This window comes from Prosopis cineraria, unplaced genomic scaffold, assembly GCF_029017545.1.
Source record: "Prosopis cineraria cultivar Desert tree isolate PC_DT_omini unplaced genomic scaffold, ASM2901754v1 PC2, whole genome shotgun sequence".
Lineage (NCBI taxonomy): Eukaryota > Viridiplantae > Streptophyta > Magnoliopsida > Fabales > Fabaceae > Prosopis > Prosopis cineraria.
The window spans coordinates 457,509-529,597 of record NW_026555333.1 but is presented as its reverse complement, the minus strand read 5'-3'; the positions used below and the strand labels follow the sequence as shown (position 1 = coordinate 529,597).

The following is a 72,089-nucleotide window of genomic DNA, read 5'->3' as shown; positions in this document are numbered from 1 at the left end:
TTGTAAAATTATTTCTTTATACGCGCGATGTCGTAATTTTTATTTGCAAAATAATTATTCTACGAAGAATGTAATTTCAGTTTAACGAAAAAACTGCATGCAGAGTGAAAATATATTTGCATGAGTGGTTGATAAAAAGGATAATTTGCGAGTGAAATGCTAGCATCTGGTAAATGGATGGGACTAGAGATGTTGGATATGCATTGAATGGAAAGGATCGTGCTGGAATGTTAACAGGATATATTAACAGGATTCGGAGTTTTAAACCACCCAGCTCTGTCACATGGTCCCCCTTGTTCATTGACGCAGCTTTAATTTTTGAAAATGGAAGAGTAAATCACTTCGAAGGATAGTTCTAAAATATTTTGAAACTTGAAACCATTCACCTCGCTTAAAGCCTGCTGCGACACTAGAGGGTAAGTTTTTTTTTTTTTTAAAAAAAAAGGCAAAGCAGAGAGCAAATTATATTACAATAAAAAAAATTATGGTGTAAGATGTAGAGCTTAAGGAGAAAAACTAAAAATTTAAAAGAAAAGAGTAACATCAAGTTTGATACTAAAATGTGAGAGGTACTATAGTAAAGAAAAGAACATATGTAAAAACAATGAGTAGAGCCTCAATGAAATAAATTGAAAATTCAATTCGTTGATACTCCCTATCTAATTGTTTTTTTTTTTCCATGGACCTGCATTAGATGCTATTCTTTTGCTTGTCCATAAAAAATAATTTAAATTCAAAATTAAACTTGGTGTGCGTGATAAAAATAACATTTATGTTTTAAAAAATCAAATTACTGACACTCTAAGGTGTTTGATATTCTCTTCATCTCAAATTATAAAATATTATTTGATAAAATCACACGTGTTAATAAAAATTATTAAATATATTTTATATTTTTATATTTTTAAAATAAAAATACAAACTTTTAAACATTTCCTTCATTAATACTCCACTTCAACAACAAGTAAAAGTTACACAGTTAATAAATAATGCTACTTAGCTGAGAGAATCATGGATTTAATAAAAAAAGTTAAATGATTAATAAGTTTTATTGGTGAATTAACGAAGTCAAGTTACATGGTTAATAAGTAATGGAGTTTGGTTGAAAAAAATACAAATTTAACAAGTAAAATTAAGTAATTAACACCAACAATTACGTGATTAATAAGTAAACTTAAATAATTGATAAGTCTTAGTGATAAGTTAACAAGTAAGGTTATGTAGCTACTGATTTAACAAATAAAGTTAAGTAATTAATAAGTTCTATTGAAAATTAACAAATAAAATTGCATGATTAACAAATAATATAATAATCAAAAAGTCTGAAAGCAATATTTATTATATTCCCTCCGTTAAAAAATATAAAGTATTTTTTGAAGAGTTGGATGTTTAAAAATATAAGACATTTTTAATTTTTTGATGTGTAATTATTGTCTTTTTTTTTAAAAGTACTTCTATTAATAATAACTTTATATTTATTATAAGATGTTATCAATCACCACACTATTAAGGAAACGGGCTTCAAAAGAGGGAAGCATCTTCTGCAGCTTCCAAAAATATTTAATTTAACTTATTTATATTTATTTATTTTTATCTTTTTATTTTGTATTTTTAAAATAAAAACTATGTAGATTGTAAATTTTTTTAACAAATTTAATTATTAGTTTGGCTGTTCATATTTTGTATATTTAATATAAAAAATATAGAAAATTTAATACTAAATCTATACCGTGCAGAATATATTTAAATAGTTACTTTATAAAAATTTTAACATTAAATATGAATGATTAATATTAAATATAGATTGTCCAAATTGATAAATAGGTTTATTAAAAAAATTTAAAATTTATATAATATTTATATTTCAAAAATATAAATTAAAACAAAAACAACCATTCAAATGAAATATGTATTGTTTTGTTAAAACACCTCATGCACCTCTTCGGCATGCAACAACGGGATCAACTAGAATCTTGATGTTCTTGTTCTTTTATATTTTCATTTTTAATTAATGATTAGATGGAAGCCACAACATCACTTGTTCGATCTATTTTAAAAATTTATAGACAAAGCAACTTAACTCTTGACGGAATTAAGTTGAGATAAAGTAAAAAAAGAAATATTATGTTGTCAGTTGAAAAAGAACTCATCCACTAAATGAGTAATTTCACTTTTCATTTAAAAAAATATTTCCTTACTGCAAAATTATTCTTGGCATAAATAAGATTTTCATAAATCTAAACTCATTTTCAGTATGAATAATTTATAATATAGTATTTGGATAAATATTTTCTACGTTACAGTATTTGAATAATTTTTTTATTGTATATAGCATGCAAATGAAAAAGCCTTGTTGAAACTGAACGGTATATATTTATTAAAAATTTTCATAATTCATAAATTTTTTATTTTAAAAATATAAATTAAAAAAATCAACAACCATTCAAATCAAATATAGTGTGTGTTTGAATTAAAAATTTTATAACTGAGGTTAGCAAACTGAAACTGAAAGAAAAGTCAATAAATGTAATGTAATTTATGTTTAAATTTTTTTATTAAAAAGCAATTAGATAAATTAAAATTCATTTGAATAATTTGATTCAAAAGTCAGTTGAGATATTTAATAGAAAAAATAAGCATAAATTTTTTATATATTTTTTGACTAATTAATAACTAAAAATATTAAATTTAAAATTATAATTAATAAGTGAAAAATCTTAAATATTCAAGATAGAAGAGAAGAGAGAGAAAGCATAGGCCAGCAAATCAACGCAGAAGCCAACATGAATGCAAAAGCTAAAAATCCCAACTTTAATAAAAAAGGTAATTTAGGCTCTAACTTAAATTACAATTTTTTTATAATCTAAATAAGTTTTTAATAGTTTTTTATCATTCTAATCTCAGTTCACATATTTCAACTTAAATTACAAAGTAATCCAAACATGCTCATAGAGTCAAAAATATGAGTCGGGTTAAGTGAGTTGACTCAAATAACTTATCATACGGGTTGGACAAAAATTGACCTGAATAGAAATAGATTTTTTCTTGCTCAAATCATATAAACGTGAACTATATGAGTTAATCTTGATGGGTTAAAATTGACCTGTTTAACCTATATTATTTTTAAAAAAACTAAAAAAAGAGAAAATTTTGTGAATATGAGCCATTTAGGCATGATTTACTTAACTGTATCAATTTATATATTTTGTATAAGCATTATAAAATAATATTTTGATATATTTAGAATGAATCATAAAAAAATGTCAAATTAAAACTTATTATTTAAATATTTTTTTAAAAAAATTCATAAAAAATACGCTAAAAAATAAAAAAAATGGGCTAGCGACCAACCAATCCTCAAAAATTAAGTTGGATTAAAGTTTTTTAACCTATATAAAAATAAATTAAATTTACCTCAATTCATTTTTTTTTTTTTCAATTCATAGAAACCAACTCATGTGAATCGAGTTGCCTCATATTTTCACCTCCATATGCTCACGTAGTGTTTAGTTCATGCACCTCTTCAGCGGAGGTGCGGATGAGGTTTGCTCCACTTTTATGGACGCCAAAGGAAGCAGAGCGTGCATCAGAATCGAGGGCGTGGAGAGGCCTAAGGGATTAGGGAAAGTGGCAATGAGAGGGAGAGAAGACTGGGAGAGTGTTGGGGGGGAGGGGGGTTTCAGTTTCATCAGGAACGAGGGCAAAGAATCAGCATGATGACCCTTTCATCCTTCTAAGTATGCCCTTCTCAGTCTCAGGAACGAACCATCCAATCTGATTGCTTGTCAATCTTTTGAGTCTGCACCTACGTCTCCTCCACTTTTCTTTCCCACAGGGTAAATTAATTAATAAAATTATTTATTATTCACATTTATTAATGACACCCACCTCCTCCACGTTCTCTCTCATATTTACTGCGAAGCACCCTCGGCCATTTTAAATAGCAGCGCGATGCTTCTACCGTTGTCTCACTTGTCTGCTACAATCCTGAGCGGCGACTGTGTTCAAGCTGGTTTGACGAAGGGATGCTTACAGAGTTTATTGGCATTCTGTCCACCTCCTCCGCCCCTCTTCACCCCTCCGCAAAGGAGGTGGGCATACTGCCAACTCTGCTCTGCTCGCTTCCCTTTGCCAAACCCTCCTGATGATCCCCACCTCCTCACGCTCCTCTTCATTTATTTCCACCTTCTGTTTCTGTTTTTTCATCCCCAAACAAAAAAAAAACATTTTATTAATTAGCCACATGTATATCTTGTTGATGTTTCCAGTCTATTCTGCAGGATCTCATCCATGCCGCGGCTTCTAGAAACCCTACTTTCCCTCCTTTTCTTCTCTAGTTTTCCCACTCCTTGGAGTTTTTTTCTTTTAACACGTCCCGCACTGCCAGCGTTGTTGATGATCTTGAAAGCTTCCGTACGTTTTCCAAGTTGATGCGTGTGTTCTCTCGTGTTTAGCATCTAGGGTTTCTTTCCCCGCCCCCGCCACCGCCCCCGCCCCTTTAATTTACACCCATCGAGAGTTATAATTTCCTCGCCCTAGTCCTTTTGATATTGTAATCGATGACTTCATCTTTGTAACCAGCAGCAATCTCTCGAGTTTGAGTTTCCGATCCTAAATCCACGCACCGGAGATCTCTTTGCGTTTGCATCTGGTAGCAGTATTTATGACGTGGTGGCTGATTGATTTGAATGTGGATGGGAAGCCAGCGGCAAGGGCAAGGGGTGGGACTTGGCATTAAAACGGGGAATTAATGGCTGATCCTACTGCCCAATCCCCCCTTCTACGTAGGCTCATCATTGACGACTGACTATAAACTCCTAGGAAGCTCTTTTGCACGCTTTTTCATGGCGCGTGAACCTACCTCCCCTTCTGCTGCTGTTTCCTCCCTTCCTCTGTGATTAGCGTTGGGGCTGTTTTCTCGAGCGTCGGATTAGATCTGGCCTGCCTGGCAATCAAACTCGTTCTTCTGAGCGGGTGATCGTTACGAGTTGCCGACACTCCTGTGATTGGGCCCTGTATTTTCGAAAAACGACTGCACGGTCAAACGCGTCTTGGCAAAGGCGCCGTACTTCACGTTCCTTTATGTTATGACCATAATCGTGGACCTTTTTTATTTCGTTATACAATGTCTTCGCCCCCTAAACGATGAATTAATTCATGTGAAGATGGCTTACTTAGTTGGTTTATCTGGTTATTCGGGAGGGATGCATACGAGCAGGGGAGATTGAAGGAATGCGAGTGTGTTTGAACATATTCGGCGGTGAGATGATTACTATTGAGAGGAAGTGGAAGGGGAAATTTGATGGCAAAGATGAATCTTGGCTTATTGTTTTACCCACAGTCTCCTTCGACCGCAAAACTCCCAAGTTGGATGGGCCCATGGGAGTGGGAAGTAGGTTTCGGTGAAGTAGAAAGATTGAACCTTTTTTTGCGAGCATTTCATGTGGTGTGCGGTGCAAAGACTTGTGCCAGCAGGCTATGAGACTCTGGGATTGGAACTGAAAACACAAAGGCGATTATTATAAATAAAAAAATGGACAAAATATACTTTTAATTTATAAATATTTTTTTAAATTTTTTCACCTTAACATTGTTGATTTTAAATATTTTTTTTTTTATCAATCATTATTGTTTTAAAAATATTAAATTTAATAAATTAACATTTGATAATGTTTTATTATTAATGTTTTATTATTATTCGACCGCAAACTCCCAAGTTGGATGGGCCCATGGGAGTGGGAAGTAGGTTTCGGTGAAGTGAAGTATAAAGATTGAACCTTTTTTTTGCGAGCATTTCATGTGGTGCGGTGCAAGACTTGTGCCAGCAGGCTATGAGACTCTGGGAAGTTGGAACTGAAAACACAAAGGCGATTATTATAAATAAAAAAATGGACAAAATATACTTTTTATTTTATAAAATATTTTTTAAAATTTTTCACCTCAACATTGTTGGTTAAATATTTTTTTATCAATCATTATTGTTTTAAAAATATTAAATTTATAAATTAACATTTGATAATGTTTTATTAATTTTTTAAAAATTTAATTTAAAAAATTTATTAAAATAATTTAACAATATTAAAGTTAAAGGATTAAAAAATATTTTATAAATTTAATAGATTAAAATAAAATGTTATATAAAATTAAAAATTAAATATATATTGTAATTTTTTTTTTACCAACAAATATATGTTGTAGCTTAAAAACACAAAGGCGATATGGTTCAGGATTTTTATCCAGCACATGTATCTCGGACTCTTTTGATGCGGTGAACATTTAAAAGTCCCTTCCTATTTTTCTATAGATAATGAATCTATAATTTCTTATGAGATGTCATGGTCCTGAAAATGTTTCTGGATCTATCGAATCCGAAACACTGATGGATGGACAATTAAGCCTTCTATTAAGATTTATCTAGAAACCTATATTTTAATTTATTTACTATTTCTTATTCTCTCTACCTTAAATTATAAGACAATTCAAAAAAATTATTGTCCTAAAATATAAGAGAATTAAAAAAAGATTTTATTATTATATTTTTTAATATTACTTTCAAATATAAATAATTGAGATGATATTATAATATAATTATTAAATATTTGGGAGAACTTTTTAAAATTTGTAGTTTTGTTTTGAAAAAGTAAATTTAAAAAGTGTTGTTATTATATTTTATTAGTGTATGTAATTTTATTTTAAATTATCTTATAAATTGAGATAAAGAAAGTATTTTCTTTAGCAAGGATCTCAATAGTCTGAAAATGTTACAGTGATGAGTTTATGGTTTTGTTTTTCATTTAAATTTAAACTCACCAACAACAACAATAGCAATAAAATAATTCTTAGGGTTCGGTATCTTCCATTTTTGGGGCATGAACAGTAAGCCTTTGCTGCATAAAACGATGAAACTAACGCCATGACAAGTTTGACAAATATCAAGCTAATCTCATCGGAGATGAAGGGCTTTAGGGTGTGTTGGTGTTAGAAACGTTTTCTTTTTTATCGCTTATGGACAAATTTTATTGGAGAAAATTATTAAGGCTAATGTGAACCTCAAATGGCCCATAAACATCTTCTTGTACTAACTTTGCTAAAATCATAATGAGTTGTTTAACAAGCGAATAGAAAACAAAAAAATAGACAGGACATTAATTATAATCCTTAAACTTGCAATAGATGAAACTTTAGAAGGAGGGAAAATACATGACTAGGGCATGGAAATAAAAAAATTAATAGTTATTTTGCTCATTAAATGTCTAAGGGAATGTTTGGTTTCTTTTTTCATATTTTTTAAAAAACTGTTTTATAATACCCTTTTTAAATTTTTAAAATAATAAAATGAAAATTTGTTTGGTTATATAATTTAAAAACGATTTTAGAATTAAAAAAAGACTAATGGTGATGATTATAGGCAATTAATGATGGTGATTAATAATAGAAATAATCGAGGTAATTATAATTTTAAATAATCAAATGTAGTGCATTTTAAATAAAGTTATTTCTATTTTTTTGTTAAAAAAAACAAAAAAAATAAGAACAATTTTGGAAACAACCAATGAAAAACACTTTTCTAAACACAATTTTTAAAATTTTCTATTTTAAAAAAAACAGTTTTAAAAATAGAAAAACAAAACATGCCCTAACTCGTCATAATTTTATCAATTTGCTAACAAAATTAATTGATTTATAACACATAAGCTGATTTTAACTCTGTAAGAACTAACATGCAGACATACGAAATTTAAAAAACTTGAAATAATAAAATAAAAGTATAAGGATCAACACCAACACATATTAAAACTTTTGGGACCAACTGTTGTATTTAAAAAAAAAAAGATTTGAAGTTCAACTTTTTTTCAAATGAAGTTTAAGTTGAACTTTATGAATACTTATCCTTTGTTGGAGTTAAAATAAAAACAAGAATTTAACTTAAACATTATATTTAGTTTGAAAAACAAAAATTAAACTTGCTGGCAAATAAAAAAAAAAAATGAAATGAGCACACCAATGATAAATTTTCTAGCTACTTAACTTCCTATTAACTAAAATAGGCACGCTCCTAGAAGTTCTATGCTAATCTAACAACCCCCTCCTTCCCAAGGGAAAATTATGACAATTTTGAAGGATAATTTGATTCATTTTATATGGAAAATTACAAAACTTTTAACAGCATCTAATATAATATATATATATAATATTTTCTCTCTAATGCATTCCTTTTCAAAGTATGAAATGATTTGCTATAAATGTTGTATTGCTCCCTCCAGTCCTACCTAGGGAGAGATGATTTTTTTTATTCTATTCATAAAAAAATATTATTATATTTTCATCATAAATTTTTCATTTTACTTTTTATTAAATATTAATAAAAAAAATATATTATTAAAATATGTATATTTAATAACAATAAAGTTAAAAATTTATTAAATTTTTATACTGTATTGATGAATTTTAAAAGTTTCTTGATTCCACATGTTTGATCAAAGAAATTTAAACTTATAAATAAAATTAAATGAGCAACTGCTAAAGTAGGGACCAAAAAAAAGTAAATCTAAAAAATAAAAAGCAGCTTTAAGACATACGTTAGTTCAGTTTAATTGGTACTTCCTCCATCTCAACTACAAGTAAAAGCTACCGAAATTTCAGGGTCTCAGTTATAAGCAAAGCTACATAATTTAAGTGTAATTAATGTTAGTCTGATTGGGTAATTTTTGTTTGATATTAGAGAGACGGGAGTAGTTTCAACCGGTTTATGAATATGACTGCTGTGATTGTTCTGTCTCCAAGCAGCAACTGCTTTGGCCTTTGTTGTTGAAAAAGCGCTCGTATGATTAACAGGGCACGTTGTGGAGGCTTGGTAGCGGAATAACCAAGCTACCTAAGCGATGTAAGCGTTGCCTTTCAGTTTTTGATGTGTTTGTGCATCCATAGCAACAACGGGTCTGAAGACCCTAGATTAGTTGATCGTCGTGTTTGAGACTTGAGAGATTCACACAAGAATGATGCTTTTAAACACCTACCTAGTAGTTACATCAGTCAAAAGAAGAGACAATTGGGAAGACGGCATGAGGCGAAGAGAAAGGCAGTTGTAATCCATCTCAGACAAGCGATTCCCGAAATAAACGAGCACATGGTGGTGGGAGCTACTTTGTGCTTCTGTCTCCGTAATCATACAGCATACCTAACCTCTCTTCATCAAAAAAATATTTCGATTGTGATGAGGCAGGTTGCTGGCGGCATCATCTATGTAAATGAGATCATCTATCCTTGCCAGTACGTTGAAGGCCAAGCTTCCATCACTCTCGAGTAGCTCTCTAGGATTGCTTGCCCTACATCCTGTCACATTACATCAAATATTTATTCATATTTTCATACTTCTAATTGAAGCTCCTCTCCCTCTTTTTTCTAGTTTTATCCCACGTGTTTGTGTGTTCTAACATGACTTGACCGGCCAAATCTGATTGTAACTGTGAGTGTGAAAGAGGGCATGGATTTTGCTTTTCTACAACATCACAATTTTTTCAAGGTTGTTAACATCTCTAAATGAAAATGAAGCACAGTACTAGTATTTTAATAGTGGCGTATTTTGAGAGACATACCTTGTTGTTCTGTATCTTGCTCATGTCCAAAGCAGTCTGGGGCAGGCCAGGGAACTTTTGTCTCAAATTCTGCAGTAGGGTTTCAGCACGCTGTGCTAGAAGCTTGTGTTTTTCGTGTGTGACTCACCATGCCCTTGACCTTGCCACTCCACGAAGATTTTCTACCCTTCCTACGAATTACATGCCCTTTTATGTGTTGAACATACTATTGTTCCGTAGAAGCTCCAGGTTGCCATATGATTCACTACCAGGACACATTCCTCGCATCAGATAACAATTGCACTGACGCTCATCTTAGCCTTGTGGCTCAAGTTGTAAAGGTAATTGCTATCATGATGTGTGAGTCTTTATTGTATATCTTGGGTACATGATACACAACGGGAGAAAAAAACCAAAAATTCACAATGTTTCCTTCATGCTCTGTGTCAAGCAGTTCTGCAAGTGCAATAACAAAAGTTAAGATAAAACTGATATCACTCCATAACCAACCTCACAATCTTTATTATCAGCATTAGTATTAGTATTAGTATTTTCATCGATCCGTATATGTTCACATGATAGAGCAAGTTATGTATCATACCTTAGGTAAGTTATCCAAGTAAATATGTGGGATTTTCATTTCAGAAAGCACAGTGCTATTAATAGCCAGCGCAGCCTTGAGAATCTGGTGCGTGCATTCCCTGGACTGTTGCAATCTCTTCCTCATGTCTTGAGAGAGACCATGCTGGGGCACCTTAGGAAATGGGAGCCACCACTTCTCTTCCTGCCATATTGATGGCCTACCAGAAGATGCCGAAAGAGGGAACATGTTAGTCTCAGTTTCAGGAGCCACATCAAGATCAACTATAACCCCACGATCAACGTAATAAACTCTGAATCCCTGATCCATCAAGAATGCCCAGCAGCATGGATCAAGCTTCTTGAGTGCTGGAAGATTCAGGTGTATATCAGGTCGGACCCTGGGGACCATAGTTTCAAAGGTACCGCCACCGGGAAATCTCGTGTGGAAGGAACCAGTTCAACAATTGAATCACTCACACATAACAACCAATCCATTTCCCGCTCCCACATGGATCTCTTCTGTGGCGCTAAAGGCTCTAACCTCCACAACTCTCCAAATACACTAGCTGTCAAATTTCAAATAATATTACTCGAGGGCTAAACCAACCCTACTCACCTGAGTTAACAAACAAAAGATGACTCAGAAAGTAATTAACAAAGCAAGCGTCAATAGACCACCAACCCGAGAGATTGGTTATGGCATTGGAAATAGCGAGCGCCGAACAAACTCCCTTCCCTCCGCCTGACATATCCTCTCCCAGCAGAAGTTTTGCAAACCGCTCTTTCATCATTTCAACTTCTACATTACGCAGCCGGGGATTAAGGGGGGAAAAAAGGTCCGCTTTACACCAAAATCATGCAAAATACTCGTGGAAAATCGACGAGGGAAAGTAAAAGAGAGTCTAAAATGAAAGGAGACTCGGGTAAGGGAAAGAACGGGAAAAATGGGAGAAAATGCCCAGAGCTGAGAGTTGAGAGATTACCGAGCTCCGGCGCCGGGAAATTGGAATGATGAATGGGGGTGATAGGCAGAGAAATCGAATTGTTATGATCGTAATTGCTTAAGCTCTCGGAGCTGCACGCTTCTGCACTCGATGTGTGGCTTTGAAATTGCTCGCTCAATTGATCTGGAGACGAAACATTCGCCATTGCTCGCGATCTGAAGCTTATTACGCAAGCTCTATTCAGAACCGAAGACCTCGAGCGCCCATGCTTTCAAAGACAATGGTCAGTGGGAACCAAGAGACAGGAAAAGGATAAAGTCGCTGCATTGGGTTTGCATTATTGGCCTTTGCCTGTACTTGGGAGCCAGTCCCCAGTCCCCACTGCTGTCCTTAGTCTTTATTGCCTCATCTTCACCTTTCTACCTCACTTTTCAGCCTCTCTCTCTCTCTCTCTCTCTCTCTCTCTCTGTTTTCCTTTTTTTTTTTTTTTAATAACTGAAACTCTTCCCGTTGTCTAGTCTAGTTGCCTTGGTTCGGATTGATATGCTTACTCGGTTACTCCTCCCCCTTCGATTTATTTCTTGAGCAGGAACGAACCCTTTGGCGTAGAACTGTAAATGAGCGCGACTCAGGAGGTGATTAACAAGAGGATTTAAAGTTTATGCTTATTGTTTAGACGTTGATTTTGTCACGCGCGCGTCAATCAATATATTAGTTACATTACAGTTTACCCTGATGCAAGAGAAACTTTTTTCCGTTTAAACTTTTAAAGTTACGATGAATTTACTACATTTCAATTTGAAGTCAATTTCCGTGTTCTAATTACAGGAGCACTAATATTATGATAATAATGAAAAAAATTGTCTTTTTTTTTTATCAAAAACAAGTTGCATGAGTGCTCAGACCATGACAAGTAAAGCCAGTGGATGGATTAGATTTATTCAACTCAGGCTTAAATTATTATACTTTTTTTAAAAAAAAAACTCATGTAGTTAAGTCAGAATATGACTTTTTTTCAATCGAATTCAGGCTAACTCGTTGGGTTTTGGTCAAAATTACCAACTTTATACACGTTATAGAGCTGAGCACTCTATCATATTTTTACCTTTTATCTTATTTCTCGATTACTTGTTTTTCCAATGGTGCACTCTATCAAGCCTTGTTTGCTTTGCTATAATCATTTTGATAGAAATGAAATTGAAATAAAATTAAAATTGAAATGGAAAATGAAAAAGAACAGGATCTAGAAAAGTTTGGTATAAACCAAAAAAAAAGTGGGTGGAATTTTTTAATTATATTCATTAAATTAATTTTAAATTAGAAAAAGACAATACTATCCTCATTCACTTTCACACTATTTTTGCCCTCTTCCTTCCGAGCATCGACGGCTACTTAACACAGAATCAACAATAAAGACTGTAAAATCATGTAAACTTTTAATCAATCAACAATTTTAAAATCATGCAATAAAAGCAAGAAATAATGTATTAATTCTTAAATCTTGAGAAAGTTAATGTATTCTTCTTCTTCAAACCAATCACTAAACCAGGCCTTAGGCATATTCTTCTTGAAACCTAGACTTCAAACTTTAACCCAAACCCTATAGCTTTAATGGTCATAGATCTTATTCTTTAATTCTAGACCTATTCAAACCCAAAACCCTTAGCTTTGTCCACAATCTTCTTCTTCTTCTTCGACCCCCAAACACACAAACCTAACCCCACAGCCAATCCCACTTCGCAACAGTCATAGTGCTCTCCATAAAAGACAATGATGAGGGCGACAATGAGGAGTGCCAATGGATGATGAGGACACTTGGTTGGTAGATCAAGAAGAAAGTCGAAGAAGAGGGGTACTAGAAAATTGAAGAATGACAAGTGGGTATTTGGGTCAAGAGAACACAGGCTTGGAACCTAATTTCCATTCTCTTTATTGAAATTGATTATCAATAAGCTAAATTCCTCCTAACCAAACAAGAGAAGTTTCTCTTTCCTCCTCTTTTTACTTTTTTACTTAAGCCTAAATTCCTATGAAGCAAACGAGGCCTCATATTTCATTTAAAAATGAAACACTTAGATTTAAGCACCTAGAGACGGTGGAAAAATCTTTTCCAAGTACAAATATTTTAATAAAAAAAGGAGGCCCTTTAAATTTTGAGAATTCAATTCAAACTAGGGGTTCTGAAATAAAATTAAAATGTAAAGTAAAATTACTTCACTGTCCCTCGTCCCCTCTTATTATCTATTGAAGTTGTTTATTTCCCTACGTGAAGTTGTTCATTGGCCAACAAGAGTTATTTGTGCCATTACCAAATCTTGATTTTAATCTAAATATTGCAATCATGATAAAATGAATTATTTATTACCATACTGAAGTTGTTCATTGAACTAAAGAAATTGTTTTTGCCATTGCTAAATCTTAATTTTATTTCATGTTGTAGTCATAGTAAAACGGGTTGTTCATTTCTTTACAATGAGTTATTCATTAACCTATAAGGGTTGTTTGTGTCATTACCCATATTGTTTATTTCACCACATGAAATTGTTCAATGTTTACAGAAGTTGTTTGCATTACTACTAAATCTTGATTTTACTTCAAGTGTTGTGATTATAGTAAAATGAGTTGTTCATTGCCTATATTAAATTTCCTCATTTCCTTACATAAAGTTGTTTGTTATTCCAATAGGTCATTGAGGAAATTCTTCTCTAAACTCTCTAAAATTTTCTTAAAAGTTTAGTTCCCAAGCAAAATATAATATAATGGTAGAAATAAATATTTAAAAGCATGTATAATCCTTTACTGTGATGTTACTTTTTTGAAGATTCATGATTCTTAGCTAAGATGGTGTGGTCGTGAAGTCACAGAGGATGAAATCAAATAGGCTATTTTAGTATGAGGGCTTTTAAAATCACTAGGGCCAGATGGGCTCAATGCTTTTTCTACTAGCACCAGTGGCCTACAATGGGTAAGTGTGTTGTTCAGTTTATTAAAAATATCTTTGCTAACCCAAAATGGATTTAAGGTATCAATACAACTCTGCTAGTTATCATTTCAAAGAAAGACCCCTCAAAAACTTTGAAGAACCTAAGACTGATTAGTTTGTGTAATGTGATTTATAAAGCTATTAAGAAAGTTATTACCAACAGGATTAAGTCTTTTCTTTCTGAAGCAATCTCACCGAACCAATGCAGTTTCATCTTGAGAAGACATAATATAGATAATATCATCATTGCCTAAGAGGCGATTCACTCAATGCATACTATGAGAGGCAAGAAAGGTTTTATGGTGATACAGATTGACTTGAAAAAGGCTTATGATTAGGTTAACGGGAATTCTTGGTTAATTACTTACATGAACTTAAGCTTCCTAACAATATTATAAAACTCATTCTAAGCAGCGTTTCTTCTGCTAAACTGCAATTAATTTGAAATAGAGATAAAGCAAATTACTTCTCTTCATCAAGAGGAGTTAGACAAGGTGATCCTTTATCTCCTTACCTATTTGTTATCAACATGGAAAAACTTGCCTATTTGGTTTAGAAATATATGGAGTTAGGGGATTGGAACTTGATTAGGCTTACAAAAAATGGGCCTCCTTTATCACATTTATTTTTTGCTGATAATATTCTTATTTTTTCAGAGGCTACTTCTCATCAAGCTGAGATTATTAACCAATGTATCATTGCTTTTTGTGAGAGTTCGGGTCTAAAAGTGAATATTACCAAGACCAAAATTTTCTATTCTAGCAATGTTAGTAACAGTAGGCATAGCAAGATTGATGAGTTTTTGGGGTTTACTTAAACTAAGAATCTTGGTAATTACTTGGGGGTTTCTCTTCATTACTCTCGAGTGAAGAATGATACTTTTGAGGAAGTTGTGGAGAAGGTTAAGAAACGATTGACACGTTGGAAGATAAACTCTCTTTCTTTAGCAGGTTAGTCAACTTTGATCTCAAGCATAACTTCAACCATGCCCTATTATGTTGTGTAGATGGCTCTACTCCCTATTAACACTTGTGATCGCCTTAACTAGTTTAATTGATCCTTTCTTTGGGGAAGCTTTGTGAATTATAGCCGTATTCCTTTGGCTGCTTGGGGGGATGTTGCAAAAGCCAAAGAAGAATGGAGAGCTCAATCTTAGACATGCTAAACACTAAAACATTTCCCTCCTTATGAGGTTGGGTTAGACTATGATAATAAAGAGAGATTCTCTTTGGGTACGGGTTGTTACAGATAAGTATTGTTATGAGGATAACATTATACCCAAGATTGACCCTGAGAGGAGGGCTTCAAATATGTGGGCTGGAATTAAAGAAACATGAAAGAAGATTGAGGAAGGTATGGAGGTTATTGGTAATGGGTTAGAGGTTAAATAGAAATGGGATAGAAGTAGTTTGTTCTCTATGAAGTCTGTATATGAAAATATTATTCAAAGTACTAACACGAGAGTAACATTATGGGACCACATTTAAAAGTTAAAAGTTTCGCATAGATGTAGAGCTTTTCTTTGGCTTGTGGTGTTAACTAATAAAGCTAGATATAAGTGTAGGATTGTTAATCCGAGCATGTGCTTAGTTTGCAGGGGTTACCAAAGATTCCATGCATGTTCTCTGCAAGTATATAGGTATGAGGAATCTTGGAGATTGATTGTCCATTCACATGCTTAGTAAACTTTGATCATCTTCCCCTTGTAAAGTGGATTAAATAGAATCTATCTAGAAGCACGTGGAAGAAAGAGGAAAATTGGAGTTCTTTCTTTACGATTGTTTGCTAGAAACTTTAGCACATGAGAAATGAATGGATTTTTTATGAGCGATAAGTGAGTAATGCTTCTATTATTGCAAGTTCGAGAGCCATCTTACGTAGCCTCCATGAGTTTTATGGAAAGCTCTCTGGTTCCAGTAATAATGCTCATACTATCTGGTTACCTCCGGATTGTGGATGGGTAAAGGTGAATATAGATGGAACTTACTCATAAGTGTTAAATGCCAACGCTTGTGTGGTCTTATTCGCAATCATGATAGAGAGTTTGTACGTGGCTTTTACTATAAAATGGATACCGGGGATGAGTTGATTGCAAAATTGTAAGCTTGTGTTTATGGACCGAAACTTGCGTGAGACATAGGTTATAGAATGGTGGAACTAGAGTCAAATTTGATAGAAGCACTGAGATTATTCAGACTGGTTGTAACTCTCAACATGTGGATGCCACTATTTTTGGAGAAGCCCAGTTGATTCTACAAAGAGACTAGGAGGTTCGTCTACTTTATGTTCATAGAGGGGCTAATAGAGCTGTGGATTTACTAGCCAAGCATGGTCTTTAAGCTTTAATAGGTTTTTATAGCATTTCTTGGGCACTTTCAAATCTTGCTAGAGCGCTCAATTTGAAAGGTTGTACAGTTTTGAATGGGTTAGGTTGATGTGGCCTTAAATTTTTTGTGTTTTATCAAAAAAGAAAAGACAAGAAAAGAGAATGAGAAAGTAAAGAAAGCTTCAAAATTGCAAATAAAACAAAACATTTTTTCAAGAAGCAAAAGCATGAAACCAATATCTTGCATAACTACATCTCCACGAATTTCCTCTTTCTCATAAAGCTCATGTCCTGATAGAATACCTCTTAAAACCCACTAATCTAGTCCAAGCTAGTAGCCTTTGTCTATCTCTTCTTGTAAAGAGAAAGATCCAATTGAGTGCTACTCAAACAACACAAGACAAGTTGAATTTACATATGGCTTTGCATAAACTTGACTAAGTAAGGATAGATTTGAAGAATAGTTCCACAATACCATATGATACTGCACCATAGATTTTGACCAAATAATTTCTTTTTTCTAAACTACAGAGTCCAGCCATGCTGATACATATGCAAAGCAAGAAGAGTTCAAGAAATCAAAACTCATAAAGGAAAGCGAAGGTTTTTCCCAGGTTGTATGCCAAATTGCATCTCTATCATGAAGACAAGCATTTAGTTTTGAAATAATCCTTTCAAGAGTTAGATCTAAAGACTTATGGGTAGCCTGATTCTTTTTCCACCAAATCAAGTTGAGTAAGGTAAAAGTTGAGTCCTTTAAAGTTAGACTTAAGAATGCATGATTATGGTTTTTTGATGGAGGAGATCCAAGATGAGCTTGTTTTAAGAAATGTGAACTAAATTGCATTTAGGCTTGGCCAAAGAGTTTTACTTAGATTCTATAAGGGTAGAAGAAGAAAAAAGAAAGACGTTCATCCAAAGCTTTATGGAGAGACAAGAAAAACTCTTTTTTATTTATTTATTTTTTTAAAGCAAACAGATTTAGAGGAAGAATGAGAGGGAGCAAAGAAAAAGAGAACCTTAAAAGGTTTTCTAAAATAAAAATTTAAAAGAAAGTTAATATTATCATTTTTCTCAACATTTCAATTTTACTTGAAAGGTTTCATAATTTCAAGGGTTTTTTTATTAAGTGTTGTCAAGAGGTCTTAAATGAAAAATTTCCAATAAAAAAAGAGCATGGTGGAGAGTTACCAAATGATTTGGATAGTCAACGTCTTACAGTAACTTTACAAAAAATAATAGTTAAACTTCCTCATTATCACACATGAGTCTCCTTTATTTTTAATATTTCTTCTAGGTTTAAGGGCTACTCTTGCTCTTGAATTTTGCCCTTAAGGTTTATAGGTACCTTTAAATTTTTATTTCTCTATTTTGTTTACTTTTAAACACTTGCATTTGAGGAAAATGTTATGAAAGATTTCAGGAATTCATCGTTTGATTTATAAGTGAGGTTTATTGTACTTTTTGAGAACATGCTCCTCTAACACGTCCACGCACTTACAAATAAGAACAAACTAATTTGACCAATAAGATAACACCATTAACTAGTCATTCAGCTATGTTTTGCTACTTTTTATTATTTGGTTGATTTAATAAAAGTTATGCTTAAATCTTAATTGATAAATCTTATTACTCAAGTGGTTTGTATACTGAGTTGTAGGCTTGGTTGTTGGATTGTATACGGGCCTTGTGTTTGCCTTGGGCCTTTTTATGTTGATTTGAAATTGTCAAAACTTAGAACCCAATTAAGTCAATATCAAGTATTAGCTGGTAGAAAGGTTTATGAAAAAGACTGATCAAATAGATTATTGCCATTCTCTTTGAAATAATTAACTTGTTTATAAAAAATAATTAAGGTAAACATAACTTTTAGTCCCTATATTTTATTTATATTTTGTTTTTGGTTCTTATACTTTTTTTCAGTGTTTTAGATATTTACACCTTGTTTTTCATTATTTTCAGTCCCTCTAGGAGCAAAGTATAGGGACTTTAGAATGATTCAAAATAATAAAAAATAAAAATATAGGATCTAAAACACTAAAAACAATATAGAGATCAAAAGTAAAACGCGAGCAAAGTATAAGGACTAAAAGTTATGTTTACCTAAATAATTAAACTAAATCACGCATCCATTCCCTCCCATTCTATTTATAAATAGCTTTTAACATGTTTCTTTCACAATCATTAATTATATTTAAAAAACAAGTAAGTTTTTCAATTCATCCTTTTTGTGAAGGAATGAGTGGGAAACTCACAAGAATTTTCAGCAATATACATAAATATCTATAAAAGTAAAAGAAAAAACTCATAATAATAAATTAGTAACACACCTTATAATTGGGAAAATGACATAATTTTATTTAAAGATGCAAATAACAATAAGATATTGCAAAATATGATAATTATTCTCAAGTTTTTTAAGACCTTTCTAATTGTTTCCACCTAAATTGTGAACATGGAGGCCCTGGCCTAACTCAACTTAATTGGCTTTAAAATAATTATATGAAAAAAGAATATTTATGAAGTCTTATCCATTAAGTCAAGACCATAACCCATGATGAGTGAACATGATGGAGGAAGTGCTTTCTAAATTTAAGAAAACTGACGATCATGAGGCTTAAGCACAAGCCAAGATTATCTATAAATAAAGGAGCTCTCTCTCAATAAGGATCATTATCAACAAACTATCAGTCTCAGACTTTACATATGTTACTTTATTTTTCTTTTTATCATGTAGCTTTATTCTTTATTTTTTGTTGTACAGCCGGCATAGCTTGCTAACCTTTTTCTTTAATTAATGTATCTCTGCTTTTCTATATCTACATCAGTGTTCTTCATTTCACATTTCACATGCGAGTGAACTGTGGTAAGGGAGCCTGGGTTTCCCAGGTTTGATTAGAAGCCAAGTTCTTCCATCCTCTTGAGACTCCGCGTTTCTGACATGCCTTACGACACCATGCAATAATTGTTTGTTTTTTTACAACAATTTCTGGCACACCCAGTGGGACTCATGTGAAAGAAATGCCTAGGACACATAAGGATCAATATGTTATTGTAAAGAATAGACTTGAGTTTTACAACTCAGAGAACGTGGCTGCACACGCAGAATGTGAAGTACGAGCTAACGAGAGGCAAAGAGCTCTATTGTAAACTCTGAAGGAGGGGCTAAGGAACATCTCTGCTATGTTGTCTAAATCGTTACAGGAGCAAGCTCCGATTGGCTCGCACCTTTAGAGAATAGATAGACTAAGGGGGCAGTCTCCCAAAGTGCTTTTCGACTAAAAGATCAATAACAATGACCGCTATAACATCCCTTAAAAGATAAATGGCAGGTCTAATTCAATAGTAGGCCCGTTCGGCCATAAGAGCCAGAGCCATTGGGGCTAGTACTAGAAGGTCGAAGCCACAAGGGCCAAAGTTATTGGGGCTGGCATTATCTGAGTCAAAGCCATCGGGGCCAGCACCAGAGGGGTTAGTGCCACAAGGGCTGAAGTCATTGGGGCCAAAGCCATTGGGGCTAGTACTAGAGGGGTAGGAGCTATAAGGGCCGAAGCCATTAAGGCCAATGCTAGAGAGGCTGGAGCCATAAGGGCTAAAGTCATCGGGGCTGAAGCTATTGGAGCCAACACCAAAGGGGTTGAAGTCACAAGGGCTGAAGTCATAGGGGCTGCAACCAAGGCGCCAATACCATAGGGGCCACAAGCACAAGGGTTAGGATTAGAGGGGTCAAAGTCATAAGGGCCACAACCACAGGGGCCGTAGCCATAAGGGCTGATATCGCAGGGGCCAAAGTCAGAAAGGCAAGTTTTACAAGGGCCCTTTTTACAAGAGCTTTCTCCTAAAAGACTCTATCTATAGGGGCTTCGTAACAGCTAGGTTTTACAAAATTAGTCCTTAAAGTCTAAAAACTCGAAAGGTCAATTCTAAAACCAGCTCTTAAGGTCCTAAACCTTGAGAAACTTGATCCTTAACTAAACCACATGGTCTTTAATCCTCAATCACAAGGGTGTCTTTTAAGAAAGTACTAGATCAACCATTAATCAGAATAAGAATGAGCCGGTCCTTCAAGATATATCCATAGAAAATTGGCTTATGAAGACTCTGGTCAGTTTGTATATGAGGAGCATTGTTTGCACCTAAATTGTGAACATGGAGGCTCTAACACAACTTAACTTAATTGACTTTAAAATAATTATATGAAAAAAAGAATATTTATGAAGTCTTAGCCATTAAGTCAAAACCATCACCTATGATGAGTGAACATGATGGAGGAAGTGCTTCCTAAATTCAAGGAAACTGACGATCATGGGGCTTGAGCACCAAGCCAGGATCATCTATAAATAGATAAGCTCTCTCTCAACAAGGATTATCATCAACAAACTACCAATCTCAAACTTTGTCTTTGTTACTTTTTTTTTATTATGTAGCTTTAGTCTTTATTTTTTATTGTATGGTTGGCATAGCTTTCCATCCTTTTTCTTTAATTAATGCATCTCTATTTTTTGGCATCTACATTAATGTTCTTCACTTCTCATTTCACATGCTGGTGAACTGTGGTAAGGGAGCCTGAGTTCCCCGTGTTTGATTAAAAGTCAAGTTCTTCTATTCTCTTGAGACCCTATGTCTCTGGCATGTCTCGTGACACCACACCTTAATTTGTTGTCTTTTTACAAACACTAACATTATAATATCTTTTATAAAATGACTATAATGATCCCAATTTAAAATATTAGTGACTATTTTAATTTAAATAATGATTACTTTTTTTCGACAATAATTAAATGGGATAGCATGTGACAAGTTTTGCTTTGTAATTTTTTTAATCATTGAAGTCAAAGTGTTGTATATATCAATGATTATTTTGATTTAAATAATAATTACTTTTTTTTGATAATGACTAAAATAAAATAGGTAATTATAACTTCCCTTGCAAATTTTGTTAATCACTAAAGTCTAATTATTGTAAATATTATGGATGATTTTAATTTAAGTAGTGACTATTTTAATCATACAGTGACCAAAATGGAATCGTGAATAACGGTTTTGCGTTGCAAACTTTTGTAACTGCCAATCCATTTCTTTTTATTTTAAATTGAAGATATTATAGTTATTTCAAGACAGAATTTTATATTAGAAAGGTCCCATGGGACTTGGAGAAGAATTATTATATTTTGTGAGTTTTTATTATTATTTGTATATTTTAAGGAGATTTTTTTTATCATTTCTCCTTGTAAAAAAAAAAATCCGCCTCTTTATTTTACAAATAAAACTAGAGGGGAAAGAGTTTAGGTGTTACAATACAACTGAGCTATTTATTTAAACCAGTATTTGTTTCTTTTTTCAATTTTCAAACGTACTAAAAAACCTAAAGTCTGGAATGCAATGGAAAATGCTACTACAGTGGAATACACTAAACAATTACCCATACCAATAAAAAATTCTCAGAAGATTTAAACGTACAATTTTGAATTTTATGTATATTTATGTGTTTGAGAAATTTCAACGACAAATAAATGTTTAAATAGTTTGAGATATTAATTATTTTACAAAATTAAATATTGGAGATATATTGTTTATAGAATATGGAAATACTTAAAAATGTAAGAATGTTTCGTAATTGATTTTCCTATCACATTGACATGATTTGCTCATTCGATTTAATTGAATTCAGACATAAGTTTAAATTTGCACAAACATTTCAATATTCTTTTTTTATAATAATATAAATGTAACATTAAAAATAGAGATAATGTAACTTTTTTTATTAATTTTGTTTCATATATCAATTTAGTTTCTTGAGTTTAATTTTTATCAATTTACTTTTTTAAATTTATTTTGATTATCAATTTGATGCTTAACATTTAAAAATAAAATTATACTATTATAATTTGTTGACACGGATAACATAATATTGATGGCAGCAATGTAAATTAATAAAAATAAGTATAATCATTCATAGGTAGCAAAAAATAAACTCTAAATTTTAAAAAGAAAAAAGAAAACAAAACACAATGTAAGAGATTATATTGATCAAAATTAAATTACTTTGAAAGTTATTTTATTCTTATTTATCTACTATACATGTTCAGTTATTACTATATTTTACACATTAAATTATTTTAGGAGTCATTTTATATTTTAAAATTTAAAGGACACACATGATAATTTAAAAAAATATAATAAACTCAATTGATAAAAATTAAATATAAAGGACCAAATTGATAATCGAAAGACAAAAATTTTTACTATTCCTTAAAATATTATTTGAGCTTTTGAACCTAGTTCTAAACTCGATCATTTATTCATTTTAAACTAGGCTTAAAAAAAGGCAGAACAATAAATTAACTTTTAAACTATGTGTTCAAGAATATTCGGGATCCTAAATTTATTTTTATTATAATGCTCCCCTTCAATTTTTGAAAATAATGCAATCCAACTCTTATCATTAAATATTAATAAAAGTTAACTCTGATAGTTGGTTAACTAAAAAATAATATTAGATAGTATTTGAATTGATGAATTTGTATTTGGATTTTAGATTTTCTCATGTTTGAAATCAATACATTTAAAATTTTTTTTTGGCTGGTTTAAAAATTTTCAAATGATAAAAAGAGATGAATTGAAATTCGAAATGAATATAAGAAATTTAAAATGATTAGTTTATTTTTATTTTTTAATCGATAAGAAGTGAAAAGATATGAGAAGAAATAGGAAAGTCATAATATATTAATAGTGAAAACACGAAGGGAACAATGAGTCGGTTTGTTTTAGCTTATTTCAAGAAGAAATCACTCATTTTTTTTAAAAGCTATTTTATGAGTTTTTATTACATTTGTTTAAAGTTTTGAAAATAATTAGAATAAAAAAATTATACCTCCCGTTAAAAAATATAAAGTAATTTTAATCAAATTTTAACTCATTAAAGTAGTTATTGTTTTTAAACTAACATTATCTTTTCATATTTATCCCTATTAAATGCTTAATAAATATAAACTCATTTATCAATAAAGACACTTTTGAAAAAAAAATAATTACACATCAAAAGATTAAAAATGTCTTATATTTTTTTAACATCCAACTTCTCAACAAATGCTTTACATTTTTTAATGGAAGAAAAATTTTTGATTATTTTAAAAAATTATTTTGAGTAGTTTTTGAAAATAATCTAATGAGATATATAAGAGAGAGTGTTTTAAAAAGGTGGGATATGTAAATATATTATAACATTTTAAAATAATATAATAAATCATTTTTATAAAATAAAAATTAAGGAATATATCATAAAATTTAAAAATAACCAACTAATAATTACTTTTTTTATTGTTGTATAAAATCTCCACAAAATAAATCTCTTTTTATAAAATCTTTAAACTATTTGAAAATTACTTTTTTTTAAATCTTAAATAAATGGGTCCAATATGTTTGAAGTGAGTAGAATTTTAAATGAATAAAGTTTAGAGAAAATTTAAAATTATAATTTGAAATTCATAATTTTTTATGTATCCAAATGAGGGATTTGATTCAAATCTAAATCTTCATTGATCCAAACACACCATAAAATTTTTTAAAAATTATAAAAAGATAAAAAATTTTAACAAAAGACTCAAATTATAGGCAAAGACAAAAAGATTACAAAAAAGGGGGTCAAGAAAATTTTATTGATCCTATTTTGTAATTTGGAGATCATTTTCTATAATTTTTTAGTTAAATAATGGTAAGTTAATTAAATGTAGGGGTTACGATTTTAAAAATTAAAAAAATATTATATTAAAAATAAATTTAAAATACTCAATATTTCGTAACATACTCCATCTATATTTTATTGTTAAAAAATTATCACTTTTGATTTTTATTTTTTTATAAATTAAATTACATATTTCAATAAATATTTATTATATATTTTTTAAATCATCCTTCACAATTTATATTAACAAAAAATAATTAATATATATTTATATTAATTAATATATGACATTTTAATTTATTTTTTATTTTTAAATATAATTATTATAATTAAATTAATTTTTTAAATTATGTGATTTTCTTTTTCTTGAAATGGAGAAAGTGCAGTTTAGGGGTGACTTTTCACTTTTATCGTTGAAAAAACAAAAACAGGGATTTTTTTGACGCGAGTTGAGGACCTCCGTTTACAACCCTATCTTCGTCTCATTGTCAAGGCTGCAGAGGCCATGATGGAGTCAAAATGACGACATCCAAATATGACGTTGTTCAAGGAACGACTCCATTCAGGGACTCGTGTGGGCCAAAGCGACTCCAAAATGAAGTAATGATGCTCTCATATGCTCGCCACGCGCGCGAGATTGTGAGTTCACCAACTTTTTTCGCGATTCCACGAATTGCTCGGCGCACTCAAAATCTCGCTGCATTTAGCTTCTGCCGCCTTCATTCCTGGACACCCTGCAGACGCACGCCCGGTCAGCGTTCGCCGTTATTCAAATCTCATCTTCCCCTGTTTTTCTCTGCTTACACTTTGTCGTCGTCAGGCCCTAGAATGGGCTCCTTCTGTGCCCTAGACGAGCCTCTGCATTATCCTATTGCTCCTAGAGACGAGTCTATCATCGATGACTTCCATGGCGTTAGGATTGCCGATCCTTATAGATGGTACCTGCGTAATATTTACACCTCTTTTGCTCAATTTGTTGATCGTTTTATGAAGCTTCTATGTCCTTGAGTGTTTCGCAACAAAACTATCTAAGATACATTGAGAATGATATACATGTTCCTCTAGTTTCATTTATTTACTTCCGATAGAGATTGAGCTCGCTAGTATTTGTGATTTATGTACATTTGTTTGAAGATGCTATGGTAAATATCGTCAAGTTATATGTTCTTTGTACAGGCTTGAGGATCCTGACGCGGAAGAAGTAAAAGAGTTTGTACAGAAGCAGGTTGAATTGACGGATTCCGTGCTTCAGCTATGCGATGCTAGGGAGAAGCTTCGTGAAAAGATCACAAAACTCTTTGACCATCCTCGCTATAATCCTCCCTTTAGGCGAGCAAATAAGTACTTCTATTTCCATAATTCCGGTCTTCAGCAACAAGACGTCCTATATGTTCAGGTTTAATGGTCTATTTGTGCATCTGGCTTAGTCATTAAGGCATTTTTTTTTGGCCCCTCCTGTTTAACTCTAAGCTTCTTCCATTTCATGGTCACGGTCTTCTGTAACATTTCAGGATACTTTGGAGGGAGAACCAGTCGTTTTGCTTGATCCCAATGTCCTCAGTGAAGATGGAACCGTCTCATTAAACACACTTTCGGTGAGCGAGGATGCAAAGTATTTGGCTTATGGTCTTAGTTCAAGTGGTAGCGATTGGGTGACAATACAGGTAATGCGTATTGAGGACAAGAAAGCTGAGCCTGATATTTTATCCTGGGTGAGTGTCACAGTTTGTCGCCATAGAAAGGGAGATGAGTATAGAATTGAACCATTTATAGATATTAATACCATGTTTTCAGGTCAAGTTTTCTTCTATAAGCTGGACACATGATAGCAAAGGTTTCTTTTATAGTCGTTATCCAGCTCCCAAGTAAGTGATGTCCTCTCCTCACATCTTTTCCAGGAAGTAGGAAACTGGATGTGTGCTTGAAACTTCTAACTGTCACTTCTGTCTGTTAAAATGCGGGAGAATTTAGCAAATAAAAATTAGGGAAGGTACAACACAGGAGCTTGTCATTCTAATTGCTTGCTATCTGATTGCCAATCACGGTGATGAATTTGTTTTTTCCTGGATGATATAATTTGTATTGTTTTTTAAATATCTTGTACATAATTCATTCATGATGATGCTGGTAAGATTTATTGCATGCTTCCTTCATTGAAAAATTGAATTGATGACAAACAATGGTTAACTTACACTGTAGAGATGGAGAAGTGGTAGATGCTGGCACTGAGACGAATGCTAACCTTTATCATGAGCTCTGTTATCATTTTTTGGGTACTGATCAATCAGAAGATATCCTTTGCTGGAGAGATCCTGAAAACCCTAAATATATGTTTGGAGCAAGTATTACTGATGATGGAAAGGTGCATTATATTTGCCGTTGCTCTAGACATATGTGACATTATCTATATTTTTATATGACATTAAATAGTAAAATTTAAAGCTAAATTTTTTGTGCTTTTGTGATGTTTTTGTTAAGTCACGTGATTGTATAGAAATTATGCAATCTACATTGTTGCTCCACTATCTATGTTCTACTATACATGCTTTTAAGAAAACAACTATTTAGCCCTATGATTTAAAAGGTGCAATTTGAATGCATGGCTACTTACTTGGTTAATATTATGGCTTTGGAAGTGAAGCCTTGATGGTAGGTGTGATTGGAATTTTCCTTCATTATGCAGAATAGTGTAACAAAGCTCACAATATCAATTACATATGTATATTCTCAAATTTTGTGAGAGACTGAAGCATTCTTCTTTGTTGACACTTTAGTATGCCCTTCTTTATACTGAAGAAGGATGTGATCCAGTTAACAAACTTTACTACTGTGACATGACTGCTCTTCCCGATGGGCTGGCGAGTCTTCGAAATGAAAATGCCCTACTCCCATTTGTCAAGCTTGTTGATAATTTTGATGCACAGTATCAAGCCATTGCAAATGATGACAGTGTATTTACTTTTTTGACAAATAAAGATGCTTCAAAATATAAACTAGTTCGAGTTGATTTGAAAGAACCGACTGTATGGACTGATGTTCTCCCAGAATCTGAAAAAGATGTACTTGAGTCAGCATGTGCTGTAAATGGTAACCAAATGATTGTGAGCTACTTGAGTGATGTGAAGTATGTTCTGCAAGTGAGAGACTTAAAAACAGGCTCCTTGCACCATCAATTACCAATCGACATAGGCACAGTTTTTGGAATTTCTGCACGGCGTGAAGATAATGTGGTTTTCATAGGCTTCACTAGCTTTTTAACTCCTGGTATCATATATCAGTGCAATTTGGAAAATGAGGTTCCTCATATGAAGATTCTCCGTGAAATTATTGTTCCTGGGTTTGACCGCTCTGAGTTTCTTGTCAACCAGGTAAAAAATTGCCCTCATTGGTGCTTATGAATGCTGTTATTTTGTTTGCAGTTTCACATCAAATATTAGGTTCTTGAATATATAATTATTCTCTCTGTATAGAGGCATGGCTATCTCATGAAATTTGCTCCTTGCTGTCACTCCTAAAATTTTTGACGTTCTGTGCACACACATTTCAGGTCTTTGTGCCCAGCAAGGATGGTACCAAGATCCCAATTTTCATTGTTGCCAGGAAAAATATTGTTTTGGATGGCTCACACCCTTGTTTATTATATGGATATGGTGGTTTTAACATCAGTCTCACTCCATCTTTTAGTGTAAGTCGCATTGTTCTTACAAGACATCTAGGTGCTGTTTTCTGCATAGCAAATATACGTGGTGGTGGAGAGTATGGGGAGGAATGGCATAAAGCAGGCTCCCTTGCTAAAAAGCAGAATTGTTTTGATGACTTCATTTCTGCAGCTGAATACCTTGTATCAACTGGTTATACCCAGCCCAATAAGTTATGCATTGAAGGTGGAAGCAATGGTGGACTTCTAGTAGGGGCCTGTATAAATCAGGTATAATTCATTTGCTTTGTCTTCCCCTCTTTTTCCCAGTTATCCTATTCATCGGGATTTGCACCTGGGAACCTTTAGGTTTGGATCCTACCATCATTCAGCCTATGCAGGCCTCTGTTATTGAGCCCTCCATTTATGTTAGTTTTGTTTTTCCCCTCTATCCAGAGACCTGATCTTTTTCGCTGCGCACTGGCACATGTGGGTGTTATGGATATGTTGCGATTTCACAAGTTCACGATAGGTTAGTTTGGATCTGTTGTGTCTGATAGTTCTTTTCAATGCATGTCACGCATTGATGTATTATTGTTACAGGTCATGCTTGGACCTCAGATTATGGTTGCTCAGACAAGGAGGAAGAGTTTAACTGGCTTATCAAGTAAGGTTTATTCTATCATGATATATCTAGATCTTGTTACATGACTGAACTAATATCCATCTAGTCGACTGCTCTCGGTGCCATATCTGAGCTTTTGACATTTAGCCGAATTATGCAAAATGAATTATCATTTTTCACTTTGATTTAGGTATGTATTTATCCTTTAGCCCTGCATTTCAGGTACTCGCCACTGCATAATGTGCGGAGACCATGGGAGGAGTATCCTGATGAGTCAATTCAGTACCCATCAACCATGCTGTTGACAGCTGATCATGATGATCGTGTTGTACCATTGCACTCTTTGAAGCTGCTGGCGGTAAGTCTTAATCTGGTTCTTATCATTTTATTGAAGTAATGTTGCCAGCTTCAAAGAAGTTAATTGTAAAGTCGTGCCAAACTCATGATTTTCTTAATACATGGTATTATCATCAGACCCTGCAGTATGTTCTCTGTACGAGCCTAGAAAAAAGCCCCCAGACAAACCCTATAATAGGTCGCATTGAATGTAAGGCTGGACATGGGGCAGGCCGACCAACGCAGAAAATGGTAACAAATTAATGACTCCGAGGTTGGCTTTACTTTCTCTCCCGTATTGTTGTTCTATCTTAAGTTTGACGAGTTGAACCTGCTATCCTCAGATTGACGAGGCTGCTGACCGCTACGCTTTCATGGCAAAAATGTTAGACGCGCATTGGACTGAATAGTGGCCAGTCAGACAAACGTTACACATCAAGAGATTATTTCCTTTCAGCAAGGAAACAAATACACTCAGTTTCTACGCTTTTTCCCTGGAATAATCTGGGGATTCATGTTCTAGATGTTTATACTTTCCGAACCGCATATGGGGACCCGTAAGGACTTTATTTACATGTCATTTATTTTCTAATTCTATACACGATGGAAAACACTTTCGGGATCACGGAGTTGCTAGTAAAATTTGTGGCTTTTATTGCACATTTTATCATAAGCTTGAATTTAATTCCAATCGTCCTGCTTCAGCTAAGAACAAAAAATTTCTTTTGCCGTACAAGCAATTTCTTTCGAAATACGTACTTATTTTCAGTGACGAGTTAAATAGTTCGGACCTTGTTTACAAAACCACGAGATTTTTCAATGTTAATCACGAAGCAACATGAAAGTCGGCGAAATGTTTTTTGGGGCCAAAAAAACGACAAAAAAAGGAAGACATGATGTAACAATTCTATTGGAAATTTTTGCTGCGAACCGAGCAAAAAGGTTTGAGCATCTGCTAGTTGCTGTTATGTGGGTACTACATTGACGGCAATTACAAACCTTATTTTCTTAGATGAAAATGATTATATGATATCGTTGTGTTTTATTTTTTATTTAATTTTTATAAATGTTGAGAGAATTTGATCAATAATTTTTAAAAGTGTTTTGTTTTTTTTGCATTCATCTATCCTTATCTATTTCATTCTCTTCACAGGTGCTTTCTGTGAGCTTCTTTATATATATCCAAATTATTTTAAACAATTTTCTATCTTTTTTTAAATAGGTGTGTGCTCACTTTTTCCCGCATGCGCTTATTTTGAATTGTCTTTACATGTATGTCTATACATTTATCTTAACATTCTCTTCTTTGCTACTTCAACTTTATACTTTTGCTATTCTGTTAAAATCTAACATTTACTACCATATAATATTGTTAATCTTATAGCAGTTTGATAAAACTTTCTTTTCAGTTTATTAGATATCTTATGATCACAAATAACTTACTTAGTTTGTATCCTATGTATAATATCCCCATGAATTTTTCCATTATGTTGAATAATCACTTTCAAATATCTAAACTTTTTCACTTAGGTATAATTTGATCACCCAATTTCATTTTCAAATTACTATTAATTAATCTCTTATCAAAATTATAATGTAGATATTTCATCTTATTTCTACTCAAGCGGAAACTTTTTCACTAGCCTTTCTGCATAACTTAAGTTTACAGTTAATCTCTTCTCTTGTCTCTGCAATAAAAATTATATCATTTACAAAAAGCATGCATTTAGGGATTTCCTTTTGAATATGCTTAATCAAAATATCTAATACTAATCAAACAAATAAGGACCCAAAGATGATCCTTGATGCGAACCAATCTTTATGGGGAAGTCTTTTGTTTTATCATCAGACGTTCTTATGCTAGTTGTTGCCTCCTCATATATGTCTTGTATAGCTTGAATATAGGACACTTTTCTTTTCCAATACTTTCTAAAGTATTTCTCTCAATATATGATCATAAGCTTTTTTCAAATTAATGAAAACCATATGTAAATATTTACCTTTGTATCGATACTTTTTCATTAATCCCCTTAGTAGATAAATTGCTTCTGTAGTCACCATACTTGGCATAAAGCCAAACTAATTATCAGAATTTCTAGTTTTCAAACTCAACCTATACTCAATTACTCTTTTCCACAGTTTTATTATATAACTCATAAGTTTAATCCATCTATAGTTAGCACAATTTTAAATATCTTCTTTATTTTTGTTAATAGGAACTAAGGCACTTCTCCTTCAATTGTCAGTCATTTTCTTGGACTATAAAATCTCATTAAATAAATTAGTTAACCATCACACCCCTTCTTTATCCACACATTTTCCCATTTCAATAGGAACATAATCAAATCCATTAGCTCTATCATTTATCATTTTTTTTAAGAGTTTCATTTACCTCTCAATCACGTTTCCTTTAATAGAATGACAAATTTTGTTCTCCTTCAAGAATTACTAAGTCTTTCAAGTTAATTGACAAACCCTTGCCATCATTGAAAAGTTTAGAAATGTAAATTTCTCATCTGTCTTTAATATCACCATCTGTGGTTAAAATATTTTCCTCTTCATCCTTTATACACTTTACTTGTCCCAAATCTCTTGATTTTCTTTCCTTACTCTTAGCAATATTATAAATTTTTCATTCTCTATTCTTTGTCCTAAGACCATTTTAAAAACTCTTTAAATGCTTTAAAACGAGTTTCACTCACCACCTTCTTAATTTCCTTTTTAGCCATAAATAACTTTCCTAATTTTTATTATTATTGCACAAATGGATGGCTTTAAAACACTCTTTCTTATGCTTGATTTTTTCCTATACAATTTCATTCCACCACTAAGGCTCTTTATCTCTTAGACTAAAACCTTTTGATTCTCCCAAAACTTCTTTTGCAACTTTCCTTATCTTCCCAGCTATATCCTCACACAAGATGTTAGCACTTCCTTAAAACTCCCAAATTTCTTCGGCTAAGAGATTTCGCTTAAAAACTTCTTACTCTTCACCTTTTAATTGTCACCACCTAATCCTTGGAGTTATCACTTGTCGATACTTTTGGTTTTTCCTTGTAATACACACATTAAGGATAATGATTTTATGTTGTGTCGTTATAACATCTTAAGGAATCATACAATTTTTACAAAGTCTTCATTTGTGTGCCTTACCAAAAAGAAATCAATTTGTGATCTTGAGGCTCTACTTTTATAAGTAATGAGATGCTCATCCCTTTTTTGAAACAAGTATTGACAATTTTCAAATCATACACCAAAGAAAAATCAAGAATAGATTGTCTTTCATTATTTTGCTCCCTAAAACCCAAACCACAATGCATCCTCGCATAATGACTTACCTCCTTCCCGACATGACCATTAAAGTCTTTGTCAATAAAGATTTTTTTCATTATGCGGTATGCTTTGAATCAACCCCTCCAAGTATTTTTAAAATAATTCCTTAAGACCGGCTTCTATGTCAACTTGAGGTGCATAAGCGTTAATAATATTGACAGTCACACATCTAACAATTATTTTTAAGCGAATCCTTCTATCTCTAATTCTATTAACTTATACCACATTCTTCCCCCACTCCTTATCATCAATGATGCCCACCCCATTACGTGCTTACTTTTTTAATATTTTGAAGTTTGAAACTTTGAACACCCTTAACTTGTTCACCAAGCTATTTAGTTTCTTATAGGCACAAGATATTAATTTTTTTATGAATTATATTTCATACTACTTTCATAGATTTAACAGTCAAAGTTCGAATATTCCATGTACCAAATTTAATCTTGCTTACATGAACTAACTTCACACTCGTTCAGAATAACACAACAACCTTTGCTCATTTAACATATACATCTGAGCATTGATATAACGGCTCTAACTCACTTGTCACTGCACTCGAGCCATATGTCACGTTACTTATGGACGATGACTTAGCATTAGCACAAAAACATCTAATGTCTATATTCATGTCAGATTTAATAAAGTTTTATGTCAATTGTTGAGCACTTAATACAACCCTTCTTCTTTATCCAGGCTTGAAATCTACTATATATAACATAGGTGCAGTTAGTTGCTCTGATGTGGATAACCGATCAAAATACAATAGTCAATCTCATCAAACGTTTTACTGTGAAATTTGTCAAGAAAAAATAAACATTAAATATTAAATACAATGATATAATAACCAATAAACATTTCATTCTCATCAATCGGAACCCTGGTTTGTTGGATGGAACCAATCAAAGGTTACAGTTTGCGGATGTATGTTGCTTGAATGCCGTTCGAATTAGGAATGCGCGAATTTCCTCAATTGATCCGCAAGGCAAGTATAGTGTACAGGACTGTCAAAATAACCTTCCTATGGAAGGAAAGAGTCCATTTTGACATTTGTGACATCAAGCCGTAAAATTTCAGCTCTACAGCCCAAAATTGAACGATACTGCAAAACAAAGCGTATAAAACACAGCCTGCACGTGATCTTTTGTCCAAGTCTTCATAAATAACTCGAGAGAACAGACATGGATAAGGTCATACCTAGGATGGGTGCGTCCAAGATCTCCATGCACAAATTCCTTGATGTAGGTCCCAGCCTGCAATCAAACATTAGTTACACTTCATTATCATTATTTTCCCTGCACGGAAAGAGAAATTATTAAACACACTATTTAAAAAAAAAAAAAGCTTGGACCCTCTGTAGAGACCATTCTTTTTTTTCAACCAAATGAACTCTACTTTTAAAAAAATGTCTCCTATATTTTTACAGCATGGACTTGCTGGGGTAGCCAGTAAAAACCATATAATTAGAATTTTCAATCCGGCTTAGAACACTGTTTTACTCCATGAAGGGAATACCTGTGTGCACAAATGCAAAAGAAAATACTGGGAACTTCCAGCAACCATTTCTATTTTCATCCTAAAATTTGAGAATATGAGATATTTTTCGTTAGTAGTTGCACATAGCACTGATTATATTGATGCCATACAAAAATATAAAAGGATTATACCAGTGAATAATCTTTTCACGCTCTAAAGGACTGCGACGATGTAACACTCTTATCGGTGTCCTCTGCAATATTTTCTGCACAGGAAGAGACATATTCCTTGGCCAAAGCCACAACAAATCATCAAAAAGAGCTGAGAACGTTTAATATGGTGTGTTCGAATTTCTCAATTGCTAGTCACTATGGAATTTTTGCTTGAAAATATTATACCTAAAACAGACAGGGTGTTCCTGTTGTCCCATTTATTATGGATGACATTCTTACTCTTATTCTAATTGGAAGAACACAATTCTAATAACAACTTCACAGAATTCAATTGACGAACATGTAAAAGAATCAGGACTGGGTGTTTGGTAGAGGCTCGGGACAGAGATGAAGTAAGAGGGAAAATCTATTAAATTAGCTTAGAGCAAGAATCTCACTCTAATGAACTCAATAGCCAAATAGGAGAATCTCTAAGGAAAAGAATGGTTTATTTCTCAATGATATCCTGCTGCTATAGGAGCTAGGCTATTTCTAATCAGAAATTATAACTAAATAAATCAAATAATGCAGAAAAATAGCCTAAAAATCAGAAAATAACTGACTGGTTCGTTGGTTCCTCACTAACAAAGTTGAGGTCCTATTTTTCAGCAAAACAGAATGGCAATTAATTAAAATAACAGCAAATAATTAATTTAAATAAGATAAATCCCTCATAATCTGCATCAGTTTCTGTTATCTTGCTCCTCTTTTTGCGTTGATAAATGATTAGTGGCCTGCTATGCTGACTTGGACCCTTATTATTACTCCCCCCCTGAAAAAACAACTTGTCCTCAAGGCGGAAATTGGGAAATTGCTGTGCAAACAAATCATAATCTTTCCAACTCGATTCTTCTTCAGGTCTAGACTCCCATTTGATTAACAGCTCCAATTGGGGTCCCTTCCAGGGATGAGAGAGAACAGTTTCAGGCTCCAAAACAAGATCAAAATCAGCTGACAACAGCATATCTGCTGGACGATCTAGAGGGGGAATACCATGAGCTGATTGCAACGATGAGACATGAAAGATTGGATGCATTTTAGCTGTTGAAGGTAGCTGCAATTCATAGGCCACTGATCCAATCTTGATGATAAGGTCCCAAGAATTGAGGTGAGAGCTTGCCATGCTCCTTATGGAACAATGAACACTGCTTGAAAGGCTGTATCAAGAAAACATCATCCCCCACCTCAAAAGAAATCTCACGCCGATGTTGATCTGCATACATCTTCATTAGGTTTTGATCCTTTTTCAAATCATCCCTAAGAAGCTGCAGCATATGGTATCTAGTTTCTAGTTGGTCAGCAAGCTCAACAATGTGAGTTTCACCCTTAATGAAAGGATGAAATGGAAGAGGGTCCCTCCCATACACCACTTTGAACTTTGAAGGGGGTAGTATTGGCAGAAACATGGAAACTAGTGTTGAATGAGAATTCAGCCCAACATAAGAACTTACTCCTAAAACGTGGTTGCTCATGTGTAAAACACCATAGATAGGTCTCAAGGCAATAGTTACCACTTCGGTTTGGCCATCAATTTGAGGGTGGCATGCAGTACTCATCCAAAGGCAAGTTTGACTCAGCTTGGATAACTCTTGCCGAAAAGCACTCAAGAAAAGTAGGTCTCGATCTAAAAGAACAAAGCGAGGCATGCCATGACAACAGACAATTTCCCCACAGAAGTGAGCAGCCATAGATTTTACAGTATAGGGATATGATAGGGGAATAAAATGACAATATTTACTCAACCTATCAACTACCATCGGAATAGTATCATAACCACTAGATTTAGGCAACATAACAATAAAATCAAGAGAGATGCCCTCCTAAATTTGTTCAGGAACTGATAAAGGTTGCAACAAACCAGTTGGAGATAAAGTTTCATATTTGTTCTCTTGGCAAGTAAAGCACTATTAAACCAAAGCTTGTACATCATATTTCATTTGAGGCTAGTAAACTGTACTTAATAGATGCTTGATGGTTTCATAATCTCATCTTCGGCCTCTGCAACAGCTTCAAGAGTTTTAGAGATGGGTTGCCCATCCTCGTTGACCTCCATAAGTGAGAAAGATGAGAATTTGCACCGATGCCTAGGCTGAAAAACCTCCCTATAACGGAAACACAACCCCTTTTCCTTTGCTCTATGTCTAAGAGAAAGGTTTTGGGTGTCGTCGCACTTGCTGGACAAAGAGCAAAGGAGGACAGGGCGAGCTCTTGCCTGTGTTCAAAGAAGACACTGTAAGTATCCCTTGTAAGTCACATGCGAAGGAGCTTGAAGCGTTATTGAACTGGTTTTAGACTTGAAAAGTACTAGGCTTGGGCCCACGGTGCAATTGGGCCTTTTTTCTCATACTCTAGGCTAGGCTGGCTTCTTTATATATTGTGCGAGGTTTCTGAATTCACACATCAAACCTCAATTCTTCCTTAAGACCTTCAAGAAAAACACCTAAAAGGCAGTGCTCTAGCCAGTTGTGGACTCGTGCAACACAACTTGCAAATTCCTAACGATACTCTTGAACAGTTCCGGCTTGCTTGATGGTAGAGAGTTACTCATTGGGATTTTGGTATTCCAGGGGACCATGATGCTCTTGCAAGGCTTTTACTAACTCGTCCCAGTAAAGCAAAGCAAAACGCTATGAATTTATCCATGAGAATAAATTCAAAGCATCTTCTAAATACTTGGAAGCCACATCAACCATTGAGGCTTCGAGTCTTTTGATGTCTTATAATACCATAAATAATTCTCAACCTTCAAAATCTAACCATGTGGGTCACCTCTACTGAATTTCGAGAATTCAATTTTGGAGTGTGGCAAATGTGGACCTCTTCTATAGTTTGACTCTTCACTGTCTTCATCCCAATGTGAGCGCCTATGATAGCTGCCCGCTAGTCTTTTACACTTGTTAGCAAATACCTCAAGTGCCTCAACCTTCTCTTTTAATAAGTCAGTGTTTCAAGTTTGGATGCAATGATGGCTAAAGGGTTTGATGCAAACAGGTTTTCATTAGGTTCACTGTGGGGTGGGTTGTCAGAGGAGTTGGCAAGGTTAATTTCATTTCTAAGCGTGTGGTCACCATATTGATCAAAATGAGACTCAGATACCAATTGATAGAGGCTCAAGATAGAGATGAAGTAAGAGGGAAAATCTATTAAATTTACTAGAGCAAGAATTTCACTCTAATGAACTCAATAGCCAAATAGGAGAATCTCCAAGGAAAAGAATGGTTTATTTCTCAATGATATCCTGCTGCTATAGGAGCCAGGATATTTACAATCAGAAATTACAACTAAATAAATCAAATGATGCAGAATAATAGCCTAACAATCAGAAAATAACTACTATGGGTACCTCACTAACAAAGTTGAGGTCCTATTATTCAGCAAAACAGAACAGCAATTAATTAAAATAACAGCAAATAATTAATTTAAATCAGATAAATCCCCCACAATCTGCATAACAGCATCGGTTTCTGTTATCTTCCTCCTCTTTCTGTGTTGATAAGTGATTAGCGGCCTGTTATGCTGACTTGGACCCTCATCAGTGTTCATGCTATTCCGTTTAATAATCAGCAAAAATCATTAACAAAACAATGATTTCTTCAAAGTTGTATCATCAAAACAAATCGATTCTCATGACTAGATGGGAAGATCAAGTTACAAAACTTTGATTAAATACTGCTATTCCACTAAATATTTGAGGCTTTGTTGTTCTAACAGAGAAAAGTTGGCACTTTTAAGGCTTTGAATGATGGATTTTCTTCATCCATGTAAGCACCACGTTTGCAATTTTCTTCATCCACTCTGCAAGTTATCAACTCTCTCTGTTTCTCCCCCCAGCCAAAGGCCACCATCGGTCATGTCAACACCACCATATGGAGTCATGGACCACCCCCCAACCTCTAGGACATCCTCATGGAAGCATAATGCCTATTTATTACAGACTCTTGTGACTTCCCTGCTCTTTCTGTCATCCCCCCCTTTTCAGGTGCATTGGCCATAACATTTCCTTTAGATCCTTTCATTGCCTTACCAATAGCTAAAGTTTGTTGGGAAGCAACTCTACTAGCCTCCTCCTAACAAGCATGCCTCTTACTGACCTGGCCTGTCTATCCTGGTAGAAGACGCCTAAATTGGTTCATGGAAGGCAAAATGAACAAGTCTCTCCACTAGCCATAATTCCATATAGTTGCACAGGTAGAACTAGAGAACTTCTATTTTAATTAATGTGCTTTCTTTTGAGTTCAAAGAACCTTGGATTAACAATTAATGAAATAAACATTATGATAATTATTTATTTGCTACATATTAAAATTAAGTTAGCAATTATAAATAAATATGGATATCTATTTTTTGGCCATATGAATTTCTTTAAATTTATATATTAAGCTATAGACGTTATTGATTGTCTTGTTCCTTAATTGATATTGTAATAAGTAAAATATATCAATTTAATTACGACCAATTTGACCATGATTTAACCATTATCCAATCAATGAACCTTGAACCATTATTTTGATGGTTTGACTATCATAAAATTGATAAATACCCTAGCATTTGAGCAAAATCTAATATTAAAAGAAAAATTCCACGACCACTTACAAGATCCCACACTACTCTGAGGTAATGCTTACAAGTAGGACCTTGGTTAAGGTAGCACTACAGTCAGTTTCCATAACAAACCATAAATTCTAGAGCCAACAAAGCTGGATGGTCTTGATTCTCCATCATGCTAATATAGTTTTAAGAGAAGCCAACATTATATTGAACCTGTCAGACAAGTTAGTAATCATCCGCTAGAATATTGACCACAAGCAAACCAGAAATAAGAAGTGGCAACCATGAGGTGTTCGCCAGCAGCAAGTCTCAATCACATTTTGTCATTTGCTTGCTTGGATACATTAATCCTTTAATGTAAATTTGACGGAAAATGCTAAACTACTTTAACACTCACCAAATCCTTGAATGAGGACATAGATTGCAAATCTTCATCATTCAGAGGACGAGAAATCCACACTAAAGCAGCATATTGCTTCTGTGAAATTAACAAATATTGTAATAATTAAAGTCTCAGAAAGGCATGATATAGAGTGATACATGAAAATCATAAAACATGATCTGTAATTAATATCCAATTAGAAGGATACTGCAAGACCTGTTTCTCTGCCTCTCCTTCATGTATAAGATTCCAGCCATTGTTACCAACCAACTTCAGATTTTTCACACTAACCTACATGAGCATTTGTTATAATATTCGGTAACAACTAAAACAATTGGCATATAAACATACAGCAAAGATAGAACTACAATATTACCAATTTATTTTCCACGTTATTTATCAATTTCTCTATATCGTTTACAAACAGATCAGATGGGATACGTCGCGCATTTTGCACCTCAACAAGAAATGGCCTGCCTGGACCCAACATTCGGACCTGGATAAATAGTTATAGGTTAGAGACATGGAAATTCATTCACCATAAGAGTTTGAAAGGCCAGCAAGTGCAACAGATCTCTAATACATCAATATCCTCTCTGCCAGCAGCATGAAACTTGTAGCTATCACCATGGCACTTCTGAAGGATGTTTCCCCCAATTATTTCCTAAAAAATAAGCATACACTGTCAGCTTCCCCAATCAAAGGAAGGATCAGAACTATTTGCCATGTTTTGCAGTACCTCGACAGATGCTTCCCCCATTCTTTCATCATCAATTATCCAGCGTGTTTGACTCACATTCCGTGAATACTGCCATGGAAGCAACAGCATCAATTTCAAGTTGCAAAAGCAATTAAGTCCAGCCTATCATTTGCTTAAAAAAGGCCCAATTTCATCCATACGTGATTTTTGAAAATATAAATAATTCACAGATAATGCATAGCAAACCCTTGAAAGGGAAAAAAGGTACTAACTACTTGATTACCTTCAGGTATCTTCCACCAACATAGATGGGTGCCCTGTAGCAATAGACTGTAAAATGGCAAGGTTCAATTACCTACAAAGCAAGAAAAGTAAGTTAGTAACAAGTACTATATAATCTTAGACATTAATGAATAAGAGAAGGCAACAAAAGGCTCAGAACTTCTTTTTACCATTAAAAACAGCACAAATGCAATTCCTTAATTTAATGGGAAACAATGAAACTAGCATAGAATTATCATGAAAACAAAGTAAACCAAATTCACAAATATTTAGCCATAACAAAGGAATAAATTTGAGATACCTTTTCTAGCAACATTCCATGAGACTCAGAGGACTTATTTTCTAGCAAACCGTTGAAAGGATTTTCTCCAACTAAATTGGATTCAGCCTTGAAAGAATCTAAGCATTCATGGTGAGAAACCATGGAATCATAGGCAACACCCACTCTGTTGTCCACACCTACAAATAATCCCAGCATATATTGGTCTCGAAGAATAGATAAAATGAAACAAAAGATTCTTGTGATCTCTAGACACCATCATCAAATCATAAATGAAGCCAAATAGGGCTAAAAAATTAGATGGGTATCCGAGTGGGATGTGTAGAGTTAGCTATTGAGATGGCAGAGCTAATCCAATTTAATACCCATAAAGCATTCCATGCTACTCAATATAGGACTTAGGCAACCCATACTACCTTAGTCTTCATCAGTTGGCCACTTTGGAGAGTCCATGTCTCAATAGCTACATCCTATGACTCTTTACTTAGTGACACTTAACCCAACTTTCTTGGTGGTTAGAAACCCCCAACTCTTTACTTAGTGACCCTTCAATTAATTTTCTTGCCAGTTAGAAACTGCCATAGGTAGCCCTTTCCATAACCATTGACTACTAAGTTCTAATATCAATCAATGGGATTGGGAACCTTCTTCTAAAAGCTAGCTGTTGAGGTGAAGGAACTAACCTAAGTAAATACTCTAGTGCACGTTTTATTACTACTCAATGTGGGATTTAAGCATCTCATAACCCCTTAGTCTCCATCAATAACTTGTGAATATAATCTTGCAACTCTTCTAGTCAAAAGTATCATGTCAATAGTTATGCACCAGCATATACCTCTACAGTCATATTGCATAGATACATGCAATCACACACACACATCATTAGTAAGCAAAGGCTATATTCTAGTCCATGAGACAAAAGGTCAAATCCATAAATATTTAGGATCAATCTTGATCAAGAAGTAAAATGTCTTGGTCTTATTCCTTTTCTCAATATTATATCTTAAATAATGCTATACCTAAGAAATAAAAATGATTTGCACAGACTGGTCATGATTCTCAACAACAAGAATTGCAACCTAAATCCCTAATAGTGCAACTAGTTGAGTCCTATAATTGAATGTGGCTACGGCTTCAATTGTGTCAATAAATGGCAATTACAAGTCCAATCAAATGTTCACAGTAGCCCAACTTAACAAAGGACTCCTTTGGATGGAACGAAAATACACTAAAGTAAATAAATCAATAACTAAGAAGGCTCTGAAGAAAATCCCAATATCTTAAAATGAAACAAGCATCAGCACAAACCACAAACATCTGTTGCTTTGATAATAATGTAAAAATAAGCAAATAAATAAATAATATAAACACAGGATGCAGTAAACTTAGACGTGCCTGTTTTTATTCTCTTGCAACTCTTATCACCATCTGAACACTTTCTAGCCTCTTTTGATGAGTTAGTATGATCATATGTCAAACGGATACGGAAAGAGTTCATCTTTGATTTACAGTCCTACAAAACTTCAATTCTGTAAAGGATTATTGGAAGAAACATAACTCCTATGTGAAAAAGAAAAGGTACATATAAGATCTGGTATCTCCTATATTTTGATGAGTAATCATTTCCTTACCAATACTAGATATATTTAAAAAATAGTGCATAAAATCTAATTCATGCATTTCAACTTAGAAGATGGAATAGATAAAGCTTACAAGAAGATTTTCAAGAGGATAAACTATAGAAAACTTTAAGGCATCCTTTGTAGACACACATCCAAAATGTAACTTTTCTTGGAACCAACGCTCAGCTCCATATTTCGTTCTTATGTATGACCTACAAAAGTTTAACAAGAGAACTTACTTCCAGTCATATTAAACAGATAAGAAGATAGCAGTTTGACCAAATCTAGAGTATGCTTTGGGAAAGGAAATAATGATTATTTCTTTTCTCCTGAATCTTAAAGAAATATTTCGAATGCACATTTAATTATGCAAGAAAAAGAATCCCTAAACTCCCAAAAAAAAAAAAAACCATACTCATTCCTCAAGAAAGAGCAACTACAAGATGCTGCCATCATTGAGAAATTCTCTGCTGTTATTCAAAAATTGCATAGTGCTAATCAGCATGGATAGACTCTCACTGGATTGCACTCTCATTTTCACGGATGACAGGTGGTATTGAAACTTCAAGGGAAAAGCTATCAATCTGATGGCCATCTTCCCTAACCATGTCGGCAATTAAGACAGCCATAGCATCTGGTGTATCCTTTTTCAATAGAGTCCTTGTGTCACTGGAAAATCTGAACTGCAGGATCCCTAAACAAAGGCTGCATAGTTTAGCATCACATTTGGTTTCCATGTAACTACTTGAGTTTTCACATTTGCTAGAACAACTATCCATTGTAAAACTGTCCAAATCAATTGGCCCTCCAATCATGGAACTAATTGCTGATGATGAAAGCAAGAAGCACGAATAGATGCGCCCTTGGACTCCAAAGAGCCGAAAGATGCAGCGAGCACATATCTGCAACATTATATATTACAGGAGAGATGTGACAATATTTTACAAGTACCTGGATCAAGCTTCATGATGCCATGAGCAATTCCATCCTAAAGCATAATTTGATATGACCCGTAAAATACATAATATGATTAGTTCAATCTCGTCTATCATCAACAGACGTGGCATTCTTTCCAAATCATCAATATCAGTCATCATCTGGATCGATAAGGTCAGCTTCTCATCGATAAATGCAATCTATAACCCAGGCTCCAGAAGGAGAGCAAAACCACATGACATTAACAAAACACTGTGATTCAATTTGACTGCCATACAAACATACATAATGATAGGAGATTTATTAGCAACAAACGAGTACCATCACAAACTCCCTCATTATTCCTTGAAAACTATAGAAAGCTGGGAACCACCGTTCTCTGCCTGACATCCTGGATCAACTTAAAATTCCTCCACAAACACAACAATGAAACAAAATGAAATATCGAGAATAGAACTCGACTACAGATTCACCTCTTGGGACAACAAGTCCTTGACGGCGTTCGAAGGCAAACTCTGGACAGTATCGTTCAACTCGGAGAAAGCAACATTGGAGACATCGGAGAGCAGGTGTTGAGCGGCGGGAGGCGTAACACACTTCAACTGAGGTTCCCCCATGGTAGTCACGGCTTCGCCCTCGTCCGGCACTGTGAAAAAGGTAATCTCTTCCCAACTTTCGCGAAGCGGTTGATATATTATGTCGTTAAATTTATTGTTACAAGATATTTTTACTCCCAACAAAATAAAATAATTATTTATTTTAAATTAATTTTTTATATTTATATTTATTTAATAGGATATTTTATTTTAAAACAAATATAAAGTAAAAATATAAATACTTAAAAAAATAATGATTATATTTTTTAAAAAATATTTTATATTTTTAAACATCCAACTTTTTAAAAAATTTCTTACATTTTTTTAATGAAAAGAGTAAGTCCTTTCAATTATATATTATAATTAATAAATTAGTTTACAAATTATATATTATAATAGTTTTAAAGTACATTTGAAACATTTAAAATTAAAATATAAATTTATTTAAAATGCTTGCTTTTAATAAGCTTTTAAGCCAGACTTTACGTAAGCTCAAACCTAAATCATGAAAAAAGTCTTATATAAGCTTCAAGCTTCTGATTTATCATATGGCTCAAGTTTATTTGGCCAAATCCTCACTCGATCTAGCCTATTTTCACCTCTAATACTTTAAAATGTTTTTAATATATTTATTTAATGTAATTATATACTTTCATGATTTTATAATGAATTAATTCAACTCCATCAATCATCTTGGCCCTCAAAATCAACCAAATTTATTAATTTATGTTAATATTAACTAACTGATTTCATTTGATTAATTAATATTCAATTTGTTGATAAATTATTTAAATCAACCATGTCATGTTTGGCACGATAGAATTAAGGTTGAAAAAATGGAAGTGAAAGTAGAAGTAAAATCTAAAATTGGGTTGCTTAGGATGACGAAGCGATGGTGGAGCCCGGAGGAGTGATGACTATCAAAGAGCAGGGAAGAGTGATATTGGAGATCACGAACATTCAGAGCATACGAGGGTTCTTTGATCACTCAAGTTTTTTTTTTTTTAGTCGACTATTTTATTTTAATGAAGGGCAAAGGTGTCTTTTAATTATAATGTTAATTATTCAACCTATTTTTTATTTTAAAAAATACTTCAATTCCATCTAATTTTTAACACACCAAACATGCTTTTTAATTGCAATTTTAACCCACTTCTATTTTCACTTCCATTTTCACTTCCTTAAAAATTAATTCTTTTATACCATACAAGACATTATCATAATATATTTAAATTCCATCCCTCATCTACACTGATAAAGGGATCAGGTTGATGGTGATTATGAATATTATGTATAACAAATTTACAGGACAAAAACAAATAGCTATAAAATTCAATGTCATATAAAATAAGACATAAAAATTTTCATTATAATATTTTTTAACTATAGAATAAACTACAAAATAGAACTGAATTCTAATCTAACAACTCAGATCTGTCTTGAACAACCTAGTTCGAGTCCTAGAGGTGCCGTATCAACTTATTTTAATTTTAAAATATAAAAATAATTACATTTTAAAAAAAGAAAAATAAAACTTTGGGTCATTGCACTTTACCCGAATTTTGTTATAGGTTTCTGCACTTTTTTTCAGTGTGCTAAATCTCTATAACACTAGTTATGGAAGGATCTAAAACACTAAAAAATAAAAGTATAAGAACCTAGAACACTAAAAAAAGTAAAGGAACTTATAATAAAATTCAAGCAAAGCATAGAAACCTAAAATTATATTTTTCTTAAAAAAAATTCAAGATTTGATAATGTTTTGAAGCATTTAAATGATTATGTCAACATTTTCTATTAATTAGATTAATGGTGCTAAATTTAGAGAACTAAAAAGGAATTTAATAAAATTAAAAAATCAAATTGAACACTGATATAAAGATATAAGATAGAAGACAAAAAATGAGTTGGCAAAAAAAAACTAAAAATTAGTTTTTATTTAGAAGTGTCAATTACAGCCAATTTCCAAATAAACTGGCTCTAATAAGTTTCATTATATCTCAAAGTATCATTTTGCAAGGCCTCACCTTGGCCTTTAGGGTCGAAATGTTAATCATGCAAGTATCAACCTTTTTTTCTTTTTTAATTTAAAAATTTAAAAATATATATTTGTAATTCTAAAAAAAATTATTACACATAAGATTAAATTTTAAAAATAAATTTAAGGTAATTCACACCACAACAAATATGTGAAACTTAAACATGTAAGTATAATATCAAAAGCAATATCAAAATTAACACCAATAAAAATTAGACTTTACTATTATCCTTAGCTAAATCTTAATTAATGAATGAGAAAGGGAGGAATGAGTCTACGATTTTCATTTCTTTTAGTAAGATACTTAATCTCTTATTTTTTTTAAATTGAAATTTTAAAAATAATAAAAGAGTTTACCGTTTTCTACCATATAATAATGGCCCAATCCTAACTAATTTCAAGTTTAAAAAGATTGGCTTGACAAACTCAACTATAATTAATAGCTTTGCTTTTATCTCTCTTTTTCTCACATATGTGTGTGTGTCATCCCCCTAAACACAGATAAATTCTTTTTTTCTCCACCATCAAATGCAGAGTAGTTCTTCTTATATGCAATTTTTTAAAAAATATGCATAACATAAAAAAAAAATTAAAATAAAAACAATGCCTTTTTGAAAACATTGGATTAAAACAAGATTAAAAATATGTATCACTATTAAAGTATACATATGCATGCATACACACACATCCATATCTACATAATTTTTAACCAAAACATGTTCATAAAAAATTGAGTTATATACAGGTTTCATATAAAAAAATTAATTATTATAAAACTTCTTAATAACTGAACTAAGATCATTGATAACACAATCAATTATTAACAACTTTAATTTATTTATCAATAAATTTTATAATAATTAATTTTTTTATATAAGACTTTAACATAATTCTCTCTACAAAATTTTGGTTTCAGCTTCTCTTCAGTCAGGTGGCAAATATGACATGATAGGTGACAAGTAGCCAATGTAATCCAATCATTGTCATGAGAACCATATCACGCCGGCCACACTGTGAACCATTCCCAAGTTCAATCCAATCTGACAAGGAACTAAAGCTTGAGAATCAATGTTAGGAAAGCCAACCTCAAACTGGTCCCAGTAAAATTCGTTACATTTTTCTTTTAAAATTTAATCTATATTTCTAAACTATAATTTATATATATCTATACCCAATAAATATTAGAAAATGAAAAAAAAGAACAAATATTAAAAAATATATCTATATGTATATATTTTCAAAATTATAAATTATGAAATAAATATATATATTTTGAATGAAAACAATGAAATACTCTCCCTTAAAAAATGTAAGGCATTTTTAACTGAATCTCACCCTTCAATAAAATAGTCAATTTATTTTTCAATAAAATAGCCCTAAAAGGCCGAGGGCCAGCCCGTTTAAAGTAGGGCCTAAACGGGCCAGCCCGTTTGAGATCATTTGGCTGAGGGCCAGCCCGTTTAAGCCCTTGAAATTTTTTTTATTATGGACATGATGAGTGAAAGATTAGTGGGCTAGACAAAAATTGTGTAAGTTGGAGCCTATATTTATTAAAGGATAGAAGGAGGAAATTAAAAAAAAAAAGCCAACCTTAAGTCCCTAATCTTGTTCTCAGTCTCATTTTTGTCAGTCTCAATTTGTGGCTTCGTGCGCAGTGGGTGGTAGTGGCAGACGGTGCCAGTCATCTTTCTCTTTCAAACTTCAGTCTTTGATCTTTCTGACTATCTTGAGGCTCTCATCTTGCTCTCACCTCGCTCTCGCTCTCGTCTATTGTTGTAGTAGCTCCACCATTAACTGTCGTCCGATCTACATTCCTAATCTTGTTCTCAGTCTCACTTTTGTTAGTTTGTGGCTTCGTGCGCAATGGGTGGCAGTCATCTTTCTCTTTCAATCTTTGATCTTTCTGACTAGTTGAAGACTTGAGGCTCTCACCTCACTCTCACTCTCGTCTATTGCTGTAGCAGCTCTAAGCTCAAATCAACGATGTTTGATCTATATTCCAAGTTGCTGTCTATTGTGTTTTTCACACAGCTCTCCATCGTTCGATCTCTCTCCTCAGCTCGAATCAATGTTCAAATGCTGTAGTTCTAATCCCCACCATGGTGTTGATCTTCCACCGTCTTACGGTTGCTGTCAAGATCGTGCATTGGTGTGTTTCTGCTGTCAATCTGAACGCAAGTTCACCAATCGCCAAGGTTGAAGACTTCTCTTTGCTTGCGTGTTCTCTGATATATTAAACGTGCTGTTCACCAATCTTTGTTCTCGCGAATTCGCAGCTGTACTGTGCTAAGTTCTTTGTCCTGTGTGCTGAGTTCTAGTGTTCTTTGTTCCCTCATCTATTGAGTCACACACAGTTTGAGCTTTCTCCTCTTTTGCTTGGGTATTTGGGTGTTCTGTTCTAGCTTTGATTTGTGAGTAATTTATTCCTTTTACTTTGATGCAACGCAACAGGCAGAAAGTATTTGAAATTTATAATGTCTGCCTCACAATCACACAAGAGTAAGAGTAAGGCAACCAATGTCTCTAGCAATAACTTAGCCAAGTGTGATGATGGAACATTGATTAAGAGTGGTATGATCCCTAGTTCAGCTGCTGGTGTAGTTCAAGAGGCAGAGGACGTGCAGGTGGATGATGAACTGAAAACTAAAAGGCCCAGAGGTAAGTCATGTTCTTTTATTCAAGAGACCGATGAATCCAAGTCTAAAAAAGCTAGAACTTTAACATCTGATGTTTGAAAGTGTTTTACTATAATTGAGGTTGATGGAAATCCTAAAGCAAGGCGTAATGGCTGTCAAACTTTACTAGCATCCGGTAGGGCTAATGGTACTTCACATTTAAATAGGCATGCTAGATCTTGTAAAGTTTTGGACAAATTTCATGATATTGGAGTGATGTTATTGGATAAAGAAGGCAATATTAGGTGTCAAAAAATTAATAATATGCGAATTCGGAGGATTATAACTATGGCCATAATTGAACATGATCTTCCTTATTCCTTTATTGAATACAAGTGGATCAAAGAACTACTTTTGACATTAAATCCTGATGTTAGGCTTTTTACTAAAAAAACTGTTGTCGTTGATGTTATGAAATTCTTCCTTCGACAAAAAGACAATTTGAAACAAAAGTTGAAGAGAAGTAATAGTAAAATTTGTTTGACATCTGATTGTTGGACTTCTGTGAGTTTTGAAGGGTATATTTGTTTGACAGCTCATTTTGTGGATGAAAGGTGGAAATTATGTAGTAAAATACTTTCATTTTATAAAATGGAACCTCCATATTCTGGGATAGAGCTAGCTAGAAAAGTGTATGAATGTTTGACTGATTGGGGGATTGAGACTAGAATATTCTCCATTACTTTAAACAATGCATCTGCAAATGATAATATGTAGGACATATTGAAAGAGAGGTTGAGTTTGCAAGATGATTTCAAATTAGTGAGTAATGAAGAATTTTTCCATGTGAGGTGTTCTGCTCATATCCTAAACTTGATAGTTCAGAAGGGTTTGAAAGTTACAAGTTTTGCTTTACATAAGATTTGAGAAAGTATTAAATTTGTGAAAGCATCAGAGGCAAGGTCAATTCTTTTTAAACAATGTGTTGAGCAAGTTGGTAGCATTGACACCTTAATGGGCTTGCGGCTACATGTGCCCACTAGATGGAATTCCACTTACACAATGCTTGAAAGTGGATTAAATATTTTCGTGCTTTTGCACACATGGCTGTCAATGATACAAATTACAAATTTGGTCTCATAAATGATGAGTGGGCTAGAGCATATGCAATGTGCAGCTTCTTGAGGCCATTTGAGAAGATTACAAGGTTGATTTTTGGGACATCATATCCTACGTCAAACTCTTATTTTATGCAAATTTTCAAAATTGAGATGTTGCTTGATGCAAATATGAAGAGCCCTGATCCTGTGATTCAAGAGATGGCTAGGAAAATAAAACAAAAGTTTGACAGGTATTGGAATGAGTACAGTGTCATTCTTGTACTTGCAATAGTTTTTGATCCAAGATGAAAGTTTAATATAATACAATATTGCTATACGAAGATTGACCCTATCACTTACCATGAGAAGGTTGCTAATATTAAGAGCAAGTTAATATTCATGTTTAATGAATATTCAAGTATGGGGACATCTACCAATCTTGGAGTTGATGGGGCTGCAAGTGGATTAAGTTATAAAGCTTCAACAGTCACAACTCATCATTCTTCCTTGGCTTCAACTGTTTCAACGTCAACCTTTTTTGATGATGCCTTTGATGTAAGTTTTAAATTCCTTGTCTTTTTAAATTCTGTCACCTTTTTCATTAATCTAGTATTTGTTTGATATTTTTTTAATCCTTTATAAATAGATGATGCAGGATTATCAAGATATTTATGCAATTATGGACCATTTTTTCTTGGATAAGTCTGAACTTGAAAATTATTTAGAGGAACCAATATTGAAGCCTGATAGTTGGAAAGAATTGGATGTCTTAAATTGGTGGAAGAGTAATCAACATCAATATCCAATTCTTTCAAGGATGGCGGCTGATATTCTTAGCATTCCGATCACTACAGTAGCAAGTGAGTCAACTTTTAGCATCGGTTCGCGCGTCCTAACAAAGTATCGAAGTTCCATTCTTCCAACTAATATTCAGGCTATCATTTGCGTTCGTAATTGGTTACATGGTTTTGTGTACAATGATAATTTTAATTTATATTTATTTTATTTTTTACCATACAAATTGCAAACAACATGAGAAATAATAACTATAATTGTGTGAGTATTTTTGTTTATTATTTGTTGCAGATAATGAAGGTGAACAAGAAGAAGAAGGTCTTGATATTTTTGCCCTTGATAAGCCAGCTATAAGTGGATCACAATCAAATTTTGTTGAGCTTGATGATAGTGAGGAAGAAGATAATGATGATACTACCAATATTTGAGTTATTGAGTATTTAAGTGTATTTATTTAAATATTTTCAAGAACCTTGATGGTGGATATTAGATAGATTTAGCTCATCTTGACTTCATTGCATGCTATCATTTTCATTTAAATTGTGTTTATAACATCTAGCTCATTTAGATGTTTTGTTTCTTTGGATATTGCTACTTGTTAAGCTTATTACTACTTGTTTATTGTGGCTAGTTTGATTATTTATTGCTTATTGTTATTTAGCTTATGTCATAAAGGAATGATCGAACCAATTTTAATTTAAGGAGAAAAAAAAAAGACAAAAGGGCTCAAAGCCCGCAGGGCCAACCTTAAGCTCATTATGCTTAGGGCTAGGCTTCAGGATTGAGCGTCTCAAAAGGAACTCGAGCTTAAACGAGCTAACCCTTTTAGGCCCGAGCCATTCAAGGGCCGGCCCCATAGGATCGGGCCAGCCCGTTTTCCCAACTCTACATGTGTACACACAATTTTTGAAAGTTGAACATTCATTTTCATTATTATATATAATTATTTCTTTTTATTGCAATCATATACTATTTAAAGTACATCCATTTATTCATGATCGGATCCCGGCTCTGGAATCATGAACCAATGTTTCAAGTAGTTCAATATCCAGTCAATTTTCTTAACATTGATTCCAATTAAGTTTCTTTGACTAAGAAGAATAAAATCACTCGAAAGCTGGATATACCGGGGTCATCACTAGCTCGGTCCATTTTTGCCGTTGTCGGTGATAGTCATAGCGAGGCCTTCTTGATAATTGAAATGTTGGATACATCTTCGACTGTCAATGGCAAGCCTTGAGAATAAATTATTACGAGCGCCTTCCTCGCACGCAATAAAAGTCCTTTACAGCAACGAAGTCAAACCATTAAGATCAACATAGCCAGAAAGGACTGTACGCTTCCGCTCTTTCACCTTTGTCCGATATATAACCCTGCAATTTCCGTTTTCGAACACCACCTCAGATCTACCTCCAGATTGACATGAGTCACATGACGTACATAACTATTGCCTTTAGTTACTAAAAATGAAAAGGAAATGGTAAGGAGATAATAACCCCATATTAATGTGGAAATTACTGAGCCTACCTCAAGCCTTCAAGCCACATTTCAGTAAATAAAGTTTCACCAGGGTACACATGCAGAAGAAAACGGCCTGCTATGCTTTTTATCCTCTCCGAATCTCCTCTACATATGCATTTGACGATTGCCCTAACAGCAAAGCCCAGCGTGCACAGCCCATGCAATATTGGCTGTGAGAATCTTTGGTAACAAGAAAAAACATAGTAAGAAACAGCTGCATGTGCATGTCATACAATGCTAATTTGCTATGTCACCCTCATTTGTTATATCTTAAAAAGATCCCATCAGTTTAATAAACTTCCATATGAACATTCCTCTTTCCTGGCTTCAGATAAAGATGAGCTCTATCCGGCTAAAATAAGATGTCACTACGTTTGCAAAGATTGCCCAATCATACTCCCTGGCGAAAGAAAGGAAATATCAAATATCCCATTCGCCAAATTCAACAAGCCCACCAACAGTTTAATTGGAATTTCTAGTATTTAATATTTCACACGCATTCAGAGAACAGGATGGCAGTGCTGACCCCGCAACCTTTGCAATTTTGGGATCTGAATGCAGCGGATTGTAATCACCACATAGTCTATATAGCAATGCCTGCAGAAAGCAGGTAGCAAAATAGAGAAGCTTAAGAAGTTATATTAACTTATATAATTAACTTGTAGAAATTGACATTGATGGATAACACCTAGTATGTAAATGTATCGATTAGATCAAAGAAGCAGTGGTTAAGGTAAAGACGTGAACAGCCCAGTGATAGGCATGATGTCATCGCTTAAAGCACATTGCCACTTTATTCAATGAATTCTTTTAAAGTTGCCCAAAGAAAAATGACTCTTTGCAATGCCCCACCTGTTTTCCATACTATTAGGGATGAAGCCTGACAACTTTGATATTTAACCATAGCAAGTCACTTTTTGGGAAAAAAGGATACAAAACATAAATCTACCCTGGCAATTTTCAGCACTGAACTTTCAGCTTATCAAATGCACCCTAAGCTACATAAATAGTGAAAAAAGCTGTCAAGATAATGGAGGCTGGACGAACAAAATGCATAAATACCGTAGTGGGAGCACCAGATCACATGATAATGTAATATGATTACTTAATAGGATGCATGTTTGTCCAAAATTCGAGTAGATATTAATCATAGTTTCAATCAAAATATGTCATAAAGAGGACAAAAGAGCACAATCGGCGAAGGAAGGTTGTAGCCAAAAATGGGGGTAAAGAACAAGCCAATTCAACTCAAACAATATGAAAAGAATGACTTTACTTGCCTGAGATGGGCTGGCACGATCTTCAAATACTGAAAAAGGTTGACTTTCTGGAAATTTCACGACTGAAACCTGGTTGGCTGGGTAATTTGAGTAAGAAAATAGGTTAGATGACTTTGAGAAGCCCCCAGCACCACGTAGGAAAGCAGTCATCCTGCAAGCAATATGCTAATTGAGCATGATAGCAAGAAACATCAAGTTAGATATTTTAGAATATTTTACCTGTTCATGCATAATAAATCACCAGACTCTTTATCATAACTTTTTGTTTCAATCTCCAATATTGCTGCTTTGCCTGAAAATGGAGCCATAGGATTGTTTTCTTTTTTTAATTTTTATGAAGAAATTATAAAAGAGTAAAAAGTAGTTACATTATCTTTAGCATAGAATATACGTTTTATGAAGGTCTGAAATTTCACAAGAAACAAATGTATAAAAAAGCCTATCTTTTGCAATTTAACCTTTATCATGTAGTCCAGCAAGACTGGGTTTATTGAGTATCTGCAACAATTAAACAATATCACGATTCTATCTAAATAAAACAAGATAGAGAACGTATTTAAAAACCAATCTTTGCATGGAGAAAAGAAAAATCATGGAATACTGCATTAGATGATCAAATTATAGGTTCGTTTTGAAGGGGGCAAAATTAGGCGGATTTAATTTTATAAATAATCAGATACCAATTAGTAAAATACCAAACATAGTTGGTAGTCACAAGAAACCACAAGGTTGGCATATACAACTAAATGTATAAATACAACTTCTCATTAGAAGCTTTACATGACCGCTGGAAGGAAGTGGCTTGTACAATTCTATGTATTGTTGTCCGTGCAGCAGAAGGCGTGGATCATATCTGTCAGAAATAAAGTTATCCTGTCAGTAAACTAGAAGGGGTGAGCAATAGCAGTGATTAATGGAGTATACAATTGAGAAGGGATTACACATTCAAAATGTAGCAGCAGCATATTAAAAATAGGAACTCACTGCAGGCCAGGGAGACCAGCACTTGGCACTGTTCCAAGTGAAAAAAGAGCAGCAAAAGTAGGCAAGACCTGGGAAGGAGGAAATGATGCAGAGTTAAGTGGAGTCCATAAATTTGAAATGATGCTAGTCTTTCCTTGGCAACTGAGACTGCCCAAATAGAAATGAATTGTTCACCATACCTGCAAATGTTATAGGTGGAAATATATGATAACTTGAATATTCATCAGGATTACCTTATAATTTAACAATACCTTGATATACTTCTGACCATCTTCATGGTAAACAAATTTAAGCTCATCGGCATCCACGGCATCCCAAGCACATGTTCCGACGCCTAACGCATAAAGTGCTGCATCTCTGATCAACGTATGCAAAGCAAACATCCACTTCAAATAGGTTTACGTTTTCTAGCGCATTAAACACGTGAAGTGAAAATAATTTCAACAAATTAATATGCAGAATTTAACTTACACAAGGTTTACCTTTCAGTATAGGAGTATGTCGTCTGTGGCCCAATCCGTTCGCAGAATCAAAATGCGAATAAAAATTTAGAATTAGGCACGAAGGAAAACCCAAAACCAAAAGTAAAAGAAATTCCGCATACAGAATATTTCAGACAATAGCCATCAAAATTTCTATTTTAAATTTTTAATAGGCTGGAGTGAACAAGAACGTGATTTTCTTACAATCAGGCTGTGTGTGTGTCCCCCCCCCCCCCCCCACCCTAACACAAGGTCACATATCGTACAACCAAAAGAAAAGGCACAAAACTCAAGTGGGTAAGAATAAGATAAGAGAGACCTCAGGAAACTTATGAGAGAAGACAAGCGCAGGATCAAACTCCGATCCACCCGCCATCTAAAGCTTCTGGAGCGAGTCTCTAACCAGAGCTCAGCTTTTTAACAAAAAACAGCTTCGTTTGGCTTAATTAGCAAGAATTGGTATTATCGCATTAGTTGGGAGTTGCCGTGCGTGTGTGATCGTAAGGATCAGAATCATTGAATCAGGACAGCTAATGTTGGAAACTTATTTTTCTCGGTGCAAACGAGGGCCTAAGCCCAAATAATTTAAAGTGTGTTTAGATTAAAAAATTTATAATTAACGTTAGAATTTAACTGAAGTCGATAAATTGAGATTAAAAAAAAAATCAGTGAATATAACGTGATTTATATTTAAATATTTTTTTTAAAATCAGTTAGATAAACTGAAATTCATTTGAATGATTTGATTTAAAAGTCAATTGAGATGTTTAATGACAAAAATAAGCATAAATTTTTTATCTTAAATATTAAATCTAAATTAAACATGTTTATATTTTTTGATTAACTAATAAGTAAAAAATATTAAACTTAAAATCACAACTAATAAATAAAATATCTTAAATATTCAATCACGAAAAGCTTGTATGAACTACTCATTAGTAATTTAATTTCTCCTAGTAAAGTTATGTATTGCTATTATTGCACAAACAATTTGAACTTGTGTTTTATATTTAAATTTGGACATTTTTTGTATAATTGTAAACCTATTCTTCCACACTCCAAAAGTTATTTCTATAGTGCATCTCAAACTTGAGTGATAATAATTGAAAACCTCATTATTGTTTGCAAATCTTGCAACTCACCTGAAGTCTGGAAGGTGATAACAATCGCAATAATATGGACTAAGATATCCATTTAGCGTTGGATAACTAGAATCAACCAAATAATAAAACGAAGTATTGTAAATCTAACCTACATTAAATCAAGCGATAATAATTATAGTGACTTCAATAAAATATACCTTAAGATGGATGTGGAAAATGCATTGAAGGAGTTGATATGGAATTATCAAACACTCGGGCATCATGAGCTGTACCTTCCCATCCCGTAATGACAAAAGTAAAACACATATCCCAATCACATACAGCCATGACATTCTATGTTGCATATCATTTCTTCTAATGAATTTAATTTGATCAGCAACACTAACCACGCATGGCACGTGAGTGCTATCAATTGCACCTATAGCATCCTTAAAGAATAGCCAATATTGTAGATCATTTTGATTTTTCGAATGACATTGTTGAAACAAAGGATTAAGTGGCTTTATGTTTGCCTTCGAAAGGTTAAGGCAGGCAGCTAATACTTTATGAAAATTTCTATGGACAATCTCCCCTGAATGTTAAAATCATTCCTACATCATCCTATTATCAACTCCATGTTCAACTGTATTTAAAAACATTCCATCTTCAAGTCTCATTTTTTTAGATTTTTTTAGACCACGATCAACTAATGTCGCGCACAGTTGTTTAAACAAATGTTTTTCCATTCGAAATATTTCATAACAATGAGTAAGATGACCTTGCAAAATCTCACGGACCCACATTTACCTTGTTTGCTTGCTAGTTCTCCTTGGCTCTTTACACACATATGGCATCACATATTCACTAACTAATTGACATATTTCTTCTTCCTCATTTATATCTTGTTGTAATAAGGGAAGTAGTTGATGAGCCACATCTACATTCCAACCTAACATACATTCATTTGAATCTTCCATGATTTTTCAACCTGAGGTAAAATAGTATGTAAATATCATTTGTATATAATATAAAATACATAGTATATAAATATCATCTAACAACATAGAAATAAAACATAAGATAAGCATTAGATAAGAGTTAAATATTCACTACAAACCAAGTAATCATAAGTATGAAAAATTACAAGTCAAAATAAAGCAACTACAAGTCAAACACAAGTCAAGTTATCATAAGCCTATACAAGAATTTATCCAGATGTATTCTTTGAAATAAAATCTGGTAGATGGTAGACTTAGTATTTCAACCAACTAACCAAGTGATTGGGATGATCTTTAAGTTGCCAATAAGCATCTCATATAGGCTTGTACAGAACAAGATTGACACATTTTCAATGCAAATCTTTATCACCAAAAACTTCTAGGAGTCCATTTAGGTGAGCCACAAACTCAAAAACTCCTATGTCATTTGCCAAAATCTTGTTCACTGTCTTTGTTCTAGCTTTATTATTCCTAACTACTTCACTCATCGCATTTACTATTTTTATTGAGGCAGGGACTTTTTTCTTTTTTCTCCCACCAATTCCTCCAACCCTCTTTCTCTTATCTTGACTTCCATCACCACTAGTTCCATCGATATTTATGGTGACATTCAAGCCCAACAACTCATCAATGACCCTCGTAGGTGCTGCAGTGTTAGATAAATTTAGCTCCTCTTCATTATCACCAAATCCTTCTTGAAGGTCAATTATGGGACGGTACACATCCTTATCATCATCATCCTCTATTTGGGTCTGAGTAGCAAATGGTACAAACAATGTCTCCCTAGTTTCCAGGACATCCTTGAATATTAGGATTAATTCCCTTGCAAACCTCAACCCTTTATGTCTAAATTTTTCATAAAGGAAATTTTCCTACAAGCATTCAAGTAACCAACAATTAAGATTTTTAAATTAAATTTTAATCTAAAAAACACTTAATAACTAATTCATACTAAGATTTTTCGCTCCCACCACTCATTCAGAGCATCGACAGTATTCTTGACACTGTCCCATCCTAAGTCAGTTTCACTAGAAAATAATTTGTACCATATGTTCCATTCTTTCTTCATATTGTCTAGTTTATTCTTCATTTACTTTCACTCATACCTTTTTCTTGTTTTTGCCTCAAACCCATCAACTATTGCTTGCCATCCATTTTTGTTGAAAGCAGTTCCTTTCCTTTGTTTCTTGTACACTTGATCCAAGCATTCCTTAATGAAAATTTTTGTTAAAATTGAAATCCACACAGCTTTTCTTTTGTCGCTGTTCATTATTCTATAAACTAGCCGACCATCACAAACATACAAAATCATTAAATGTCTCTGCATATATGTATCAATTTAATAGATTTTTTTCTCTAGAATATTTCATACGAAAAAAAGGAAGAATCACCAAGCATTAGGCGTGTGTATTAAGGGAGAGATGTTTCTGCAACCTAAAGGAAGAATCACCAACATAATTTATTTCAAGTTCCATGCAAATATATAAAATTATTCTTGTTTATTGATCAATCCTTGTTTTGGTCCAAGAATTTATTGATCAATCCTTAAACCTATAAAAGATGACAAATATAATTTTATTTATAAGGGTAAGCTAATAAAACTTTTTTTTTAGTTTTGTTTTGTTCACATTCCATTTCATTCCAATGCAAATAATATGTCAAACTTGAGGATCATCAAAAACATAGAACAAGAAAAAAAATAAAACTGGCTAAAAAATATAAACAAAAACCATAAGTTTCTCCTTCTACCAAGGATGATCAGAAACTTCTACCAAGGTGTAATTTAAAAAAAGGAAGAAACTTCCATGCATGATGCAAGGGACCAGAAAATGCAATAGACCAGAGAACGCAACATCAAAAAATGTAGCAGACCACAAATTAGTGGAAGACCAAAAAATGCCATACAGAGAATGCAACAAACCAGACCAGAGAATACAAGCAACAAAAAAGGCAAGAGAGATGAAGATGGACTAGAAATGCGAAAAGAGACTGCAACAGGGATCTGGGATCTACAGCAAAGACCATGAATGAAAAAGGCAACAAGAAAGGCAACGAAAGAAGAAAAAAGAAAAAGCTTACTTGGCAAGGACAAGCGACAGGATGTAGATTCGGCAATTAGGAGCAGATCTGTTAGTCGACGTTGGAAATCGATGGGCAACAGGGAGAAAGACCACTTTCGAGCAGGGAGATGATGGACACAAGAAGAGACAACAACAAGCTGGAGATCGACTGGAGGTCACTTGCTTTAACACAGTGAAGATGAGCTTGGACGCTGCCGCTTACACAAGCAATGAAGGTGGAGCTCCGATCTAGTTCTTTAGTATCAGCTTGTAAGGTCACGGGAGAAGAAAGCACAGTGGAATGAAAAGCTGGAACTTGGCTCATGGGTTGGATAAATGAGAGGAGAGAGAAAACATGCATAAATTTAAAAGCTAATCAATGCTTCCAATGGCCAAATCAATGCAACGTTAGAGAAAAAGCCACAACTATCAACTTTTGAATAAATGCTCGTTTAGCTCTAACTATGGTTGAGATATTTTGTTAATTCAAACATTATTTTTTTAACTTCTTTACTCCCTAACTTCAGTTTGACTCACTCTAACTGAGGTTAGGATATAAACCAAACATTCACTTAGTTACATAGTAGGTATTGAGATTCCTCTTTTCTTGAAGCACCATTTTAGGATTTCACATGCATGTATGGTTTTTTTTTAGACTAATTGAATCCACAACTCTTTGTAAGCAAGGAAAGGACAAGTCACTTTCCAATAGACCACAATCAATTCATTTTTTCCTGAATATAAACTCAGGCTTGCGAAACCCTCTCAAAGAGAACCCCACCTAAGCAGATTAGTCTGGAGTGAATTGAGCAGGCAATGAACCCAATATACCTAAACGTTTCAGGAATTGGGTATGATAGCAAAAAAAAACTAGGCCTAACTCTGGATAACTTAGCTTATCCAAAGTTTGTATTAGGATTCCATCGTTAAACACTGGTTTAGAATTTCACATATATCTTTTTTTTAATTACAAGTGATAACGTGCAGGATTAAAATGGGGATATGACACCAGATGAAGTGAGGGAAAGTTGCTAGGTCATAAAGATATAGACACTTATGATGCACAAATACCATATGTAAATTGAATATGATGCATATATGATATGTTGATATTTCTATTTTTAAAAAATATAGAATACCATATTTTCAACACTAAGATATAGTTGCAATTCAAAATATCTAAAATGGAAGCATAATAAATTATGTAGCCATTTGATATTACTAAACACAGAAATATATGATCACTATTATGTGCTTAGTTGTCTGTTGCCCAATACTTGCCAATAAAAACAATACTAATCCCTCCCCCAGCCATCAACTGTAAAGCAGGGCTGTGTGTGTTAGTGGATTATTACCTTAAGTCTCAAAAAATGCTCACTCACTCCTTTGGAAAAGGAAGAGAAGATTTATTTTAATACTATTTATAAGGTATCTCAATAATTATTATGTGTATTTTTGTCCTTTTTGTTCCATATTAAATGTTGAGAAAGTTACTGAATGCCAGAGTATTTTATTTTTAAAGTATGTATATTTAATAGATATGAAATTAAAAATTCATTAATTTTTTAGACAAAGTTAATAAAATTTATAGTTTTTATTGATTCTAATAAAAATGTTAAAAATGACTTTAAAAAAAAGGCTAAAGGAAATATACCTCATATAACTAGTCATTATTTTTTCCTTTAATTTTTATTGTATATTTTTATTAAGAATTTATCACTCACTTTATATCTTATATATAACTAGTCATTTTTTTACTAAGCACTAATGTTAATTATATTTTTTCATCAAAAATTTATTACCACACTATCCACTGTACTTATTATTCCTATCTCTGATAGTCCTTTCGTTTAAAAATATAAGATATTTTTAATCGAATCTCACCCCTAATAAAGTAATTACCTACTTTCAAACTAACAGTATTTTTTTATATTTATCCCTATTAAATACCTTACAATAAACATAAAGTCATTCATCAATAAGGGCACTTTTGAAAAAAAAGAAACAATAATTACACCTCAAAAGACTTACATTTTTTAACATCCAACTCCTCAAGAAATGTCTTATATTTTTAAATAGAAAGAGTATCAATTAAGTATTTTGTAAAGAGAATAGCTTCTATGTTTGATTTATCAATCCATGCTTTTGTCATGTTCAAAGTTCCTATAACACCACCAATGTCACACATCGACGTATATCCTTGGTAAGAATTCTTAAATAAATTAAAAGGCAATCCAAGAAAGTAAACTATTCTAACCCTGAGAATTTTAATATCGTAATATTGAACAAAATTTAATTTGTAAAAAAATTGCCTTGAAGTTTCAATCTATCTAGGAGTATTGCTATCAATTTACAAGAAATAATATAAACTATAAAAGTTTATTCCCAAGAATTAAATTACAGATTATTTAATCCTAAGAGTTGCATATGGCAAATACTTGTGGCTTCACCAGCAAATTTGTGTTGTTCGGGTGATAAATATTTTTGGTTGTAAACTTAAGCTATGTGAATGATAAATTCTCGTAGTTCAACCGATACATTTGAATTATATGAATGCTAAATTTGACATCCTTCACAATAAATAATTTGTGAGTTTGATTCTTCAGTATAATTCTTCCTGAGATAAACTTCTATATTCAAATTTTATCACCTACATATGATATTAAATATTACAAATTACAACCCATGAACAATACCATTGCTGGTAAAAGAAATAGAGAATAAACAATATCATCTATTCGTTTATTAATTCATCATTCCACTCTTTAAACATCCCAATCGATGCACAATTGAATTATTTCCTTGCCCTACAACTTTAACTAGCGTCATTCAGCTTAAAACACTAGATCCTCAAACTAAATTTTTCCATGTAAATATTTTTTTATTAGCCGATCAGTTCTCCAATCTTACTAGTGGCGGCTTACAAATCGGTTTTGATGGAATCGTGTTATCTGTGAAATGGATTCAGTTGAAATCAGCATCAAATAAAAAATTCATAATAATCAAACTAACTACAAAACATAAATATGCTTCAACAAAAAGTTTGAAATGAATTGGCTCGTGACTTTCATACTCGAAAAGTTTTAAACTCGCGGCCTTCCAAGGAATCACGCATTCTTTGCTCATCACCGGAGGCTGTGAGGGACTTTCAAATCGCAGTTATAACAATCAAGAACAAAGCCTCGACTTCTCTCTAACTCTCCATGCTGCAGGAGGCAGAAGCAAACGTATAATCCAGCAGAAAGATGCAAAAGAAAACAGTACAAGTCCCCCCCTAACAAAATTTCCTCATCATATGCATTCCTGAGCAGTTCTTCCCATTCAGCTAACCACCGCCATACCTATATCGCAGTGCTCATAATCCAAAACAAAACATTACAATCAGTCATTAAATATGCCAAATATAGATGTTACAGCCAACTCTTCGTACATGCTAAATAGATTTTCACATTCTGTCTTCCCTCCTCCTTGGAGCACAGGTGATGATTTCATCAACTCTAAGGATCATCTCAGCTGCCTCAGTTGCAGATAGCAATACAGCCTGCTTGACTTTGAATGATTCAGATATTCCAAGCTGAGCCATGTCTCCGACCTTCACAGAATACAAACGAATCAAAGTAGCTCGAACAAAAATAAAAGTAAATCTTGCAGCCCATTGGATGAGCATGCAAATCACATATACCATTGTTGCGTTCTGAAACAATACAAATACTATATTGCTAAAGCTGACTAAAACATATTTAACAGTCACAAGAAGCCACGTGCAAGTAACACTAAAAAGCCTTTTATTTTTTTTTTCATACTCATCTAAACATTAATACAAGATCGATATGTCATAAGGTAAATACACCAGACTTGGCACCCTCAAGGCAAGCAAGAAACTGCGAAATGAACATGATAGTGTTGCGTATAAAGTTTACAACAAAAACATGCTTTTAGGAGCAAAACTACAATCACCAACTATTCCAACTTGAGATCAGAGTATTTACAACAAAACATCAACTCTATCCACTAGAGACGGCCTCTAAAGTGATTGTGAAAGCAGGAAGAAAAGAAAAGGCATTAAAAAAAGCTCTAGAGTGATTGTGAAGACAGGAAGAAAAGAGAGGGTCAGAAAACAAAGGAGAGAGATGACCCCAATTACGTACATTCCCCTATATGAATATATGGCCTCTCGTATTTCTCTAAGGAAAATAAGACGACGATATTCTAAAAATAAAAAACTCTGCCTATGTTTATAGCCGGTCCCAAGCCCGGGTAAAGGAGGAGGGTTGTGTTAGGCCATCAACAGCCAATGTAAAAATTTGTTGAATCTATCATGAACATGGACAATAGACGTTATAATGTTAATGCTAGGTCGTTGCCCGTAAGTAACGCGCTGCATGGCTCGAGTACAGTGATAAGTGAGTTAGAGCCGCTGCATCGGCGCCCGGATGTAGTGTTAAATGAGCAAGGGCTACCGCGTCATTCTGGACGCACGCGGCTAAAGAAGTTAGTCCATAAGAGCAAAATTAGATTTGGTACTTGGAATGTTGGGACATTAAATTGTAAATCTGTAGAGGTTGTAGGGGTTATGATTCAAAGGAAAATCAATATCCTTTGCTTGCAAGAAACAAAATGGCATGGAGAAGGAGCTAAGGATATTCAAGGTTTCAAACTTTGGTATACAGGAAAAGTAAGTGCACGCAATGGAGTAGGCATCATTATAGATAAGGAGTGGAAGAAGAACGTTGTAGAAGTTAGCAGAATTGGAGACAGAATTATTTCTTTAAAAATGATAATTGGACGTGAGACTGTTAATATTGTTAGCGCTTATGCGCCGCAAGTCGGGACAGAAGCCAGTCTTAAGGAATTATTTTGGGAGGATCTGGAGGGGTTGATTCGACACATACCACAGAATGAAAAGATTTTTATTGGAGGAGACTTTAATGGGCATGTCGGGAGGGAAGCTGGTCAGTATGCGAGGGTGCATGGTGGTTTTGGTTTTGGAGAGCTAAACAATGAAGGGAAAACTCTTCTTGATTTCTCATTGGCGTATGATTAAGATTGCCAACACTTGTTTCAAGAAGAGAGATGAGCATCTCATCACTTACAAAAGTGGAGCCTCAAGGTCGCAGATTGATTTTCTTTTGGTTAGGAACACAGATAGAAAACTTTGTAAAAATTGTAAGGTGATCCCTGGAGATGCTGTAACGACACAACATAGGGTCCTAGTCCTTGATGTGTGTATTATGAGTAAAATCCAAAAACGTCGACAAGTAGTAACACCAAAGATTAGGTGGTGGCAATTAAAAGGTGAGAAGCAAGATATTTTCAAGCGAAATCTTTTGGATAAAGGAATTTGGGATTCTCAGGGAAGTGCTAACATCATATGGGAGGATATGGCTAAAAAGATACGGGAGGTTGCAAAAGTAGTTTTGGGAGAATCGAAAGGTTCTGGTCCGAGAGATAAGGAGTCTTGGTGGTGGAATAATAGTGTACAGGACAAAATCAAGTATAAGAAGAACTGTTTTAAAGCCATACATTTGTGTAACAATGAGGAAAATTGGGAGAGGTACCGTATGGCTAAGAAGGAAACTAAGAGAGCTGTGGGTGACGCTCGTTCCAAAGCTTTTGAAGAATTTTATCAGAACCTTGAGACGAAGGAAGGAGAGCAAAATATTTATAAGATTGCCAAGAGTAGGGAAAGAAAATCAAGAGATCTAGAACAGGTAAGGTGTATTAAGGATGAAGAGGGAAGAATTTTAGTTACAGATGATGAAATTAAAAATAGATGGGAGACTTATTTTTCTAAACTTTTCAATGATGGAGAGGATTCATCTAGTAACTTGGAGGATTTAGTAACTGGTGAAGGAGAACAAAATTTGTCATTCTATCGAAAATACGTGATAAGGAGGTAAAGGAAGCTCTTAAGAAAATGGCAAATGGTAAAGCTAACGGACCTGATTGTATATCTATCGAAGCGTGGAAATGTTTAGGTGAAGAAGGGGTGAGATGGTTAACTAAGTTATTTAATGTGATTTTACGGTCCAAGAAAATGCCTGATGAGTGGAGGAGAAGTACATTAATTCCTATTTATAAAAATAAAGGAGATATTCAGAATTGTACTAACTATAGAGGGATTAAACTCATGAGCCACACAATGAAATTGTGGGAGAAAGTAATTGAGCACAGGTTGAGATTGGAGACAAGTATTTTTGAGAATCAATTTGGTTTTATGCCAGGTAGATCAACTACAGAGGCAATTTATCTACTAAGGGGATTAATGGAAAAGTATCGTTGTAAAGATAAAGATCTACACATGGTTTTTATTGATTTGGAAAAAGCTTATGACCGTATACCAAGAGCAGTGCTTTGGAAAGCGTTGGAAAAAAAGGGAGTACGGATTGCTTATATTAAAGCCATACAAGATATGTATGAGGGGGTAAAAACTAGTATAAGAACGCCTAGTGGTCAAACAAAGGATTTTCCTATAAAGATTGGACTACATCAGGGATCATCTCTGAGTCCTTATTTGTTCAACTTGATTTTAAATGTTTTGACGGAACATATTCAAAAGGAAATCCCGAAATGTATGCTCTTCGCGGATGATATAGTTCTTATAGCAGAGACAAGAGAAGAGGTTAATTGCAAACTTGAGTTATGGAGGAGGACATTGGAGTCGAAAGGTTTTCGTCTGAGTAGAAGTAAGACGGAATATTTATATTGTAAATTTGTTAAAGGACTATTCGAAAATAATTTGGAAGTGAAATTGGGAGATCAAATTATACCTCAAGTGGAAAAGTTTAGATATTTGGGAGCCATTATTCAAAATGATGGCGAAATCAGTGGAGATATTTCACATAGAATTCAAGCTAGGTGGTTTAATTGGAGAAAAGCTAAAGGAGTTATTTGTGACCGTAAGGTGCCTAATAAACTTAAAGAAAAGTTTTATCGTACTGCTATCAGACCGGCAATGTTATATAGTAGTGAATGCTGGGCTCTAACGGGACAGCAAGAGCATAAAGTTGGAGTAGCAGAGATGAGAATGTTACGATGGATGTGCGGACATACACGTAAAGATAAAATTCAAATGAACACATACGTGAAAAAGTGAGGGTGGCACCTATTGAGGAAAAAATGGTAGAAAATCGGTTGAGATGGTTTGGGCATGTACAAAGAAGACCAAGGGAGGCACCAGTGAAAAGAGTGGAACATATAACTTTGAGTTCGATTAAGAGAGGTAGAGGAAGGCCTAAGAGAACACTCTTGGAAGTTGTTGAACGTGATCTCTTAATTAATAATATTTCTAAAAGCTTAATAAATGATAGAGCACAATGGCGTCTTGCAATCCATGTAGCCGACCCCACCTAGTGGGAAAAAGGCTTATTGTTGTTGTTGTTGATATTCTAAAAATAAAAAATAACGCAACTTATATAAATCAGACCATCAGCAATAAGTATATTCTCCAGGAAGCCAAAAATAATTGTCAACACCTTTTTTTTTTTCAATCAATACTGGAGATCTTCATTCAAGCAGAAGACAAAATTACACACAAGCTACAAAGCAAAAAGAGAAGAAAAAAAACACCACAAAACAGACCTACAAAACCAGAAACCACCACCTCAGCCTACGTGAAAGGTGGTGCAACAATAATTGTCAAGACTTCAGTCTAGTATCATAAAGAAAGAAGTGAGAAATAGATACAAAAGAAGGCCTTTTTTTATACCATGTCAGCAAAATTCTCCCACACAATTGATGTAGCCTTTTGGCCCTTTGATCAACCACCACCTTCGTCGGAGGTGGGGGTCAATGAAAGGTTGATTTAGCTCTTTCATTTTTGTTTCTTTTATTCGTTTTTTTATCTCATTTCTCCAGGTTGTATTGATGTCGTACTGCCTTGTTCTGCCTTTGTGAGTTATTAATATACTTTACCACCATGTAAATAAACTGCATGCATACATCTTACATAGCAACCCAGCTCTCACTTTTAGCACTTACAGAGCCAGAGATGACATCAATTCCAGCATTACATCCTTCCATATGGTGCTCTGCTCGCAGCTTGGAAATCAACTCAGCACTGTCCAAACCAGCGTTATCAGCAATGATTGTTGGGATAGCCAAGAGGGCCCTGGAGAATGCCTCAATAGCAAGAGACTTCTTTCCAGGAGTTCTCCTAGCTAATTCATCTGCCTCTTTTGCCATCACCATCTCAGGCCATCCCCCACCAAGCAAAACTCTGCTGTCATTAACAGTCTGGGATAGCACACATAAGGCATCATGCAATGACCTTTCAGCCTCGTCCAGAACATGGTGACTGCCACACATAAAGTAGATTCAAACTCAGAATAATATGCCAAAAAATAATACATTCAATTAAATCTTAGAAAAGATAGTGACATGTATAATGAAAACTCCAACTCAAAATAGAACTACACATTCCAGCTCACAGTGCATTAATCAAGTCAATAAAATGTTCCAATATTCATCATCAATATTGATGAAGAAAACTACGTATCAATATGAAGTGCATCAGCCATACTTATCAGATGAGAATGCAGGTAGAACTGTAAACTTAAAAAAGAGCAGTACCTTGCACCTCTCAGAACTATTGTACATGCTTGCCCCATTGCAACACCAGAAAAGTGAATCAGCTTGTCCTCACCAATCATAATCTCCTCAATAAGCTTGCAGTGTCCAAGTTTAACGGATTCAGGGTTGTCAAAGGTTGACGCAATTTCACCACCAGTTACCAAAGCCAGGCGCTCAATACCATCAAAATCAGCATGCTCAATTGCTAATATTCCAGCATCAGCAAAGAGTTCCTCTGGAAAATTGTAAATCAACTGTCTGTTGACGAAACAATTGATGCCATGAGCTATAATCTTCTGCACCTTTTCTCTCATCTTCTCCTTCTCAGCTCCTTCAATCTCAGCAACCCTAGCCATTGAATCAACACGAACACGTGCTCCATAAATCTTCACTTTGTCTGTGTCCATGGCAGTATTTGCCACCAATATATTAGCATTTTCTATGCGTTTGGGTTGTCCAATTCCAATTTTCTTGTCAAGAATAAATCTGTAAAGGAAAATAACAGCAATTTTGGATAAGAACAATTTCGAACTACAATGCTGCAAGGAAAAGTAATACTAATAAATAATGTACAAAATTAATGATACTTATGTTTCATTTTGACAGTAGGCACTAAAGTTAGTGATCATTTTGTAATGCATCATCATAGAGAGAAGTGCTAGATGTCCCCAGAGGGCTAGCATTCCAAACACATCAAGTGAAAAAATAGCTTACAATTTTTGTCACTAATGGTTTGTAATTTATAACCTTACCCTTCATCTAAAAATGAATCCTTTAATGATCCTCCAGGTTTCTTTATAATCTGGATGGCTTCTAAATTAGTACTTCCCTGCATTTAAAACAATGCAATAAAAAATGAGATGCAAAAAACAAATTAAAACACAACTTTAGGCACGAAAGAGTAAAAGGAAATATTGTTAGTTCATATGGGTCACTACGACCTCAATGAAAATAGGAAAACCACTGTTCATAACAGCAAACTATACCAGCACCCTTTAGCGCCTATAGCCAAAGAGAAACAGATTTTGCCTTCTAAATAAACAAGATGCATCTTAAAGTCACGTGCAACATATCAAGCTGACACATTTCTTACCCAAAAGAATATAAATGTTTACCAAAGGTTTCAAATAAAATATTCTCCTTGGTTCTAACAATAAAGTGCCCAGAGTCCTAGACGTGTCTGTGTGCAGACCTAGAAATACACTCAACTACAAAGACAATATCTGAGACCTGGAAATTAAGAGTTACTTTTATCTAAGCACCAAGAAACAAGTTACAGAATAAAAACAAATCCACATTTCACCTTTAATCTCATTACTGCATCAACTGCAAGATTTGCAAAGTGTTCTTTATCTTGTGACAGAATTTTGGAACTCAAAGTCGTCATTGCGATATTCATCAAGTCTGACCTGAATTTCTCTGCACAATCCAATAAGTATATGTGTTAGATATTGAATCCAAGAAATGCCTTCAGGCCCATTACCACCTCAACGATAAAACATGTCAAAAACAATAATAAAAAAAATTCCTCTCAAAATTTGGATTCAGAACTCAGCATGATGCGGAGCATCACAAGCATAACGGTGAAACAATGCCTCCAAACTTGTCTTCCAAGAGGTTATAGGATTAAAATACATTTACAGGATGTCAAATCCATAAACATCATCCATCAATTGCTTATACTATATAACCGATAACAGATTCTTTAAATATGTTACTTAACAAAAAAATTACAAAGATTAAAAAGAAATGCAACAGAGGGGGAAAAAATGACGATTCAAGCACACCAATCACATCTATATATTTCATTTCATACTAATAGAGATGCAACTAGGACTTCTTAACATCCTAACAGTACTAACAGATTGACAAAATATCATGCTTCTAACTACCTATTAACTCATCCACTAATCATAGTGAACAATAAATTTTAGCATATGAAGATAAGTTAAAAGAAAGCATTATAAATTACACGCACCAGCATCAGCTTTGTTATCCACAACCTTCTGCAACAAAGCATTGCGAGCACATTCAGCTGCCATTCGGAAACCTGAACACAACCAACAATCATCACTAGAAAATGATTGATCAAAAATCCAGTTATTTCACGAATACCAAGGGGAAAAATCAAAAGACCATACTGAACGCATCTGAATTAACAATGGAGTTCTTAAAAGAGGGGAGACAGAGCAACTACAAATATCAAAGAGTTGATAAACTGGATGCACCAAGGGCTACTCATAGTAATGGCTACAAGGGCAGTATCTCAAGTAATAGTAAGTCTTTGTCAATGGTGAACATGCCAATGTAATATGCACACAGCAAAAGGCCAAAAAGAAAATATGTTGTCATCGCAATAGTTTTAAAAGAAGCAGAGATCTTAACGGAAGATGTAAGACGAGGAAACTTTGTCATGCATATCAATATATCACGCTCAAAGGTAAATCGAAATACATTGGACCCCAAATAGAGGTCTGCCATGTCAAATAAAGATAAATGATGGACAGGAAAAAATTGCTTTCCTTATAACAGTAGGTGCTCGCTAATGTGTTTTACCAAACACTTTTACTTAATAATGGAATATAGCCTAAAACTCTGATAGAATGCAAGTCAATGAAGGTATAACCAAAACGTTGTTCAATTGAAAACACAAAATCAAGATTTGTATCATAAGGGAAATAGGACCAACAAAGTAAATCTAATAAATGAACCTGATATTATTGTCATCGGATGAATTTTTGCTGCAACCAGCTTTTCTGCCTCCCTCAAAAGCTCCCCAGCCAACACAACGACAGAAGTTGTTCCATCACCGACTTCATCATCTTGTACTTTTGATATGTCTAGCCCCTTGTTAAGGATTGTTATCTTATGGAAATATGCTTAAATAGCAATGAAACGGCCCCAAAACTAACTTCATCATTCGTCGGAATAAAACAAAATATAAAATCAAGGATACCCACGAGGACTTTAGCAGCTGGGTTATCAATATGGAGGGATTTCAGAATAGTTGCACCATCATTAGTGACAGTGACTTCACGCCCTCTGCCTGTTGACTGTAAAATCTTATCCTGCAATCAAGAAGTTCAGGATATATATAATTCTACGGAAAAAATATTTAACTGCAAAACTGGATATTCAATAAGTGAAACAAACAATAGATGTTTTACCATTCCCTTTGGCCCTAAAGTTGTCTTGACCAAGTCGGCTATTGCCATGGCACCAACAAAGGATGCCTGTCAAAATAAGTAAAAGTAACCACATAGTAAAATGTAATTGGAGTAAACAAAAGTTGCTAATTCAATTTAGACGCCACGATTCCAAACTTAAAAAGCTTACCATCCTGGCCCGCTCTCCTTTTTCTTCACTGGCTTCATCTTTAAGAATTTTCTCGACCTATGTCAATTACAGCGTGGATGATTAAGAAAGGAAATAGAACATAAGTAATCAGAAAATAATGAAACAGTTAGGAGTAAGCAACATACCGCCATCACGGTAATTGAAATTAGGTCACCTGAATGGACAAATACATTCCGTCAAATAAAGGTGAAGGCAGGGCAAGAAAAGGAGGGAAAACAGAACAGACATGGAAACCCAACAAGGCAGTCTTTATTTTTTTCCCAATGCCTCGATCAGACAGCAATGAGTCGAAGAGGAAGCGCATAAGGCAAATGCCAGCCGAAAATGAACAAAACTCCTTGATTTCAGAAAGCTCAACCCATGTAATAGGAAACACGTACCTTGAATGAAAGAAACTAGACGATGCGAATCTCCAGATCCCGCCGAAACGGTCTTGCCAAGTCGCAATGTAGGGCTTTCACTGCCGAAAGACTAAGAGCACGCCACTTTCAAGAAGCTTGTAGTAAGTCAGGTGTCCACTGTCCGCGACGAACCCTAGCCATTTTAACCAGTAGGGCCATGTTTGGTATTTTAAAATTGTGAGTAGAAAAATGAAATCTAAAATTATCCAGTTAATTTATTTGATATGTTAAAATTACTCTCTTAAAGGAATGTGATTCTATCAATTTTTCATTCATGAAATTCACAAACTCAACATAAAATTGACTTAGGTATTATTAAAAAAATAAAATAAAAGATATTTTAAATTTTAAAAGTACATTCTCTATTTTTTAAGTGTTAAGTTTTTCATTAAAAAATAAAATGAAGGTTGTTTTTATTTTTTATTTTAAATACATATACTTATTAAAATTATATCATAATTCCATCTTCATGCTAAATACACTTTTAAAACTTAATTCAATTCTAATTTTGATTCTAATTTTGATTTCAATTCTACCAAAACTCTCATATTATATCAAATGAGGTCTAAATTTATAGTCTCTCCATCACGCAAGAAGAAACGTTACGAACCCAATTTTGTGAGACACTATAGACTATTTGAATATCTTTCTAAAATTAATTGTGAATTTAAAATTATAATTTGTAAAAAAAAATCATACACTTCAATTTTTATAAATTTCATTTGGTTTTCAAAACTCTATTTGAAATAAGTTAAAATTTGTTTCATTTGAAAAATTAATTTTGACAATTATTAATTTGTTACTTAAAATAGTAAAATTACCCACTCATAATTGATTTTAAAAAAATTATTTAAACATTCTCAATTTTATTAAAATCAATTTTTGAAAATTTATCCATATATCATCACATTCTAATGATCAATTTTTCCTAATTGAAATTCAAACTTATCCAATAGGCTTGGATGGATGAGTATAATAAGTACACAATGTATGTTTAGCTTTCAATTTATATTTGATAAACATTTATTTAAAGGATTTAATAATTTATTTAATTTGATAATGTTTGTGGTTGAACAATAAATACTAGGCGTGTCAAAGATACTGAGTTTCAATAGATAACGAAAAAGTTTTCAGTTTTCTTACCACAGTTCACTCGAATGTAAAAAGATAAAAAGCTTTGGTAGAACAAGTATATAATTTTATTGAAGTGTGGAAGATTACAGACTAAAAACTAAGAACTAAAAAGGGCTAATAAATGTAAAATGTGCGAGTCTTGATTGAGTGTTAACTAGCTTTCTCTGTTTTTTTTTCTTTCTATTTATAGTGTCAAATAGCAGAAGCTTTCCTTTGGGACTTAACACAGTCTATCAAAGAATTAGGAATCTTGTGAAATTAATGGCACGGTCTTTCATTTTAATAACTAGCCCATTTCACTGAAGTACTTGGGCGTAGATTTCGGCATTACTTAGGATCATGTCTTCTTGCCAACGGTCTGATATTTAAAGCTGATGTGATTTTAGCATGTTTACTTATTGTGGACTTTATTGAGCTTCAGGGCCGGCCCCTTTTGTTTATATTAGGCCTGACGTTTCGATTACTTAACCCAACTAGCCTTGTGATCTATTTGAGCGACATTGTATATTTAGCCTAAACAATGCCCCTCGCGTGTTAATAGCTGATAACATAAGCCACGTGGCACGTTTGAAAAAACTGAAACGTAGCTTCGCTTCTGAGAGCCCTCTACCGATA

At 33.7% G+C, this 72,089-nt stretch overlaps 4 protein-coding genes and 1 pseudogene across 13 annotated transcripts; 1 reads left to right on the top strand and 4 right to left on the bottom strand.

The window, feature by feature from the left end:
- Positions 1–9,824: 9,824 nt before the first annotated feature.
- Positions 9,825–11,455, bottom strand: LOC129304100 (rop guanine nucleotide exchange factor 1-like; annotated as a pseudogene).
- Positions 11,456–24,581: 13,126 nt separating this feature from the next.
- LOC129303120 (uncharacterized) lies at positions 24,582–29,365 on the top strand. 2 transcript variants are annotated; one of them, XM_054942188.1, is made up of 12 exons: positions 24,582–25,032; positions 25,271–25,490; positions 25,606–25,806; positions 25,889–25,959; positions 26,294–26,456; positions 26,869–27,462; positions 27,642–28,022; positions 28,188–28,263; positions 28,335–28,398; positions 28,579–28,714; positions 28,831–28,944; positions 29,037–29,365. In XM_054942188.1, the coding sequence occupies exons 1-12, from the start codon at positions 24,614–24,616 to the stop codon at positions 29,100–29,102; spliced, it is 2,505 nt and encodes an 834-aa protein (XP_054798163.1). In that variant the 5' UTR covers positions 24,582–24,613; the 3' UTR covers positions 29,103–29,365. The 2 variants fall into 2 exon arrangements, 1 of the variants encoding a protein (XP_054798163.1); XR_008591430.1 differs by lacking the exons at positions 28,188–28,263; positions 29,037–29,365.
- Positions 29,366–32,770: 3,405 nt separating this feature from the next.
- Positions 32,771–43,132, bottom strand: LOC129301630 (uncharacterized). 6 transcript variants are annotated; one of them, XM_054940191.1, is made up of 14 exons: positions 42,934–43,132; positions 42,044–42,426; positions 41,616–41,736; positions 41,298–41,415; positions 39,924–40,081; positions 39,624–39,695; positions 39,380–39,448; positions 39,224–39,304; positions 39,017–39,136; positions 38,857–38,931; positions 38,656–38,736; positions 33,690–33,763; positions 33,538–33,598; positions 32,771–33,275 (listed from the first exon to the last, which is right to left on the bottom strand). In XM_054940191.1, the coding sequence occupies exons 1-14, from the start codon at positions 43,075–43,077 to the stop codon at positions 33,102–33,104; spliced, it is 1,731 nt and encodes a 576-aa protein (XP_054796166.1). In that variant the 5' UTR covers positions 43,078–43,132; the 3' UTR covers positions 32,771–33,101. The 6 variants fall into 6 exon arrangements, 5 of the variants coding, with proteins under 5 accessions (XP_054796166.1, XP_054796169.1, XP_054796170.1 ...); XM_054940194.1 differs by having other exon boundaries at positions 42,044–42,218; positions 42,476–43,076; XR_008591056.1 differs by having other exon boundaries at positions 33,220–33,275; positions 33,690–33,785.
- A 7,439-nt stretch (positions 43,133–50,571) lies between these two features.
- On the bottom strand, positions 50,572–54,361 carry LOC129304033 (enoyl-CoA hydratase 2, peroxisomal). Of its 3 annotated transcripts, none has more exons than XM_054943655.1 (11): positions 54,191–54,360; positions 53,872–53,894; positions 53,641–53,746; positions 53,390–53,457; positions 53,186–53,258; positions 52,864–52,903; positions 52,625–52,697; positions 52,406–52,556; positions 51,652–51,722; positions 51,132–51,305; positions 50,572–51,010 (listed from the first exon to the last, which is right to left on the bottom strand). In XM_054943655.1, the coding sequence occupies exons 1-11, from the start codon at positions 54,245–54,247 to the stop codon at positions 50,890–50,892; spliced, it is 957 nt and encodes a 318-aa protein (XP_054799630.1). In that variant the 5' UTR covers positions 54,248–54,360; the 3' UTR covers positions 50,572–50,889. The 3 variants fall into 3 exon arrangements, with proteins under 3 accessions (XP_054799630.1, XP_054799631.1, XP_054799632.1); XM_054943656.1 differs by having other exon boundaries at positions 50,572–50,977; positions 54,191–54,352; XM_054943657.1 differs by lacking the exon at positions 50,572–51,010 and having other exon boundaries at positions 51,163–51,525; positions 54,191–54,361.
- Positions 54,362–60,974: 6,613 nt separating this feature from the next.
- On the bottom strand, positions 60,975–70,459 carry LOC129302435 (T-complex protein 1 subunit beta). Of its 2 annotated transcripts, XM_054941320.1 has the most exons (13): positions 70,320–70,459; positions 70,065–70,093; positions 69,919–69,975; positions 69,750–69,815; positions 69,539–69,650; positions 69,294–69,422; positions 68,561–68,632; positions 67,886–68,001; positions 67,335–67,411; positions 66,583–67,068; positions 65,992–66,307; positions 61,442–61,603; positions 60,975–61,352 (listed from the first exon to the last, which is right to left on the bottom strand). In XM_054941320.1, the coding sequence occupies exons 2-12, from the start codon at positions 70,068–70,070 to the stop codon at positions 61,457–61,459; spliced, it is 1,584 nt and encodes a 527-aa protein (XP_054797295.1). In that variant the 5' UTR covers positions 70,071–70,093; positions 70,320–70,459; the 3' UTR covers positions 60,975–61,352; positions 61,442–61,456. The 2 variants fall into 2 exon arrangements, with proteins under 2 accessions (XP_054797295.1, XP_054797294.1); XM_054941319.1 differs by having other exon boundaries at positions 60,975–61,603; positions 70,320–70,458.
- Between the last annotated feature and the right edge of the window lie 1,630 nt (positions 70,460–72,089).

Coding starts and splice junctions, on each gene's coding strand:
- LOC129303120 (XM_054942188.1), top strand. CDS start 24,614: ATGACGACATCCAAATATGACGTTGTTCAAGGAACGACTCCATTCAGG. Junction 25,491..25,605: donor AAGACGTCCTATATGTTCAG/GTTTAATGGTCT, acceptor GTAACATTTCAG/GATACTTTGGAGGGAGAACC. Junction 26,457..26,868: donor GTATTACTGATGATGGAAAG/GTGCATTATATT, acceptor TTGACACTTTAG/TATGCCCTTCTTTATACTGA.
- LOC129301630 (XM_054940191.1), bottom strand. CDS start 43,077: ATGGGGGAACCTCAGTTGAAGTGTGTTACGCCTCCCGCCGCTCAACAC. Junction 41,416..41,615: donor ATCCTCTTGAAAATCTTCTT/GTAAGCTTTATC, acceptor GAAGTTTTGTAG/GACTGTAAATCAAAGATGAA. Junction 38,932..39,016: donor ATAACGTGGAAAATAAATTG/GTAATATTGTAG, acceptor ATGCTCATGTAG/GTTAGTGTGAAAAATCTGAA.
- LOC129304033 (XM_054943655.1), bottom strand. CDS start 54,247: ATGGCGGGTGGATCGGAGTTTGATCCTGCGCTTGTCTTCTCTCATAAG. Junction 53,259..53,389: donor GCTGGTCTCCCTGGCCTGCA/GTGAGTTCCTAT, acceptor TATTTCTGACAG/ATATGATCCACGCCTTCTGC. Junction 51,723..52,405: donor ATCGTGCCAGCCCATCTCAG/GCAAGTAAAGTC, acceptor TGCTTTCTGCAG/GCATTGCTATATAGACTATG.
- LOC129302435 (XM_054941320.1), bottom strand. Junction 69,816..69,918: donor AAGGAGAGCGGGCCAGGATG/GTAAGCTTTTTA, acceptor TTATTTTGACAG/GCATCCTTTGTTGGTGCCAT. Junction 67,069..67,334: donor GATTCATTTTTAGATGAAGG/GTAAGGTTATAA, acceptor TTTCCTTTACAG/ATTTATTCTTGACAAGAAAA.